Below are 72,089 nucleotides of genomic sequence, written 5' to 3' on the forward strand. Positions count from 1 at the left end.
CGCTGACATAAGGCCAGATTCTCTGTTACGGGACCGCTCTCCTCTGCCTTTTATGCCTTGGAGGTGCTGGCCTGCCCGGCGGCCAGCGTTTTGTCTGAACGTGTATTCAGCACGGCAGGGGGCGTCATTACAGACAAACGCAGCCGCCTGTCTACAGCCAATGTGGACAAGCTGACGTTCATAAAAATGAACCAGGCATGGATCCCACAGGACCTGTCCATCCCTTGTGCAGATTAGATATTAACTACCTCCCCTTAACAATATATTATTCTACTCCAGGGCACTTCCTCATTCAATACTATTTTTAATTTCATTTTACCATTATATTGCGGGGCAACCCAAAGTTGAATGAACCTCTCCTCTGTCTGGGTGCCGGGGCCTAAATGTGTGACAGTGGCCTGTTCCAGTGGTGGGTGACGTGAAGCCTGATTCTCTGCTATGAAATGAATACAGATTCTGCGCTGACATAAGGCCAGATTCTCTGTTACGGGACCGCTCTCCTCTGCCTGGGTGCCTGGGCCTAAATGTGTGACAGTGGCCTGTTCCAGTGGTGGCTGACGTGAAGCCTGATTCTCTGCTATGACATGAAGACAGATTCTGCGCTGACATAAGGCCAGATTCTCTGTTACGGGACCGCTCTCCTCTGTCTGGGTGCCGGGGCCTAAATGTGTGACAGTGGCCTGTTCCAGTGGTGGGTGACGTGAAGCCTGATTCTCTGCTATGACATGAAGACAGATTCTGTGCTGACATAAGGCCAGATTCTCTGTTACGGGACCTCTCTCCTCTGCCTGGGTGCCTGGGCCTAAATGTGTGACAGTGGCCTGTTCCAGTGGTGGGTGACGTGAAGCCTGATTCTCTGCTATGACATGAAGACAGATTCTGCGCTGACATAAGGCCAGATTCTCTGTTACGGGACCGCTCTCCTCTGTCTGGGTGCCGGGGCCTAAATGTGTGACAGTGGCCTGTTCCAGTGGTGGGTGACGTGAAGCCTGATTCTCTGCTATGACATGAAGACAGATTCTGCGCTGACATAAGGCCAGATTCTCTGTTACGGGATCTCTCTCCTCTGCCTGGGTGCCTGGGCCTAAATGTGTGACAGTGGCCTGTTCCAGTGGTGGGTGACGTGAAGCCTGATTCTCTGCTATGACATGAATACAGATTCTGCGCTGACATAAGGCCAGATTCTCTGTTACGGGACCTCTCTCCTCTGCCTGGGTGCCTGGGCCTAAATGTGTGACAGTGGCCTGTTCCAGTGGTGAGTGACGTGAAGCCTGATTCTCTGCTATGACATGAAGACTGATTCTGTGCTGACATGAAGCCAGATTCTCTGCTATGGCATGAAGAGACTGATTCTCTGCTGACATGAAGCCAGATTCTTTGCTATGGCATGAAGAGACTGATTCTCTGCTGACGTGAAGCCAGATTCTCTGCTATGGGACCTCTGTCCAATTGATATTGGTTAATTTTAATTTTTTTTATTTTTATTTTAATTAATTTTCCTATCCACATTTGTTTGCAGGGGATTTACCTACATGTTGGTGCCTTTTGCAGCCCTCTAGCTCTTTCCTAGGCTGTTTTACAGCCTTTTTAGTGCCGAAAAGTTCGGGTCCCCATTGACTTCAATGGGGTTCGGGACGAAGTTCGGGTCGGGTTCGGATCCCGAACCCGAACATTTCCGGGAAGTTCGGCCGAACTTCTCGAACCCGAACATCCAGGTGTTCGCTCAACTCTAGTCATGACAAAAGGGTGCGTGATGTTGTGTTCCAACAGGGACCTGTTGAATAGTGTGAACGCTCTGTCGTATGTTCTATGTATATTGTCTGACAGTGCTAAGCGGGACAAAGACTGGCTATGCCGCATGATGCCTTCTAATCCAGAATGAGCTGTTGAAATGATGGAGTGATGGAGGCCGTGGGTGACGCTGATGGGAGAGCTTGATGAAATGCCTGAAATTTGACGCGAGACAGATTGTCAGCTGTCGTATGCACACCCCCGGGACATAGAAACAATGTAAGAAGAAATTATTGCAAGCGGCCAACCAAGGAAGTCTCCGCAGAAACCTCACGATTGTGAGAGATTTGGAACGATCCTGTTGATGATCTGGCAGGTCGCCTGGTTGTCTAAATAGGACCGGACCGTCATGTTTGCCCATGAATGACCCTTTCCAGAGACATAGTAAAACAAAACAGTTGATTAGCTTGGGGAAACACAGGATCGTGCTGGCAAGCTAGCTAGGCCGGACGGCAAAAAATTATACTTGCATGGTGACAGATGAGGCCCTGCTAATTTGCCAAGTGGCTTGAGAGGCTCTACCTATGATTTGGCGCGAGGGGTTAATGAGGCCACTTGTGGTAGTGGCAGGAGCGTTGGCCGTTGACTGTAAGACAGGACTAGGGGAAGGGAGTGACAGGTGAGGCCCTCTCTATGCAACACGCGAGGCGGCTTACTAACGAGGTGGCGCGTTGGGCGGGTGCCTCTGTACGTTTGAGGCGGGGTGTCGGCCTCGCGGGACCACTAACTGCTGGCGAAGCCAGGAAGGGGGTAACCTAGTGGGATGATGGTGCCCCTAAAGCCAGCACACTGACCCTAACGGGATCATCCGAAATGTAAGGAAAACTTTGTTAATAAGCAGGTGAACGTACCTGGTAGTAAGAAAAATTCTCCGGATACACGGTAGTGCAAAATACAATATAGGTTGACCGCCTGAAAAAGGGGGGAGGGTAGACATAAAATAGCGTGATGAAAAGTGAAATGTATATGGTACATATGCATGACCCGGAGGATCATGACGGTTGTTTAATGAAATGACAGTGTGCGCCTGGTGTGGAAAGAGACCAGCGCGTGGCGCATGGCCATGCGCAAGTGGGAACATGCGGTTTGTAATCCAATGGTATGTATTGGTTTGTGTCTTTTTTTTTTTTTATCTTTATTGGCAACCAGTTGATATCTCTTCCCCCCCTTTGTTTTTTTTTGTTTTTTTTTATCTTTATTGGCAACCAGTTGATATCTCTTCCCCCCCTTTGTTTTTTTATTTTTTATTTTTTTATTTTTTTAACTTTATTAGCAACCAGTTGATATCTCTTCCCCCCCTTTGTTTTGTTTTTTTTGTTTTTTTTTTTAACTTTATTAGCAACCAGTTGATATCTCGCAGGGGGCTGCTGGGGTGATGTTCACTGCAGGGTACTTTAGTTGGGCGTGCTGGAAGCCCCCCCTGCAGCCTGCGCAGGAGGGGCCTGCTGTGTGACCGGCGCCCCCGGAGCTCCGCCGACCAGCCGAGCCAGACCGCCCGACGGCGGCCCCCCGCATCAGATGCGGCGCGAACGGCCGCCGGGACACCGCGCATGCGCCGACGAATCGCCGCGCATGAGCAGTACCCCGGCCGCGCATGCGCAAACCAGGCACCAAGACGCGGCCGGGCGCCATCGGCCGTGCGGCAGGAGGAGCGGCGGAACAGGCCGGAGGCGGTGGGGAGGGGATGCTTGTGGCAGCGGTATGCACAGTGGAGGCGGACATGAATGGAGGGTGTACCGGGTGCACCGCAGCTGGCACCTGTAGCCGTGCCCATGAACATGAGGAGGAGGGGGGGGGGCATGAATGTGGATGATGTGGGGTGATATGAACTAACCCAGAAATGGGGAATGAGCCCGGAACCACCAGGGTGCTGACCGGAGTGTTGGTACTGTGGGAAGACGCCAGAATAAAACATGAGAGAAATGAGATGCCGGTGATTGATGCGAGAAAGCCGTGACATTGGTGCAGCGTGTATGAGATGAAACAAACAGAAATGGGGGATTAGCCCAGGAACCATTGGCCGCCATTGACCGGAATGGTGGTACGGTTGTGAACAAATTGTGCATGAACAAGGCGTGACAGAAATGAATACTGGTGACTTGTATGAGAAAACCGTGACATTGGTGCAGCGTATGATGAAATGAAATGAACCGGTACAGGGGGCAACCGTGAGGCCCCGGCTGTACCGTATGGATGACTCAGAAAACCACTGCCTGCATGCCGCAGGGGTGTTGACCGGAATAGAGGTGCAGCGTACTCAAGTTGTGTGTAATAATGTTCCTGGATGTAGTAGTGCAATAAACACTAACCTGAGACGGCTGACTCTCTGCATAGGCAGGTGATGGTAGAAATTGTTCGTGACGCCAGTGCCAAGTAAACGGTGGCACGCCGTTTGCGGATAGCAGGAATAAATGAGGAACACCGTGAGGTTAAAACAGAACTCCAACTTTAGTAGGTTTCATGGAGACATTTACGGAAGCGCAGTTCCTTTGCATACAGTCGATTTTTCAATACGGTTGATGCAGGCAATACAGATTAAGTAAGGTGATTACAGAGTGTTAAACACAGGTCTTGCAGTACAGGAGCTTGCACTCTATCTCTGACTGATCCTGGAATATAGCAAATCTTCACCAAGGCCCAATAACCTAGTTCTGGCTTTATATCCTTGGTTGTAGCTTTAGAAAGTACCTCCTCTGTTATTTTGAGTACCTCTTACTTCTCTGCACTTTGCCTCTGTCTCTCTCTCTCAGCTTCCTCAGGCTCTAGAAACTTCTGAACTCTAGACTAGACTGACTTTTGCTTCCCTGTCTGGGCCTTATATAACCTAGGGCTCTCTAGCTCCCTCTAGTGACTAGAAGCTGGAATGACACCCCTAGCAGGCCTGTACATGCAGTTTCACAGTACCAGGGAAATACATGCATTACATTACATTTTATAAAACTGACATATACCAACTTCCCATAAATAAGGAGGGACGACAGCACACCAAGTGACACTTTTGTAGTGACGGGTATTACAGTCCCCGTACACTACATACCCCACTGCTTTAAGCTGAGTACGACCTCGTACTCCATCAGGGCTCTCCCACCTGGAATCTCTACCTGAAACAGAAAATGAGACATGCAGGCATACATATATGTCATTCATCTGCATTTATATTTATATCAGGTCCAATTGGCAAAAGTGAAGTATGGTGACAAGGGGCGTCGTTCTCTTCTTTTAGGATAGTGAATGGAACTGGGGCGCTGACCTGGCACAGCGTAACATTATAACCAGGATAGTCCATGACAATGAATAAGTCCATGATAGAACAGTAAAATAGATAAAACAGTATAATAACGGAACTACCCAGGAGTTTCCTGTGGGTGTATCACAGGCAAGGGCTCACGTGGAGGAGTCCATTCTTGCGCACAAATGTCAAGTAAAGTATTGCCAGTGGCAACTGTTTGGGAGGAGACACCACCAGAATAATCAAAGTCTCCTAAACGGACTGGCGGGCGTCCCCTGGTCATCCGGGTAGACCTTCTCAAAACAGGGGTCTCCTCTTCCCTTAGCAACGAGGTAGAAGGGAGAGGAACAACAGGAGGGTCTCCATCAGTGAGACCTTGGTCAGGAACAACAGAGACAACAATATCCACTACAGGGGGAACTGGATCCGGGGCATCTTGAACCAGCTCCTCCGGAGGTGAAGCTACAGTAGGTGCCGGAGCAGGCACCAGCAAGTTCAACCAAGGTGTCAGAAGCCAATGCATGGGATCAGCGTCATACCTCAGATTACGAACAGCCTGCATAGGATCCTCGGGCTGTATTGCTGACTCTGACACAGGATATTCAGATCCAGAACTCTCGGCACTAGGTTCTGGTGTCAGGCAGAGCTTCAACCGGTTTCGGTGTACAATTTGGGATCCCTTGTCTTCCCGGGTGATCTCATAAGTGTGAGTTCCAACATTTGGGATTGCAGTGACAACATAGGGACTTCGCTCCCACTTACTGTCCAATTTACTGGTACGGCGGTTATTCTTTAACCATACCACGGCCCCTATTGTCAAGGGTTCTGCATGGGCTGCTTGATCATAGTCTCTCTGCTGTCCGTCCCTTGCATAGTCCATACGTTCCTGAACAATGGCGTTGGCTGTATTCAATCACCTTTGATGTTCAGCAACCCAGTCGGTGTTAGGTAATGGGTTAATGCAATCAGGTACGTGTATGTCCAATGAATGATCAGCAGGCAATGTCCCTTGGCGCCCAAACATCAAGTAAAAAGGGGTATACCCAGTGGAACAATGTATGGTATGATTGTATGTGAACATGAGCTGTGGCAACAGACTGGGCCAATCTCCTCTGTTTTCAGGAGGCACGGCCCTCAGCATCTCTATCAAGGTCTGATTCATTTTTTCACATAATCCGTTACCTTGAGGATGGTAGGCCGTTGTCCGGATCTTCTTACAGTTGTGTAAGCGGCACAGTTCATGGAACAGATGGGACTCAAAAGCAGGTCCTTGATCGGTGAGGATCTTTTCCGGACATCCGTAGGGCAGGAGGAAGTGCTTCCAGAACATTTCGGCTGTAGTCTTGGCTGTCTGGTCTCTCACAGGCACTGCTACAACAAACTTTGTGAAATGGTCAATAATAGTCATGGCATAAGCATACCCTGAGCGACTAGGCTCCAGTTTTACATGGTCGATGGCGACAAGTTCAAGAGGACGGGTACTTACAATGGGTCTCAGTGGTGCCCTCTGATCATGGTGCTCACTTCGTTTTAAGGCACAGGCTACACACTCTCGACACCACTTCTCCATGTCTTCTCTCATGCCCACCCAGTAAAATCGCTGGCGGATAGTAGCCTCAGTCTTTTGGACCCCAAAGTGACCGGATTGATTGTGGTACATCTCCAACACCATACCTGCATCTCGTCGGGGTATGAGAATCTGGTGTAATCTTTCGTTGGACACTGGGTCTAGGCTTCTCCGTAGCAATAGGCCCTTTTGTATGAAGAGCTGATGGCGCTGTCTCCACAGTTTGATGAGCTCAGGATCTGCACTCTTACGCCGAATCCTCTCAGGGGCTCTGCCACTAGTAATGAAGTCCAACAACTCACCCAGCACTCTACTTTCAGACTGTAGTTTCACCCACCTTTCTTCTTTAGGATCAGGCCTACTGGAGGGTGAAGGAACTGCAGCTCTGCCATGGGTAGCTCGAGCCTGGTCCTGTTGAGCAAACTTGTTATAGAAAGCCGGCATCTCTACATCTTCCCAAGCATCTCGCACATCATCAGGAGCTGTCTCTGTGGGAAGCCTGGATAAAGCATCAGCATTATCATTAGTACGTCCAGCACGATACTTTACAGAGAAATTATAGTTGGCAAGGCGAGAGGCCCATCTCTGCTCCAAGGCCCCCAATTTAGCTGTATTTAGGTGTGCCAGAGGGTTATTGTCAGTGAATGCAATGAACGGGGTGGCGGCTAGATAATCCTTGAATTTTTCTGTCACCGCCCACACTAATGCCAGGAACTCTAATTTGAAGGAACTATAATTCTGGTCATTTTTCTCAGCTCCTTTCAGGGAGCGGCTTGCATATGCTATCACTCTCTCTTTTCCCTCTTGGATCTGGGCTAACACAGCTCCCAGGCCTCGCTTGCTAGCATCAGTATAGAGATGGAAGGGCTTGCTATAATCTGGATAACCTAACACTGGAGGCTCGGTCAGTTTCTTTTTTAGCAATTGGAACGCTATCTCTCTTTCCTCATTCCACTCAATGGGCACAGGAGTTCTAGGACTTTTCTTGGGTTGCCCCCTCAAGAGTTCCTGGATAGGATCAGCTATTTGAGCAAAATGGGGGATAAAACGTCTATCGTAGCCGGCAAAACCAAGGAAACTCCTCACCTCTTTGACGGTAGTAGGAACCGGCCAATTACGGACAGCTGCTAATTTATCAGGGTCAGGTTGCACTCCCTCTCCGCTTACTACATGCCCCAGGTATCTTACTGCAGGTTTGAGCAGGTGACACTTGGATGGCTTTACCTTCAAGCCATATTTGATAAGGATTTCAAATACTTCTGCCAAATGTTTCAGATGGTCTTCATATGTTTTTGAGTACACAATGACGTCATCTAGATACAGCAGCACTGTTTCGAAGTTTTTGTGACCCAAACACCGTTCCATTAGTCTCTGGAAAGTTCCTGGGGCTCTTCCCACCAGGGCACTTGTGGCTGGGTCACCGGCGAACATCCGCTGTCTGCAGCTGGCGGCTTTTCTGTCACTGGAAGACGAATGATGTCTTGGAAGGACACCTGGGACAGCTGGGCAACATGGCAATGCTTAGTAAGCGCAACAGGATGATCACTCAGGTTAATCAGACGGACAGGTACTTTACCTTGGGAGACGTTCACCAGGCACTTGGCAGCTCTCACATAAGGGTAATCCTCCATCTGGATTGGTTCCACCAGGGCTGGATAATCTCGGCCTTGGACTCCCAGGACAGCACGACACCATAAAAGAGTTTGAGAATTAGGAGGCAAAGTCACAGGCTTAATATCACTAATCCTGGCAGTACAAATTTCTCCTTTCCCATTAGCAAACCTCTGCTGGGCGCTTAACACAGTAATAGTCTTTTGAATCACCCTCCTGGATGCAGAGGAAGCAGTGGGCAAAGTCTGATGTAATACAGCAAGTATTTCTGAATAACAGTTTTTGAAGACATTGGTGCCTAGAATGACAGGATGTCCTCCTCTGTCACCGGCCTGTACTACGATCACTCCCTGTTGAGGCAGGGTTACTTCTCCCACCTGCAGGGTGGGTTCCCAGTATCCATGAATCTTTACTGGTTTGCCATTGCTGGCGATAATTTCCACCCAGGATTCAGGCGGTTGGGTCAACTGGTTGGTGTCCCAGAACTTTTCAAATGCAGGCAGCTGAATAGTAGTGACCTGAGACCCAGTATCTAATAGGGCTTCAAAGGGGACCCCGTTGATCTCTATATTGATTTTAGGATGGGATCCTACATAACGTGACATCCAATTTGGATCCTCTGGACCTAGTGTTCTACCTCCCGAGGGGTGGTCCTCAGCCTCAGGGGTTGCCCGTTTAACTGCCAGCACGTGGATTCTGTGTGTCCCAGCTTTTTGCAGTATGTACACACGGGCTTCTTGCGACCTCTATTACGCCTCCCAGGATCCCTGGGGTGAGTCTCTTGGTAAGGAGGTGGGAACGGCCTAGGAGGTGACAGGAATTCTTCTTCTGTCATTATCGGTTTTTCCCATTCCTCTATTTTTCTGCACACTTTCTCTAGACTTTTAGTGAGGTGATTTACTTGCTCTGTCAGCATGGCAATAGTATCGTAGTTGACACTTGAACAGCTTGGCCGGCCTCAGCTCGGTTAGTGATAAGCGGTTTTGGCCTGCAGGCTGATGACTCAGGTGGGGTGTTCAACTCAGGAGATACTGCGGACCCCAGAATTTTTATAGCCAGTTCTTTAAAGTCCAGAAAGGTACTGTTAGGGTGCTGGGCGGACAGCATCTTTAATTGGGTCCTTATTTGTTCACTAGACACCCCGTTGATAAATTGTTCCCTCAGGGTCTGGTCCTGGTTATCAGCCTCTTTGGGATCTATCTGAATTACAGCCCCTAAAGCCTCCTGAAGTGATAGGGCATAGTCACGGAGGGACTCACCGGACTTCTGTTTCTTGCCAAAGAAGTGCATCTTTATCTCTGAGGCAGTCCTAGTTTCAAAAGTGGCTCTGAGGCGGGTGAATATCTGTTCTAGAGTACTCCGCTCAGTAGCAGGCCAGGATAATACCTCCCTGCGGGCAGCTCCCTCCAGCTGCGCTAGCAGGATTTCCATTTGCTGGTCGGCATTTATGGGGTACAGTCGGAATAGTGCCAGCAACTTTTCTTTAAAGTCCCTTAGGGTATGGGTCTCTCCCCTGTAGTGGGGGAACCATGGGGCCCCGAAATAGTAAGGCATGGTAAAGGGCATCATGCTGGGGGCTGTAGGATGATTAGGAGCCGCAAGCTCTCCCGGGGCCGGCTGCTCAGGCACTCCCGGTTCTGACATGGTAGTCTACTGAGATATGGCCGCTGGCGACTAAAGGGGCCGGAACAATCCCCTTCCCTCCGGTTACAAGTTCTTACCGGTATCGCCGGGTTTGCGCAGTCCAAGTCTCGAGAGATTCCGGACGTCCTGGGTACGCGGTGACGTAGGAGAAGCAGGGCCGCGGCGGTGCGATGATGACGAGGGGCGGGATTCTCTGTGTCTTTGCAGGGATCCGCCCACGAAGGTCCTCAGCAGCGCGGGAAACTTTACTCCAGGCGGCCGGTGGCCATCTTTAGCAAAACGCTGTCCATTCACTGACAGCAAGCAGGATTGTAAAAAGTCCACAAAACCACACTCCAATGTGGCGATTTTCTTCCTCTTGGTAGCGCAACACTGCACAGCGCTTTTTAGAGGTTTTAGGAACACTTTTGGTAGGATTTTCAGTCCACAAAGTCCACTTTAAATAAACAGGCAATTTGTCACTTTGGTCACAGGGCAACTGTATAAGGCACAAAGTTCACGCTTCTTGCACTAGAAAGCGTGCGTATCCTGTTCGTGATGCCAAAAGAGAGCTGCAGCGTACTCAAGTTGTGTGTAATAATGTTCCTGGATGTAGTAGTGCAATAAACACTAACCTGAGACGGCTGACTCTCTGCATAGGCAGGTGATGGTAGAAATTGTTCGTGACGCCAGTGCCAAGTAAACGGTGGCACGCCGTTTGCGGATAGCAGGAATAAATGAGGAACACCGTGAGGTTAAAACAGAACTCCAACTTTAGTAGGTTTCATGGAGACATTTACGGAAGCGCAGTTCCTTTGCATACAGTCGATTTTTCAATACGGTTGATGCAGGCAATACAGATTAAGTAAGGTGATTACAGAGTGTTAAACACAGGTCTTGCAGTACAGGAGCTTGCACTCTATCTCTGACTGATCCTGGAATATAGCAAATCTTCACCAAGGCCCAATAACCTAGTTCTGGCTTTATATCCTTGGTTGTAGCTTTAGAAAGTACCTCCTCTGTTATTTTGAGTACCTCTTACTTCTCTGCACTTTGCCTCTGTCTCTCTCTCTCAGCTTCCTCAGGCTCTAGAAACTTCTGAACTCTAGACTAGACTGACTTTTGCTTCCCTGTCTGGGCCTTATAAAACCTAGGGCTCTCTAGCTCCCTCTAGTGACTAGAAGCTGGAATGACACCCCTAGCAGGCCTGTACATGCAGTTTCACAGTACCAGGGAAATACATGCATTACATTACATTTTATAAAACTGACATATACCAACTTCCCATAAATAAGGAGGGACGACAGCACACCAAGTGACACTTTTGTAGTGACGGGTATTACAGTCCCCGTACACTACAGTGGTACGGTGTAGACAAATTTGTGCATGAACAAGGCGTGACAGAAATGAAATACTGGTGACTTGTACGAGAAAACAGTGACATTGGTGCAGCGTTTGGTGAAATGAATTGAACCGGTACAGGGGGCAACCGTGAGGCCCCGGCTGTACCGTATGGATGACTCGCAGTTTAACGGGCAAACGTGACCCACAGTGAACCGAGTAAAGCCGGAAAAATAGAACCGAAATGCTCCAAATCCAGAACTGATGGCAACGAAAAACTCCCAGAAATTCAGCGACTCGCAGGCAACTCTCCAGACACTCCACAAGCGACCTCCTCTCTCAAAAGCTCAGACCTCAATGATGCAGGAGCCAGGTAAGGGGAGTGCCCTAAATAGGCTGGAGGCGGACCTCAGCCCCTCCCACAAATCCAGGCAATTTGCCTTAATACATATACATATACACAGTGGGATGCTAAAGTTTGGGCAACCTTGTTAATCGTCATGATTTACCTGTATAAATCGTTGGTTGTTACGATAAATAATGTCAGTTAAATATATCATATAGGAGATACACACAGTGATATTTGAGAAGTGAAATTAAGTTTATTGGATTTACAGAAAGTGTGCTATAATTGTTTAAACAAAATTAGGCAGGTGCATAAATTTGGGCACTGTTGTCATTTTATTGATTCTAAAACCTTTAGAGCTAATTATTGGAACTCAAATTGGCTTGGTAAGCTCAGTGACCCCTGACCTACATAGACAGGTGAATCCAATTATGAGAAAGAGTATTTAAGGGGGTCAATTGTAAGTTTCCCTCCTCTTTTAATTTTCTCTGAAGAGTAGCAACATGGGGGTCTCAAAACAACTCTCAAATGACCTGAAGACAAAGATTGTTCACCATCATGGTTTAGGGGAAGGATACAGAAAGCTGTCTCAGAGATTTCAGCTGTCTGTTTCCACAGTTAGGAACATATTGAGGAAATGGAAGACCACAGGCTCAGTTCAAGTTAAGGCTCGAAGTGGCAGACCAAGAAAAATCTCGGATAGACAGAAGCGACGAATGGTGAGAACAGTCAGAGTCAACCCACAGACCAGCACCAAAGACCTACAACATCATCTTGCTGCAGATGGAGTCACTGTGCATCGTTCAACCATTCGGCGCACTTTACACAAGGAGATGCTGTATGCGAGAGTGATGCAGAGGAAGCCTTTTCTCCGCCCACAGCACAAAAAGTGCCGCTTGAGGTGGGCTAAAGCACATTTGGACAAGCCAGCTTCATTTTGGAATAAGGTGCTGTGGACTGATGAAACTAAAATTGAGTTATTTGGCCATAACAAGGGGCGTTATGCATGGAGGAAAAAGAACACAGCATTCCAAGAAAAACACCTGCTACCTACAGTAAAATATGGTGGTGGTTCCATCATGCTGTGAGGCTGTGTGGCCAGTGCAGGGACTGGGAATCTTGTCAAAGTTGAGGGACGCATGGATTCCACTCAGTATCAGCAGATTCTGGAGACCAATGTCCAGGAATCAGTGACAAAGCTGAAGCTGCGCTGGGGCTGGATCTTTCAACAAGACATCGACCCTAAACACTGCTCAAAATCCACTAAGGCATTTATGCAGAGGAACAAGTACAACGTTCTGGAATGGCCATCTCAGTCCCCAGACCTGAATATAATTTAAAATCTGTGGTGTGACTTAAAGAGAGCTGTCCATGCTCGGAAGCCATCAAACCTGAATGAACTAAAGATGTTTTGTAAAGAGGAATGGTCCAAAATACCTTCAACCAGAATCCAGACTCTGATTGGAACCTACAGGAAGCGTTTAGAGGCTGTAATTTCTGCAAAAGGAGGATCTACTAAATATTGATTGATTTCATTTCTTTTTTGTGGTGCCCAAATTTATGCACCTGCCTAATTTTGTTTAAACAATTATAGCACACTTTCTGTAAATCCAATAAACTTCATTTCACTTCTCAAAATCACCAACGATTTATACAGGAAAATCATGACGATTAACAAGGTTGCCCAAACTTTAGCATCCCACTGTATATAGTTACTACAAGACACAAGGTATAACACCAATCTACCTGTGTGTATTAACGAGAAATTGAGCATTAAGCCTCATTCATCCGTTTACGTATATTCAGTTTCCACATAATTGCAATAACCATAGCAGCAATCTACCTGTGTGTGTTAAGTTGAAATTGAGTGTCAAGCCTCAATCGTCTATGTACATATATTCAGTTTCAACAACAATACACAGGCCAGCACCCAAAGGAATGTATGTGATTACTACACCAATACACAGGGTAGTGCACAACATTAACTGAGAGCCTTCAAAATGTCCAGGCTACGGAAAGGTTCCAAACGAAAAACCTAGAGCCAGAATGTGGGTGGTAGAAGCACCAACTATCTGTCCAGTAATAGTAGTAGTAGTAGTAGTATGTCACAGTTGTCCCTGCTGGCTGCGGAAAGGCACAGCATTATAGTAGAGAATAAAGAGGATGAGATTGTGAATTGGATGGCTCACTTCTCCTCTCAGTCGCAGCAGGATGATGTGGAAGTGACTTCAGAGTCCAACACTGTGCCGTGGAGTCAGGGGTCAGAGCATTTCCTCCTACTGCTCCTTCTTGCAGCCCCAAAGAAGACTTTAAGTGGAGCCCTCCCAGTCTTAATTTTCCCTTCCTAGAGGGGCACCTTCCTTTTTCCTAAGAAGTGGCACCCTACAGCAGATAATCAAGAGAGTCTCCCTGTTGATGACTTGTGTTAGAGCCCACACCATTTGGGCTGCTCTGAGGAGGAGTTTAGGGCGGAGTTTGGTTGTTGGTGGTGGTAATAGTGGCACCTATAGCCATGGCATTGGAGGTGGGAGCAGCGACAGTGGCAGTCGGGAAAAACGCAGAACAGGGAGGTGGCCCAAGAGCCCACCATGATATGTCACATTCTAATAAAAGTGGCAGGGAGGGTGAAGACTGTGATGATGATTGTGTGCTGTACCTGGGAACTGGATTGGGGTGCTGAGGAGCAGGCAACCTCAGTTGAGAAGGGGGGTGATGGCAGCTATAAAGTGCACAGGCCACATACCTTCCAAAGAACAGCCAGACATGTCTGCTTCAGTATCTGGTGATGCTGCGGACACAGGCCCAAAACAGGCCTGTTTTTCCCGTCATGAATAACCGTTATATGTGCCCATAGACATGTATTAAGCCGGAGCAAAACGCCTCTTAAAGGTTTCTGTTTTGCATTCCGTCAATTCTGTTATATTCTGTTATACACTGACGAGCAAAAGGGTATCAATGTTTTGACCTTCAGGCTTCATATCTTACCATCCACTACAGCTTCAAACGTGAGACTACCATCATTATATAGACAATCTTGTTCCTAAATTGGACTTGAAACTATTTAGCATATGATTAGTTAGGCAGATTTTTGTAATGTAACTGCATTGTTACTGTTTTGCCCCCAGTGAATGAACAACCTTTTTCTTCTTGTATATTACAAATTACAACCTGTTCTCACCTTCCCTAATAACTTTGTGTGTTATTAGGTTGATTCCCAAGCAAAAGGTCACTGGTTCTAATCCAGGAGCAGCCATGAGGAAGATTTCCCAAGAAAAGAGAAACAACATAATCCAGCTCATCCATAGTGGTATCTCTGCCAAGAAAATTGCCAAACTGCATCATGTGAATGCCATGACAGTTGAAAGAATATGAAATGAAGTTTGTCTCGAGTACTATGGGTATGAAAAGGATGACATAGCGTTCCAGCAGGACAATGATCTGAAGCATAAGTCGAGATTGGAAAATAAATGGTTCAATGACAATAAAGTAGAGGTGATTGATTGGCCCCCGCAGTCCCCAGACCTCAATCCAATCAAACGCAGGTAGAGTTGAAGAAAAATCTATATTCGTACCCAAGTGAGTCGACCAGTATGCAGCAACATTGGGAACATATAGAAAAGACCTGGCAACAGGTTTCGGTCGAGACATGCTTGAATCTGATTGAGAGCATGCCCAGAAGGATTCAGGCAGTGTTAAAAGCCAAAGCTGGATTTACAAAATGCCAACAAAATAATAAAAAATTAAATTTAGATCTTAGAAGCAAAACAGTAACAATGCAGTTACATGACAAGAATCTGCATAACTAATCATATTCTAAATAGTTGCAAGTCCAATTTGTGTATGAGATAGCCAAGGTGATTGTCTATAAAATAATGGACGTATCATGTTCGAAGCTGTAGTGGATGGTGAGATATGGAGCCTTAAAGTCAAAAGTTCAAAACATTGTTACCCTTCTGGTCGTCAGTGTAACTTTGTTATAACAAAACCCTATAACGGAATGTGAACGCCCCCATAAGTGAAGCGTAAACTAAGCCTAATAGTGATGCACAGTCATTCTACATCTAACAGAAGGGATTCAAATGCACATGCTTGCACCACTGCCATAACATGTATTAAAAAAACTTTTTGTCTCTACTACTTTATTGGCACTGCCTCCATATCTTTATTTTGTTCCTCTAAAGAGTCATTGGGACACCCGCAGGGGCATGCAGCATTTTTTCTTTTTTTTTTTGCTTTATTGAAGGATGCTGTATGCTTTTTTATTTGTTTAGTTAAGGGTAAGTTATGAATGTTGGTGGTCTGCACGATGATGTGCATGGCCATAAATATGACCTACCTGTCATTCTGATGCACAGTAACTTCGTTACCAGAAAGTAATGTACACAAGGATATACCGTGTTCTCCTTAAAATTTAACTGCATGTCGGGATAGACTTGATTTAATGCATTACGTTGCAAATTAATTCGGACCAAGCAAATTTTTTAGAAACATTTTGCAAAGCAGCCAAATCCAAGTTTTGAAAACTTCACTCATCTGTACTGAAAATATTCTGGTTCCTCCTCTGTCCAAAAAATACCAAAGTTCGGAATGAACTGGTTCGCTCATCCTTAGTATATAGTGTTCTCTATCATGGTAGCCCAGTGATCAGTGATACGTATTGCTTGAGTGTACAGTATGTCGTGCTCTACCTCATTAATGCTATAAGCTCTATAATGAATTTTCACGATGTACTCTAATAAGTCAGCCCAGGAAATCTGAGCAGAGCCGGAACGTGGAGATAAAGCACATCATGTTGTTCTTATGACCGTAGAGTCCTTCTGTGAGCCAAACAGCTCTTTCCTTTCAGAGATCAGTGCAGATTACAAATAAGTAATCTGTCTTTATATATAGGAATTTCACCAGCTATAGAACTAATTAACTGGCAAATCTTGCAAGAGGAAGAGCCAGCAGCTTAATTCAGGGCCCTGATAGGAAACAGTGCAATTAGTGACATGCATATTTACCAACGTCCCAGTTGGGTCTACGAGCAGTGCGCCCTGGCAAGAGAAAGGTTGGAGGGAAGGGGAACACTGTCCTCGCTACTGTGCACAGAACCTTATTTCTTTTATAGGCCAAAGTTCTCTGGGTTCAGGGTTGAACCTATATATAAGCTTTTCTTTATTCTTTTACTATATGAGTGGAGCATCAGCGCATTTTATTCCTCCGATTGTAACCCTTGTCACGCTACCTTGTGCAGTGCAATCCTGTATTTGTTTACAGCCGGTGCACTAGGCAGTTTTGGATGCAGGTACTGTGTAAAGTAGTATACTACCCGCCTCCGAAACAGCCTCCTGCAGTGCTATATAAGCATGCTCACTGCTAGGTGTAAGTCTCTGCTTAGCATAGTGATGTGAAGCCTGGTACGTCACTGGCAGGAAACAAACACAGGCTTGCACTGCACAATGCAGTGTGACAAAGCAAGTAAATTCTCCGATGCTCCACTCACATATAGTAAAAAAAAGAAGAGCTTACATATATAGGTTCTGCCCTAAACATGGAGAACCCTTTTAAATACTTCTGCAAATCCCAGACTGAAGGGTGCAGAACTTACAAAATGGGTGGCCAGTTCATCTCAAAGTATGAGGAATGATATAACCAAATTCCCTTTAGGAGTTTCTTCTGCCATAAATTGCACAATACCTTTCACTGCAGTAAAAACAACCGCCTTGTATGTTTTAGACCTTCTAATCTCTTTCTTTCTGAAGTACTCTGGTAGCAAAGTTGCTTCCTTGGTTTTTGAAGTCTCAGAAATGGAGGTTCTCTGAACTTGAGCCTCAATCTGAGGAGGCTTGGACATGTAGGTTTCCCTGTTCCTCAACCAATACTAGACTTAGTGTGCAAGAGAAATTCTATGGCACACCAATTTTGAATGATATTAAAGTGTAGCTTTATTCATTTTGAATGATATTAAAGTGTAGTCTTATTCATTTAGAATGAATAAAACTACACTTTAATATCATTCAAAATTGGTGTGCCATAGAATTTCTCTTGCACATTGACTTATCTCTCTGTGAGCACCCACCTCTAAGAAGGTGTGCAGATCTCAATAACAAAAAAAAAACAATACTAGACTTAGGCCGATTAATTAATTAGCAGGCGGACCCAAGTCGATCACCCTGGAAGCCTGACACAGTAAGCCATTTAACTGCATATGTTACCAGCCAAAATCATGAGGGATAAAGAAGAATGCTCAAATGACTCTGGGAGGAAGTTGGGGGAGTGCTTGCCTTCATTGGCTCACAGGCTACCAAAGGGTTTGGATCAGCCAATGAGTGGGGCAGCAGGCAGGGAGATACTATGCAGAATGAGCAGAACGTCATTCTGTGTTGAGGTGTTAATGAGGGTGGGTGGGTGTATGCAGTGTCTGACAGAGATTGATCTTAGACAGTTTTGGGAAAGAATAGAAATAAATAATTGAGGGACTGTGATCAGGTAAAGTTCTGAGGGGGTGAGTGGCTGAAGGGCTTAATAATACAGATGCGGCAGAACCTCATTCTTGCTCTTCTTCTCTACAAAATCAGCCACCTGCATTAAAAAAATTTAAAAAATTTCATTTGCACATAGACAGCTGTTTTTCCAGAAAACCTAGTTTCTACATATTATTGCCAGCTCATCACCCCAATAGCATTCTGCTGCTGAGCAGTAGTTTAGTGCTCTCATTAAGAGAAACAAAATAAGAGTATTGCAGGTTTGATATCTTTTACTGCTGCTGAGCTGTAAAACTTTTTTTTTCTGTGCATTATATCTGTCCAGTTATTAAATGTATTGCATTGTATCAAACACATTTTACGGCAATAACACCATTTTATACCAGTAAAATTAAATGCAAATTGCTCAGTACACAGAATTATTATCACCTTTCTTGCATCGTTATATTGGAGTTGTGGGTGATGGGGTTAGAATAATTGCATTACTAGCTTGCAACATGTGTTTTACAGTAGAGAAAGGTCTTCTCTGAAACTGTATTTTTAAACATAAAATACTCAGTAGTCAGAAATCTTAACTCCACCAATGCTACATTTTTCCAAAAGAAAATTGTCAATAGCAGTATTGACTGTGTTTGTAGAAGCGAAAGGACATTTAATTGTGGCTCTGTCTTCAAATTAGAAAAAACACTACATTGCCACTACATATCTCACGGAGACCAAATGACAATCTAATTGTCACTAGACATCGGCTTAGGGGAAAAAAAGAGAAGGCAATGGATGGGACAATGAGTGTCTGCATATAATATGGAGCTAGTTACCCTAAAAAACAGTACCCCTAGGGGACAGATAATTAAAGTACAAAAGAAGAGTAAAAGAAATATACCTTAAAGGGAGTCTGTCACCTCCATATGGCCATATACAGTGCTTACATGGCTCTGTAGCACACCTATACAGGATTGTAACAGTACCTTTGTTCTTTTCTTTAGACTTGCACCAGCAGGAAAAACAAAGTTTAATTCATATGCAAATGAGCACTCGCAAGTGCCCAGGGGCGGCGTTCAGTGTGTAGGTGCCCAGGCTGCTCTGCCTTCTTTTCACTTTACTCCTCCCCAGCCTCTGCCTTTGCCCGCCGTGCAAGTCCGGACCTATCAATGAGGCAAGAGACTTGGAGGGGGGGCAAAGGCAGAGGCTGGGGAGGAGTAAAGTGAAAAGAAGGCAGAGCAGCCTGGGCACTTACACACTGAACGCCGCCCCTGGGCACTTGCAAGTGCTCATTTGCATATGAATTAAACTTTGTTTTTCCTGCTTGTGCAAGTCTAAAGAAAAGAACAAAGGTACTGTTACAATCCTGTATAGGTGTGCTACAGAGCCATGTGAGCACTGTATATGGCCATATGGAGGTGACAGACTCCCTTTAAAGTACCATGTAAAAACATTATATGCCGAATCGGACAACAGTAAATGAAAATATTCTACCTATCTACACTGTTTACATTAAATTTAATTTTGAGTCCCTGGGGTTGTAGAGATTGTAATGTGAAAATCCATTTCAACTCTTTCTTCCTCAACATGCGCTCCCTATCCCCTCCTCTCTTAGGGACCTGAACAGAATCGATGACACGGAATCTCAGTTGGCTGACAGAGTGTCCACAATTAATAAAATGTTTAGCCACCGGATTGTCCATAATTTTTTTCTTTATAGTGCTTTTGTGTTTGTTAATGCGCTCCCTAATTTCCATGGTCGTTTCTCCCACGTAGATCAAACTGCAGGGGCAAACGATCATGTAGATGACAAACCTAGACCGGCACGTGTAATATTCTGCAATGTTGAATTTCTTGCCACTGTATGGGTGAACAAAAGTATTCCCTTTCAACATATTCCCACAATTACAGCAACCCAAACATGGGAAATTCCCTGTCTTTCTGGGCTTCAAATAAGTCTGGCACCCTCTGTTAACATCACACGTGTCAGTCTTAATAAGTTTGTCATGCAAATTAGTACCCCGTTTGTATGCCATCAATGGCGGATTGTCAAATTCAATTACTGTAGGGAGGCCCCTATGTAAAATATGCCACTCCCTTCTCAAAATCTGTGCTATATCAGCACTGGGATTGCCATAGGTGGATACAAACGGGATGCGTCCCGCATTCATTCTCCTAGGAGAGACTTGAATAGTGGACACTGTCAGCCGAAGAGATCATGGTCCTCATTCTATCGAACAACCTGCCTGGATATCTTCTATTGGAGAACTTATTGCACATCTCATCTATACCGTTCATGAACTTATCATCATCAGATACTACTCGTCTCACATGCAGCATCTGGCTCCAGGGTAAGAAGTCAAGCATGCGGCATGGATGATTACTGTCATATCTTAAAAGATTGTTCCTATCTGTAGGCTTTTTGTACAAGTCAGTTTTTAATACACCTCCTTCCAGGTTTACCCTGATGTCAAGAAACTGCAACTCCTCAGAAGAGGCCGTCACAGTGAATTGAAGCCCGGGTACCCAATTATTAAGATGTTGGTGGAACTCATTCAAGGAGTCCATCGAGCCACTCAAAATCATAAAAATGTCGTCGATGTAGCGCCACCAGCACAGGACCCACTGTTGAAATTGTGATGCGTATACCAATTTGTCCTCGACCTCCGCCATGAAGATATTGGCATAAGTTGGTGCCACGTTGGACCCCATGGCCACACCGCGTGACTGTTGGTAAAAGGTGTTGCCAAAGAGAAAATAATTCCTCTTGAGGACCAACTCTAAGAGGTCGAGGACAAAACGGCACGCATCAAGAGTGAGTCCCTTGCCGGCCAGGGCCACATGGGCGACATTTAATCCATAGTCATGCATAATAGATGTGTACAGAGACACCACATCAAAACTCACCAAGTAAAAGTGGACCGGTAGAGTGATCTCACTCAATTTAGTTAAAAAGTGTCCTGTGTCTCTGACATAGGAGGGAGCTGAGGTTGCGTGGACACAGAGCAGTCTGTCCAAAAATATGGTGATGTTGCTGAAGAAAAAAACCCTGCCCGAAACAATGGGTCTGCCCGGGGGGGTCTACCAACCGCTTGTGTATCTTAGGGAGAACGTAGATCAGCGGGGTGATGGGAAAAGGTACCTTAAGAAACTGGCATAAGTCTGAATCAATAATGCCTCGTGCATGTGCTGTATCAACAATGTCCGTCACCACCCTGGCAATCTCCCATTTGGGATCCTGTTTCAGTTTTTCATACACTTCACCATCACCCAACTGCCTATCTCCCCTATGTATCTGTCAGTGTCCATAACAACCACAGCTCCCCCCTTGTCGGCTGGTTGATAATGATTAGAGTTGAGCGGACACCTGGATGTTCGGGTACGACGAGTTCGGCCGAACTTCACAAAAAAGTTGACCCGGAACCCGAACCCCATTGAAGTCAATGGGGACCCGAACTTTTGCGCACTAAAATGGCTCTAAAATAGTCCAGGAAAGGGCTAGAGGGCTGCAAAAGGCATCAAAATGTGCTTAAGAGCATGGCAACTGTTCTGCAAACAAATGTGGATAGGGAAATGACTTAAAATAACATAAAATACAGAAAAATTAAAAATAACAATCTGGATCTAGGAGTAGGAGGTTGAGGAGGCGGTGGATGGATGTGGCGGTGTAGGTTGACGTGGCAGTGTAGGTGGTGTCATGCCCTGCTCTGACTATGTGCGGAGGTCGGCCAGAATAGCAGCACGTGTTTAGTTTTATTTTGGAGTCGTGCTGGACCCGCCTCCCATCAGGTGCACTGGGTGGGGTCATTGGTTTAAATATCACTCTAATCCAGTGTTCTGAGCGGGTTATAGAAATCAGTCTGGCCTTGGAAGCAAGCAAGGAAGGAAGGTTGTCTGTTCCAGCTCAGAAAAGATAAGTGTAGTTTCAGTTTTTGTTGTTTGCTGTCTAGGTTGTGTTTGTGTCATCTTTCCCATCCAGGTTCTGTGCGAGCAGGCTGCTCCTTTTCCCCTTTTCACCATCTCAGGGAATCTAGGGTGTTTTAGCCCAGGCACGAGGACACATCATTCCTACCTTCAAGGTCTAAATGTGGGCTGAGCAGTGCAGGGAAAGAGGTCAGGGTTTAGCTAAGAGGTGACCCTTTCCCTGCCTAGAGCCTGGTTGTTGGTTTATCTGTGTGTCTGAGTCCCCCGTCCGCCGTGACAGGTGGAAGCGGCGGTAAAGAAGGAATAGGTAGCCAACACTGATTTGTGTTATTTTTTATTTTTAAATTGGGGTATCCCCCAAAATATTGGAACATATAACAAAATAAAACAAAGAATAATTGCACTTGAGTACAAGAATGGATGGTTGAGGCTGGTATAAATGTCTATTCTGCACAATAAATGGACAAGTCCTGTGGGATCCATGCCTGGTTCATTTTAATAAACGTAAGCTTGTCCACATTGGCTGCGGCCTGTGATAATTCTCTCTGCCGTGTTAAACACACGTTCACACTATACACTGGCTGCAGGGCAGGTCAGCACCTCCAAGGCTGACAAAGCTTTTCCACATTTTGACCATGCTAACCCTGCCTTCTCAGGTGCTGGCGGTGCCCCAGCTGCGTTGGCGACCTCTTCCTCCTCCTCTGCCTTCGCCTTGTGCTTCCACTGTGCCCCCGCTGTCAGGTAGGAATGCCATCATCAGCGTGCGCTTGTAGCCGCGCATCTTCCGATCAGTAACAGATGTTTTCACTAAATTTAGTTCCCTGTCAGCAATGCAGAGCAGGGGTTCATTCACGGCAAAAGGGGGTTCATGTCACCCAGCAATAGAACAGAGGATTTTGAGAGATTTAGGCCCCTGTCACCCAGGCACAGCAGGGGTTCATTCACGGCAAAAGGGGATTCATGTCACCCAGCAATAGAACAGAGGATTTTGAGAGATTTAGGCCCCTATCACCCATGCACAGCAGGGGTTCATTCACGGCAAAAGGGGGTTCATGTCACCCAGCAATAGAACAGAGGATTTTGAGAGATTTAGGCCCCTGTCACCCAGGCACAGCAGGGGTTCATTCACGGCAAAAGGGGGTTCATGTCACCCAGCAATAGAACAGAGGATTTTGAGAGATTTAGGCCCCTGTCACCCAGGCACAGCAGGGGTTCATTCACGGCAAAAGGGGATTCATGTCACCCAGCAATAGAACAGAGGATTTTGAGAGATTTAGGCCCCTATCACCCATGCACAGCAGGGGTTCATTCACGGCAAAAGGGGGTTCATGTCACCCAGCAATAGAACAGAGGATTTTGAGAGATTTAGGCCCCTGTCACCCAGGCACAGCAGGGGTTTGTATACGCCAAAAATGGTAAAATGTCACCCGACAATTGAAAATAAGCATTTTTTCAATTTAGGGCACTAAAATTAGCACTTTTTTGCATTAAAATGGCTCTAAAATAGTCCTTGAAAAGGCTAGAGGGATGTAAAAGGCAGTAAAATGTGCTTAAGAGCATGGCGACTGCTCTGCAAACAAATGTGAATAGGGAAATAACTTAAAATAAAATAAAATAACTAAAAATTACAAATTATTAACTGCAATTTAGAGAAGGAGGTGGATATGGAGTCGGAGGTTGAGGAGGCGGTAAATGTGGTGTTGTACGTGGAGGCAGCAATGGAGGAGAAGGAGGGAGCCAACAATGTTTTTTTAAATTTTTTATTGGGGTAGGTAGCCCCCAAAATATTGGGATAAATAAAAAAAACAAAACAAAGAATCATTGCACTTGACTTGAGTACAAGAATGTATGTTTGATGGTGGTATAAATGTCTATTTTGCACAAGGTACAGAAAAGTCTTGTGGGATCCAAGCCTGGTTCATTTTAATGAACGTGAGCTTGTCCACGTTGGCTGTGGACAGGCGGCTGCGCTTGTCTGTGATGACGCCCCCTGCCGTGCTAAATACACGTTCAGATAATACACTGGCTGCAGGGAACGCCAGCACCTCCAAGGCGTAAAGGGCAAGCTCAGGCCATGTGCCCAATTTGGAGACCCAGAAGTTGAAGGGGGCAGACCCGTCATTCAGTACGTGTAGGCGTGTGCACACTTACTGCTCCACTATGTTGGTGAAATGCTGCCTCCTGCTAAGAAGTTCCATATCAGCTGGTGGTGCTGGTTGTTGTGGCGTGCTGACAAAGCTTTTCCACATTTCGGCCATGCTAACTCTGCCTTCTGAGGTGCTGGCGGTGCCCCAGCTGCGTTGGCGACCTCTTCCTCGTCCTCTGCCTTCGCCTTGTGCTTCCACTGTGCCCCCGCTGTCAGGTGGGAATGCCACCAGCAGCGCGTCTACCAGTGTGACCTTGTACTCGCGCATCTTACGATCACGCTCCAGTGAGGGAATTAAGGATGGTACGTTGTCCTTGTAACGGGGATCCAGAAGCGTGGCCACCCAGTAATCAGAATAAGTTAGAATGTGGGCAACTCATCGGTCATTGCGGAGACACTACAGCATGTAATCGCTCATGTGTGCCAGGCTCCCCAGAGGCAACGAAAATCTGTCCTCTGTGGGAGGTGTATCGTCTGTGTCCTCTGTATCCCCCCATCCACGCACCAGTGATGGCCATGAGCTGGTCTGGGTGACACCCTGCTGTGAACATGGTTCCTGCATCTCCTCCTCCTCATCCTCCACCTCCTCATCCTCCAGAACTGTGCCCTGGCTGGACAATTGTGCACCTTGGGTTTGTGGGTGCAGGAACCCACCCTCGGAGCCACTTAGGAATGACTGGCCGGAAACCCTACAAAATGATCCCTCTTCCTCCTCCTCCTCCTGTGCCACATCCTCTTCCATCATCGCCATGAGGTTTTTTTCAAGGAGGCATAGAAGTGGGATAGTAACACTGAGAACTGCATTATCGGCACTGGCCATGTTGGTGGAGTACTCGAAACAGCGCAACAAGGAACACAGGTCTCGCATGGAGACCCAGTCATTGGGGGTGAAGTGGTGCTGTTCCGCCGAGCGACTCACCCGTTTGTGCTGCAGCTGATACTCCACTATCGCCTGCTGCTGCTCGCACAGTCTGGCCAGCATGTGCAAGGTGGAGTTCCACCTTGTGGGCACGTCGCATATGAGGCGGTGAGCGGGAAGGGCGAAGTTACGCTGCAGCGCTGACAGGCGAGCAGCAGCAGGGTGAGAACGTCGAAAGCGCGCACAGACTGCCCGCACTTTAAGCAGCAGCTCTGACATGTCGGGGTAATTTTTAAGGAATCTCTGCACCACCAAATTCAGCACATGCGCCAGGCAAGGGATGTGCGTCAAACCGGCTAGTCCCAGAGCTGCTACGAGATTTCGCCCATTATCGCACACCACCAGGCCGGGCTTGAGGCTGACTGGCACAAACCACTCATCGGTCTGTTGTTCAAGGCCCGTCCACAGCTCCTGCGCGGTGTGGGGTTTGTCCCCCAAACAGATAAGTTTTAAAACTGCGTGCTGTCGTTTACCCCTGGCAGTGCTGAAGTTGGTGGTGAAGGTGTTACGCTGACCGGATGAGGAGCTGGTAGAGGATGAGAAAGCGGAGTAGGAGGAGGATGCAACAGGAGGAAAACTGAAGCGCCCTACAATCCTCGGTGGAGGAAGGACATGCGCCAAACTGCTATACGCCTCAGGCCCAGCCACCACTGCATTTACCCAATGAGCTGTTATGGAGATATAACAGCCCTGACTGTGCTTACTGGTCCACGTATCCGTAGTCAGGTATACCTTGCCACAGATGGCATTGCTCAGTGCACACCTGATTTTGTCCCCTACTTGGTTGTGAAGGGAAGGGAAGGCTCGCTTTGAAAAGTAGTGGTCGGCTGGGCACGACGTACTGTGGGACAGCCACCGCCATAAGGCCTTTAAAACTATCCATCTCCACCAGACGGAATGACAGCATTTCAAAGGCAAGTAATTTATGAATGCTGGCATTCAGGGCTTGGGATCGTGGGGGGGGGGGGGGGGGGGGGGGGATGTAGGGGGGTACTTCCTCTTCCTCTCCAGCGTTTGGGATATGGAGAGCTGAACGCTTCCGTGGGACATTGTGGAGGAGATGCTTGGTGACCCAGGTGTTGCTGTTGCTGGCAGATCCTCTGTTTGTGGGGTGCAAGGTGGCACTGTCACTACAGAGGTGGAAGAAGAGGCCACGACTGCAGCAGAAGAGGAAGCAGGAGGAGCCAGAGACCTTTCTTGGTTTTTGAGGTGTCTACTCCACTGCAGCTCGTGCTTTGCACTTAAATGCCTGGTCATGCAGGTTGTGCTCAGGTTGAGAACGTTTATGCCTCGCTTCAGGCTCTGATTGCACAGCGTGCAAACCACTCGAGTCTTGTCGTCAGCACATTGTCTGAAGAACTGCCACGCCAGGGAACTCCTTGGAGCTGGCTTTGGTGTGCTCGATCCCTTGCTGCCGTGGGCAGTAGGAGGCGTACTGTCTAGAGGATGGCCGCTCCGCTTTTGCACCCTGCTCCCTCTTCTGCTGTGCTGGTGGCTCTGTGCGACCACCGCCTCTTCCTCCGAACTACATCGGTCACTCGCATGACCTTGATTCCATGTGGGGTCGAGGACCTCATCGTCCTCCACATCATCTTCCACCCAGTATTCACCCCTGACTTCCTTGTCGGTCTGCACACTTTCGAAAGCCCCAGAAGTTGGCACCTGTGTTTCGTCATCATCCGAGACGTGCTGCGATGGTCCTCCCATGTACTCATCTTGAAAAATAAGTGGTTGGGCATCGGTGCACTCAATCTCTTCCACTTCTGGGGCAGGGCTAGGTGGATGGCCCTGGGAAAGCCTGCTAACAGACTCATCAAAAAGCAGAAGAGACTGCTGCATGACTTGGGGCTCAGACTGCTTGGCTGATTTGCAAGGGGATGAAGTGAAAGACTGATGGACATCGGCTGCAGGTGACAACTGTGGTCTTTCAGCAGGAGACTGGGTGGGAAACAATGTGAAGGAACTGGATCCACTGTCAGCAACCCAATCTACTATCGCCTGTACTTGTTCAGGCCTCACCATTCGTAGAGCAGCATTAGGCCCGACCGAATAACACTGCAGGTTTTGTCGCCTACTCGCACCTGAGGAAGGGGTTTCACTTGTGCATGTAGCTGGCACAGATCGACCACGTCCTCTCCCTGCAAGAGGAGCTCCACCAGGAGCACCACGACCAGGGCCACGTCCCTTATTTGACGCTGTCCTAAAATTTTTTGAATTTAGGATCTTGCCCTAAATGGGTGTTTAATTAATAGTAAAAAAGAACAACAGTATGTAAAGGGTGTATCTCACACGGCCTGAACCAGACTAGGCCTCAATTAAAGATTTCTTTGCACAAAATGGCTGTATTTCACATGGCTGTATTTCAAATGGCTGAATCAAACCCCTGTATGTATAGGGGGGGTCACTCACGCCCTGAATCAGTGTAGGCCTGAATTAAAGATTTATTTGCACCAAATGGCTGTATTTCAAATGCCTGATTCAAAACTCTGTATGTGCAGGGGGGATCACACATGCCCTGAATCAGTGAAGGCCTGAACTAAATATATCTTTGCACAAAAAGGCTGTATTTCAAATGGCTGTATTTCAAATGCCTAATTCAACCCCTGTATGTAGAGGTGGTATCTCACAGGGCCTGAACCTCTGTAGGCCTGAATTCAATATTGGTGCACCAAATGGCGGTATTTAAAATCTCTGAATGTAACCAAAATGTAATAAGGGTGTATCTCACAATGACATCTGCATCAAAGGCTGCCAACTAAATTTTTGGAGCCCAAACGACTGTTTGTTTAACAACTGAATTTGACAGCAGTATATAAGCCTGTAATTTCACACGTGCTGATGCTGCAAGGCCTGAAAATTGTGTTTTTTGTCAAATAAGTGTGTTTTTCAAACCCCAGGAAAATGATGGGTGTATTTCTAGCTTAAATTGCACAGTGACTAATACAGATGTTGTAGATTGCCCAAAAGGTGTTTTTTTGCTAACAGAATATGAATGCTGTATATATTAAACTTGAATTTAACACTTGCAGATCTGGCAAACACTGTTTTTTGGAAAAAAAAAGTTTTTCAAACCCCAGAAAATGATGGGTGTATTTCTACCTTAAATTGCACACTGACTAATCCAGATGTTGTAGTTTGCCCCCAAAAAATGGTGATTTGCAATGTCCAAAAAGCTCAGATGCAGTGCTGGTGCACTGAGCATGCATAAAATGGCCGCCGCCACCCACCTAACTAACCGGATTCTAAAAGTTTGAATTTTTGGTCAATGAGCTCAGGGCAGGGTAAAACGATAGTGCCCTGCACCCACACAACTATTTGTCTGTAGATCGCTGAGTTAGATTCTCTCCTATTCTCTCCCTGAAATCACAAGTCCAGCAGCATCCTCTCCCTACACTTGTAACAGCAGAGTGACGTGCAGCGCTATGTGACCCAAGCTTATATAGAGCCTGGTTCACATGCTGCTCTGGCCAATCACAGCCATGCCATTAGTAGGCATGGTTGTGATGGCCTCTTGGGGCAAGTAGTATGACGTTTGTTGATTGGCTGCTGTGCAGCCTTTCAAAAAGCGCCAAGAAAGAACCCAAACCCGATCTTTTACGAAAATGTTCGGGTTCGTGTCCGGGGTCCAAAAATCCTAAAGTTCAGTACGAACCCGAACTTTACAGTTCGGGTTCGCTCAACCCTAATAGTGATGTCTTTGTTTTCTGTCAATGCCTTGAGGGCTTCCCTCTCCTTATATGACATATTGAGATTATACTGTTGCTGTCTGCTACGTTCTTGCAAACTTCTGATCTGTTTAGTGACTATTTAGATTCCACAATATGATTATTATGTGGGGACATGAAGTTGCTCTTGTTACTTAGCTCAAATTTGGCCAAGGACAATTCAGCAACTTCCTTATTGGGGGTACCCCTGATGTTGACATTGTTACCAAAAAATGCTTTTAATCTAAGCCGCCTAAAAAAACATTGTAAATCAAGTTCCATCTCGAACCAATCAGTGTCCGTCATAAGACAAAAAGAAAGTCCATGTCGCAAGACATTGATCTGGTCGTCGTTCAACTCCGTAGATGATATGTTAACCACCAGATTATTTATTTCTTGTGCATGTGTCTCGTCACTCGTACTCCCTGATTGTATCCCGGATACATAGGATGAGGCTGGTCTTTTCTGGACTCTGTGGTGTTTTCTGCCGCCACCTCAGAGTTTCCTCCCGCTCCGTGCATTGCTCTTCCTAAAAAAGCAAACTTGGTGGACTCATCTGTTGACTCAGATTCACCTGTTGTAAAGCCAAAATGACCTTGATCAAATCTCCTCCCTCTTCCCCTTCTTCTGGGGAGTCTATTACGAGAAATCTCCTCCCTCTTCCCCTTCTTCTGGGGGGTCTATTACGAGATTGTTGGTTTTGCCAATTATATATCCGTCCATACTGATAGTCCTCTAGGTCACGGTGCCATTTATCTCTTTTGGTTTTTTCAACCTCAATTCTGTGCCGTTGGACATGTTGAGTGATCTTTTCTTTATGAGACACAAAATCATCAGCAGACAGCAGACCTTGAATCTGCACCTTCAGAGTGGCAAGAATTTTCTTAATGCTCTCAGCCTCTTTCTGCAAATATTCAATATTTAGTAGCATCAACTCAAACTTTTTACAAAAATCCTCATTGTTGGGAAAGAGGTTAGGGCGGAGGTGACACACAATTGACACACAATTGAAGTCAATAAGGTTGCATCCATCTGTAATGGCTCCGTCTGAGATGGATCCGTTTCAATTTATTTTGCTCAACTGAGCATGCTCTATAAATGTCCCCTCCCCCAGCAGCCATATCGGTCATCTTGGATGAAGTTCACAACATACCGGTATGTATAGAAAGTTCTGTCTTTCTTTCTTTCTATCTATCATCTATCTATTTTTACTAGCTGGCATGGGGGCAGATTATGGCACTGGGGGGGCTTGGGCAGATGGCACAGAAGTGGGGCTGATGGCAGAGAGGTGTGGCTGATGGCAGGGGGGGTGGAAGAGGCGCTGTTGGGGGCTCAAGGCATGTGGGCAGATTATGGTATGGGGGGCTGAGTTGATGGTACTGGTGGGGGCATATGGCACTGAGGGGGGGAAGATGGCACTGAGGGGGGAATATGGCACTGGGGGGCTGTTGGCATGTGGGCAGATTATGGCATGGGGGAGTTGATGGCACTGGGAGGGGGGCAGATGGTACTGGTGGGGGCAGATGGCAAAGCGGGGCGGCAGATGGCACTGAGGGGGCATATGGAACTGAGGGGGGCATATGGCACTGTATGTATAGTGCAGCCTTGGGGTTCCTACGACGGACGCTGGCGCTAAGAAGTTTTTTTTTTTTTCTGAAAATAAATATAAAAAGCTTTTGCTTTCCTCTCCCTCTGAGTGCAAGGGGCTGTCTAAGACAGAGGAGCGTTTGGCCCCACTGTTTCTGACAACCCCCTACAGTAAGACGTAGGCATAGCATAGAACCTGGATGCAGTAATTCAAGGCCTTTTTTTTCTCCACAGAACTGCCAGCAGCACTCGGGCGCCTGACCCATCTCTCAAAACAGACCCGGAACCGGCCACCACCCCCAGCCCCCCTGTCCATCATGCCCCTGTTCAGGACAATCCTGGTCCCCTACCGGGTCCCTCTTTTAAACATACGCTCTCTAATTGGAGACAAAATGTAAGAGCGATGTTGAATAGTAGGAGATCCTGTTCCATTAGAAGCTGCCATGTCTCTTGCGGTACGAATTGATAGACGTCTGAGGGAAAGGTGCAAGACTCCGTTCTCTCAGGACGTATTACCTGAAGGGATATCAGTCCCTTATGACACTCGGGGTGCTGAGACACCTGAGCCCATGTTTGGAGATGAGCCTACGCAATTGGGAGGGGTCTCTCCAGACCCTTGTGAGAAGAACTTCAGGGCTAGTAAGAGACCCTGTTTTTTTGTGGCAAAGGGCAAGAATGTAAAATATCAAGGCAAGAATAAAAAAGAAAAAGGAGTTACCAATAAGTTTTGTTCTTTAACTCTTGGCAGAGTAGTTGGGGAATCTGAGAACATACTCTTGTCTTTCAGCAGTCTCAGGTTCCGGGGCATGTGCATTTCTACCTTTGAGATTTACACATGTTAGCAGCTTAGGGAGAGATATTCAGGGATTGCTAGGAGGTGACCTCTTTCCCTAGGTTTGGGGCCTAGTCTGTTGTTGTTTTGTTGTGGTTTCTTTTGGTTGTCCTTCATTCCCTGTACTACCTGTGACATCTAGCTCGTGTCAGTCTGTAGTCAAACACACGCTTTTTAGTGTTCAAGTCACGGCTAGAGTATTGTTTGATTAGGTTCTCGCACATTTGGAACGCCTCGTCCTCTACTACCACAAATGGAATTAGAGGTCCATCAATACCTGACAAAGGTCTCTGAGGTGGCAATCCAAAGTCCTTTGAATACAGAAGCTCCAATGTTAACGGCGACAAACTGATAATCAGCATCCGCAATGGCCATCAAGATAATTGAGAAATATTTTTTGTAGTTGAAAAATTCGGGGGCACTAACTGAAGGTTTTACAATCCGTATGTTTGCCATCCACAGCTCTGACACAATAAGGAAATTGGCAAGTTTCCAGGTACTTGTCTGCTTTTTGAAGCTACTGTTCTGTAGTTTGTATGAGCTGAACTCAAAGATCTGAAACATTTTCTACATACACAAGAGACCCATTACTCTCAAATATTGTTCACAAATCTGTCTAAATCTGTGTTAGTGAGCACTTCTCCTTTGCCGAGATAATCCATCCCAACTCACAGGTATGGCATATCAAGGTGCTGATTAGACAGCATGAATATTGCACAGGTGTGCCTTAGACTGCTCACAATGAAAGGCCACTCTGAAATGTGCAGTTTGATCACACAGCATAATGCCACAGATTTTGCGACGTTTGAGGGCACTTGCAACTGACATGCTGACTGCAGAAATGTCTACCAGAGCTGTTGCCCGTGCAATGAATGTTCATTTCTCTACCATACGCCGTCTCCAAAGGCATTTCAGAGAATTTGGCAGTACATCCAACCGGCCTCACAACCGCAGACCACATGTAACCACACCAGCCCAGGACCTCCACATCCAGCATCTTTACCTCCATGATCGTCGAGATCAGCCACCCGGACAGCTGCAGCAAGAATCGGTTTGCATAACCAAAGAATTTCTGCACAAACTGTCAGAAACCTTCTCAGGGAAGTTCATCTGCATGTGCAGCGTACTCAAGTTGTGTGCAGTAGGTGTTTCTGGGTGATGTAGTGCAATAGACACTAACCTGGTACGGCTGACTCTCTGCAAGGGCAGGTGATGGTATAGATAGTTCGTGACGCCAGTGCCAAGTAAACGGTGGCACGCCGTTTGCGGATAGCAGGAATAAATTGAGGAACACCTGGTATTAAACAGAACTCCAACTTTAGTAGTTTTCATGCAGAGACAATATTGGAATCGCAGTTCCTTGGCATACAGTCGATTTTGCAATACGGTTGATGCAGGCAATTACAGATTTAGCAAGGTGATTACAGAGTGTTGAGCACAGGACTTGCAGTACAGGAGCTTGCACTCTATTTCTGTCTGATCCTGGAATATAGCAATTCTTCTCCAAGGCCCAATAACCTAGGTCTGGCTTTATATCCTTGGTTGTAGCTTTTGAAAGTACCTCCTCTGTTATTTTTAATACCTCTTGCTTCTCTGCACTTTGCTCTGTCCCTCTCAGCTTCCTTAGGCTCTAGAAACTTCTGAGCTCTCCACTAGACTGACTTTTGCTTCCTTTACTGGGCCTTATATAAACTAGGGCTCCCTAGCTCCCTCTAATGACTAGAAGCTGGAATGACACCCCTAGCAGGCCTGTACATGCAAGTGTCATAGTAACAGGGAAACACATGCATTGCATTACATGACATTTTATAAAACTGACATATACCAACTTCCCATAATTAGGAGGGACGACAGCACACCAAGTGACACTTTGGTAGTGACGGGTATTACAGTCCCCGTACACTACATACCCCACTGCTTTAAGCTGAGTACGACCTCGTACTCCATCATGGGTCGCCCAACTGGAATCTCTACCTGAAATAGAAAAAGAGACATGCAGGCATACATACATGTAATTCATCTGCATTTACATTTACATCAGGTCCAATTGGCAAAGGTGAAGGGTAGTGACAAGGGGCGTCGTTCTCTTCTCTCAGGATAGTGAATGGAACGGGGGCGCTGACCTGGCACAGCGTAACATTATAACCAGGATAGTCCATGACAATGAATAAGTCCATAATAGAACAGCAAAATAACGGAACTACCCAGGAGTTTCCCGTGGGTGTATCACAGGCAAGGGCTCACGTGGAGGAGTCCATTCTTGCGCACAAATGTCAAGTAAGGTATTGCCCGTGGCAACTGTTTGGGAGGAGACACCACCAGAATAATCAAAGTCTCCTAAACGGACTGGCGGACGTCCCCTGGTCATCCGGGTAGACCTTCTCAACACAGGGGTCTCCTCTTCCCTTAGCAACGAGGTAGAAGGGAGAGGAGCAACAGGAGGGTCTCCATCCGTAAGACCTCGGTCAGGAACAACTGGAACAACAGGAACAACTGGAACAACAGAAACAACTGGAACAACAATATCCACGAGAGGGGGAACTGGATCCGGAGCATCTTGAACCGGCTCTTCTGGAGGTGAAGCTACAGTAGGTGCCGGAGCAGGCACCAGCAAGTTCAACCAAGGTGTCAGAAGCCAATGCATGGGATCCGCGTCATACCTCAGATTACTAACAGCCTGCATAGGATCCTCGGGCTGTATTGCTGACTCTGACACAGGATATTCAGATCCAGAACTCTCGTCACTAGGTTCTGGTGTCAGGCAGAGCTTTAACCAGTTTCGGTGTACAATTTGGGATCCCTTGCCTTCCCAACATTTGGGACTGCAGTGACAACATAAGGACTTCGCTCCCACTTACTGTCCAATTTGCTGGTACGGCGGTTATTCTTTAACCATACCACGGCCCCTATGGTCAAGGGTTCTGCATGGGCTGCCTGATCATAGTCTCTCTGCTGTCGGTCTCTAGCAAAGTCCATACGTTCTTGAACAATGACTTTGGCTGCATCCAATCGCCTTTGGTGCTCAGCAACCCAGTCGGTGTTAGGTAATGGGTTAATGCAATCAGGTACATGTATGTCCAATGAATGATCAGCAGGCAATGTCCCTTGGCGCCCAAACATCAAGTAAAAAGGGGTATACCCGGTGGAACAATGTATGGTATGATTGTATGTGAACATGAGCTGTGGCAACAGACTGGGCCAATCTCCTCTGCTCTCAGGAGGCACGGCCCTCAGCATCTCTATCAAGGTCTGATTCATTTTTTCACATAATCCGTTACCTTGAGGATGGTAGGCCGTTGTCCGGATCTTCTTACAGTTGTGTAAGCGGCACAGTTCATGGAACAGATGGGACTCAAAAGCAGGTCCTTGATCGGTGAGGATCTTTTCTGGACATCCATAGGGCAGGAGGAAGTGCTTCCAGAACATTTCGGCTGTAGTCTTGGCTGTCTGGTCTCTCACAGGCACTGCTACAACAAACTTTGTGAAATGGTCAATAATAGTCATGGCATAAGCATACCCTGAGCGACTAGGCTCCAGTTTTACATGGTCGATGGCGACAAGTTCAAGAGGACGGGTACTTACAATGGGTCTTAGTGGTGCCCTCTGATCATGGTGCTCACTTCGTTTCAGGGCACAGGCTACACACTCTCGACACCACTTCTCCATGTCTTCTCTCATGCCTACCCAGTAAAACCGCTGGCGGATAGTAGCCTCAGTCTTTTGGACCCCAAAGTGGCCGGATTGATTGTGGTACATCTCCAACACCATACCTGCATCTCGTCGGGGTATGAGAATCTGGTGTACTCTCTCGTTGGACACTGGGTCTAGGCTTCTCCGTAGCAATAGGCCCTTTTGTATGAAGAGCTGATGGCGCTGTCTCCACAGTTTGATGAGCTCAGGATCTGCACTTTTACGCCGAATCCTCTCAGGGGCTCTGCCACTAGTAATGAAGTCCAACAACTCACCCAGCACTCTACTTTCAGACTGTAGTTTCACCCACCTTTCTTCTTTAGGTTCAGGCCTACTGGAGGGTGAAGGAACTGCAGCTCTGTTATTGGTAGCTCGAGCCTGATCCTGTTGAGCAAATTTGTTATAGAAAGCCGGCATCTCTACATCTTCCCAGGCATCTCGCACATCATCAGGGGCTGTCTCTGTGGGAAGCCTGGATAAAGCATCAGCATTATCATTAGTACGTCCAGCACGATACTTTACAGAGAAATTATAGTTGGCAAGGCGAGAGGCCCATCTCTGCTCCAAGGCCCCCAATCTAGCTGTATTTAGATGTGCCAGAGTGTTATTGTCAGTGAATGCAATGAACGGGGTGGCGGCTAGATAATCTTTGAATTTTTCTGTCACCGCCCACACTAATGCCAGGAACTCTAGTTTGAAGGAGCTATAATTCTGGTCATTTTTCTCAGCTCCTTTCAGGGAGCGGCTTGCATATGCTATCACTCTCTCTTTTCCCTCTTGGATCTGGGCTAACACAGCTCTCAGGCCTCGCTTGCTAGCATCAGTATAGAGATGGAAGGGCTTGCTATAATCTGGATAACCTAACACTGGAGGCTCGGTCAGTTTCTTTTTTAGCAATTGGAACGCTATCTCTCTTTCCTCATTCCATTCAATGGGCACAGGAGTTCTAGGACTTTTCTTGGGTTGTCCCCTCAGAAGTTCCTGGATAGGATCAGCTATTTGAGCAAAATGGGGGATAAAACGTCTATAGTAGCCGGCAAAACCAAGGAAACTCCTCACTTCTTTGACGGTAGTAGGAACCGGCCAATTACGGACAGCTGCTAATTTATCAGGGTCAGGTTGCACTCCCTCTCCGCTTACTACATGCCCCAGGTATCTTACTGCAGGTTTGAGCAGGTGACACTTGGATGGCTTTACCTTCAAGCCATATTTGATAAGGATTTTAAATACTTCTGCCAAATGTTTCAGATGGTCCTCATATGTTTTTGAGTACACAATGACGTCATCAAGATACAACAGCACTGTTTCGAAGTTTTTGTGACCCAAACACCGCTCCATTAGTCTCTGGAAAGTTCCTGGGGCATTACATAGCCCGAACGGCATACAATTGAATTCGAACAGGCCCATGGGAGTAGTGAAGGCAGTCTTTTCCCTATCTGCAGGGGCCATGGGTACTTGCCAGTAGCCACTGGTCAAGTCCAATGTGGAGAAATAGGCAGAGGAGCCCAGAGCAGTTAGTGACTCCTCAATGCGGGGCAGTGGGTATGCATCTTTGTGGGTTATTTGATTAATTTTCCTATAATCCACACAGAAACGGATACCACCGTCCTTCTTCTTTACAAGGACCAGGGGTGCAGCCCACGGACTACGGCTGTCCCGGATTACATTAGAGTCCTTCATTTCTCGGATCATTTCCTTTACAGTCTGATATGAAGTAGGCGGTAAAGGTCTGTATCTCTCCTTGATAGGAGGATGAGAGCCAGTAGGTATGGTGTGTTGTATGGCACTCACCTCTCCATAATCAGTGGCATGCTTACTGAAGGCCTGGTGGTGCTCCTTGACAAGCTGTATAATCCCTTCTTGTTGTTGTTGGGGGGTAGTCTCGTCCCCGACATGGAGCTCCTCCCACCAGGGCACTTGTGGCTGGGTCACCGGCGAGCATCCGCTGACTGCGGCTGGCGGCTTTTCTGTCACTGGAAGACGAATGATGTCTTGGAAGGATACCTGAGAAAGCTGGGCAACACGGCAATGCTTATTAAACGCCACAGGATGATCACTCAGGTTAATCAGTCGGACAGGTACTTTACCTTGGGAGACATTCACCAGGGACTTGGCAGCTCTCACAAAAGGGTAATCCTCCATCTGGATTGGTTCCACCAGGGCTGGATAGTCTCGGCCTTGGACTCCCAGGACAGCACGACACCATAAGAGAGTTTGAGAATTAGGAGGCAAAGTCACAGGCTTAATATCACTAATCCTGGCAGTACAAATTTCTCCTTTCCCATTAGCAAACCTCTGCTGGGCTCTTAACACAGTAATAGTCTTTTGAATCACCCTCCTGGATGCAGAGGAAGCTGTGGGCAAAGTCTGATGTAATACAGCAAGTATTTCTGAATAACAGTTTTTGAAGACATTGGTGCCTAGAATGACAGTATGTCCCCCTCTGTCACCGGCCTGTACTACGATCACTCCCTGTTGAGGCAGGGTTACTTCTCCCACCTGCAGGGTGGGTTCCCAGTATCCATGAACCTTTACTGGTTTGCCATTGCTGGCGATAATTTCCACCCAGGATTCAGGCGGTTGGGTCAACTGGTTGGTGTCCCAGAACTTTTCAAATGCAGGCAGCTGAATAGTAGTGACCTGAGACCCAGTATCTAATAGGGCTTCAAAGGGGACCCCGTTGATCTCTATATTGATTTTAGGATGGGATCCTACATACCGTGGCATCCAATTTGGATCCTCTGGACCTAGTGTTCTACCTCCCGAGGGGTGGTCCTCAGCCTCAGGGGTTGCCCGTTTAACTGCCAGCACGTGGATTCTGTGTGTCCCAGCTTTTTGCAGTATGTACACACGGGCCGCTTGCGATCTCTATTACGCCTCCCAGGATCCCTGGGGTGAGTCTCTTGGTAAGGAGGTGGGAACGGCCTAGGAGGTGACAGGAATTCTTCTTCTGTCATTATGGGTTTTTCCCATTTCTCTATTTTTCTGCACACCTTCTCTAGACTTTTAGTGAGGTGATTTACTTGCTCTGTCAGCATGGCAATAGTATCTGTAGCTGACACTTGAACAGCTTGGCCGGCCTCAGCTCGGTTAGTGATAAGCGGTTTTGGCCTGCAGGCTGATGACTCAGGTGGGGTGCTCAACTCCGGAGATACTGCGGACCCCAGAATTTTTATAGCCAGTTCTTTAAAGTCCAGAAAGGCACTGTTAGGGTGCTGGGCGGACAGCATCTTTAATTGGGTCCTTATTTGTTCACTAGACACCCCGTTGATAAATTGTTCCCTCAGGGTCTGGTCCCGGTTATCAGCCTCTTTGGGATCTATCTGGATTACAGCCCCTAAAGCCTCCTGAAGTGATAGGGCATAGTCACGGAGGGACTCACCGGACTTCTGTTTCTTGTCAAAGAAGTGCATCTTTATCTCTGAGGCGGTCCTAGTTTCAAAAGTGGCTCTGAGGCGGGTGAAGATCTGTTCTAAAGTACTCCGCTCAGTAGCAGGCCAGGATAACACTTCTCTACGGGCAGCTCCCTCCAGTTGTGCCAGCAGGATTTCCATTTGCTGGTCGGCATTTATAGGGTACAATCGGAATAGTGCCAGCAACTTTTCTTTAAAGTCCCTTAGGGTATGGGTCTCTCCCCTGTAGCGAGGGAACCATGGGGCCCCGAAATAGTAAGGCATGGTAAAGGGCATCATGCTGGGGGCTGTAGGATGATTAGGAGCCGCAAGCTCTCCCGGGGCCGGCTGCTCAGGCACTCCTGGCTCTGACATGGTAGTCTATTGAGAGGTGGCCGCTGGCGACTAAAGGGGCCGGTACACTCCCCTTCCCTCCGGTTACAAGTGCTTACCGGTATCGCCGGTCTTGCGCAGGCCAAGTCTCGCGAGGTTCCGGACGTCCTGAGCACCCGATGACGTAGAAGAAACAGGGCCGCGGCGGTGCGATGATGAAGAGGGCGGGACTCTCTGTGTCTTTGCAGGGATCCGCCCACGAAGGTCCTCAGCGGCGCGGGAAACTTTACTCCAGGCAGCCGGTGGCCATCTTTAGCAAAACGCTGTCCATTCACTGACAGCAAGCAGGATTGTAAAAAGTCCACAAAACCACACTCCAATGTGGCGATTTTCTTCCTCTTGGTAGCGCAACACTGCACAGCGCTTTTTAGAAGTTTTTGGTACACTTTGGGTATGATTTTCAGTCCACAAAGTCCACTTGCAATAAACAGGCAATTTGTCACTTTGGTCACAGGGCAACTGTATAAGGCACAAAGTTCACGCTTCTTGCACTATAAAGCGTGCGTATCCTGTTCGTGACGCCAAAAGAGAGGTGCAGCGTACTCAAGTTGTGTGCAGTAGGTGTTTCTGGGTGATGTAGTGCAATAGACACTAACCTGGTACGGCTGACTCTCTGCAAGGGCAGGTGATGGTATAGATAGTTCGTGACGCCAGTGCCAAGTAAACGGTGGCACGCCGTTTGCGGATAGCAGGAATAAATTGAGGAACACCTGGTATTAAACAGAACTCCAACTTTAGTAGTTTTCATGCAGAGACAATATTGGAATCGCAGTTCCTTGGCATACAGTCGATTTTGCAATACGGTTGATGCAGGCAATTACAGATTTAGCAAGGTGATTACAGAGTGTTGAGCACAGGACTTGCAGTACAGGAGCTTGCACTCTATTTCTGTCTGATCCTGGAATATAGCAATTCTTCTCCAAGGCCCAATAACCTAGGTCTGGCTTTATATCCTTGGTTGTAGCTTTTGAAAGTACCTCCTCTGTTATTTTTAATACCTCTTGCTTCTCTGCACTTTGCCTCTGTCCCTCTCAGCTTCCTTAGGCTCTAGAAACTTCTGAGCTCTCCACTAGACTGACTTTTGCTTCCTTGACTGGGCCTTATATAAACTAGGGCTCCCTAGCTCCCTCTAATGACTAGAAGCTGGAATGACACCCCTAGCAGGCCTGTACATGCAAGTGTCATAGTAACAGGGAAACACATGCATTGCATTACATGACATTTTATAAAACTGACATATACCAACTTCCCATAATTAGGAGGGACGACAGCACACCAAGTGACACTTTGGTAGTGACGGGTATTACAATCCCCGTACACTACACATGCTCGTTGTCCTCATCGGGGTCTGGACCTGACTGCAGTTCGTCATCGTTACCGTCTTGAGTGGGCAAATGCTCACATTCGATGGCATCTGTCACGTTGGAGAGGCGTTCTGTTTATGGATGAGTCCCGATTTTGACTGTTCAGGGCAGATGGCAGACAGCATGTGTGGCGTCATATGGGTGAGTGATTTGCTGACGTCAACGTTGTGGATCGAGTGGCCCATGGTGGTGGTGGGGTTATGGTATGGGCAGGCGTATGTTATGGACAACGAACACAGGTGCATTTTATTGATGGCATTTTGAATGCACAGAGATACCGTGACGAGATCCTGAGGCCCATTGTTGTGCCATTCATCCGCGACCATCAGCTCATGTTGCAGCATGATAATGCACGGCCCCATATTGCAAAGATCTGAACACAATTCCTGGAAGCTGAAAACATCCCAGTTCTTGCATGGCCAGCATACTCACCGGACATGTCACCCATTGAGCATGTTTGTAAAACAAAACATGCAATGCAACAGCTTCCTGCAAACCAAACAAAGTACAAAAAATAGTTGTGGACTCTCATTGCATTCTTTGGTGGCCATTTGGCACCAGGAGTGGTGTGGAGTGGGCCCGGCATGCATGGTGGTACCTGCATTCCTTGGATTTAAATGAAGGCCATTTTGGCACCAAAAATGACAGAAATTAAGGCAGGCCCAGCATGCATGTGGAATCTACACTCCCTGAATTGTATGGTACATAACAGGTAGAATTTAGTGTTAGGACCCGTCTTACAGAGATCGCCTTGACTTGCGGCAGACGGGCTCAAATAATATTGTACAAAATGATTTGCCAAGCATCTCTAATTTATAAGTATAGCACTAGCAATTATTGTGCATTTCTGTACTTTGTTTGGTTTGCAGGGAGCTGTTGCATTGCATGTTTTGTTTTACAGTGTTGTTCTCGGCCATAGCAACGGGCCCATGCGCATTGGGATGTGCTGACTGACCCCCTTTTTCATTGAGCATGTTTGGGATGCTTTGATTCGGAGTATACGACAGCGTGTTCCAGTTCCTGCCAATATTCTGCAATTTCGCACAGCTATTGAAGAGGAGTGGACCAACATTCCACAGGCCAACAACCTGATCAACTGTATGCGACGGAGATGTGTTGCACTGTGTGAGGCAAATGGTGGCCACACTAGATACTGACTGGTTTTCTGATCCCCCCAGTAAGGCAAAACTGTGCACATTTCAGAGTGGCTTTTTATTGTGGGCAGTATAAGGCACACCTGTGCAATATTCATGCTGTCTAATCAGCACCTTGATATGCCACACCTGTGAGGTGGAATGGATTATCTCGGCAAAGGAGAAGTGCTCGCTAACACAGATTTAGACAGATTTGTGAACAATATTTGAGAGCAATGGGTCTTTTGTGTATGTAGAAAATGTTTAAGATCTTTGAGTTCAGCTCATGCAAAATGAGAGCAAAACCGAAAGTGTTGCATTAATATTTTTGGTCAGTGTAGTATCCCCTATCGCTGATAGTACAGAGGTATATAGTATCCCCTATCACCACTAGTCCAGTGGTATATAGTATCCCTTATCACTAATTTCCAGTGATATACGATATCTCCTGTCATCAGTAGTCCAATGGTATATAGTAGCCCCTATCACTGATAGTGCAGAGGTATATAGCATCACCTATCACTGATAGTACAGAGGTATATAGTGTCACCTATCACTGGTAGACCAGTGGTATACAGTATCCTCTGTCATCAGTAGTTCGTGTTGGACTGGGGTGCCTAGGACCCACCGGTAACATTAATTCTGGGGGCCCATTTTACAGCTACTCTACATGCAAATACTACATACATGCTCACTTAGTGGTAGAAGGCAATAAGAGGCTCAGGATGATGGATTATGGGGGTGCCTGCAAAATTGAAAAATTGGGCTGGCCGGCCTCTATACCTACAACAATCTCAGCTATCTGATGCATCTATGGCCTTATGCACACGACAGTTCCGTTTTTTTTGCTGTCCGCAAACCGCGGATCTGCAAAAAACAGAAGCCGCCCCTCAAAACGGACAAGAATAGGACATGTTCTATTTTCGTCAGGAGGCAATAAATGTTTTTACACTATTCGTGTCAGAGACATTATTTACTGTGAGCAGTTATTTTTTAGGGCATTGTGTGCCAATAATTATTGAAGGGGAACTATCTGCATTGATTAGTATTTTCAAAGGGACTGTTTCTGCAGTATAGTATTGGGGACCCAGTGGGCACAGTATTGGGGGTGTCAGGGTGGAGTGTTTAGAAGGTGGGAAGATGATGGAAAAGTAGGAAACTAAGATGTCTGTTTGACAAACTTTGCAGAGACAGGAGATGGCTGAAAGAAGTCACCATGGCGGTCTGGTCTGAATGGAGAAGTTGAGGACAGAGAACATCTACATCAAAGGAGACATCACTGGATGTAAAAGGTATCTGTATGCTTTGTAGCACTCTAAGTATGCTTTCCAAGAATTTCTTTAACAAAAAGACTGGAGGGAAGGGGTTAGGTTGACTTTTAGGAATGGGGGAGTGATGTTTCAGTTTTTGCCTCAGGCAGCAGAAAGGCTAGCTGCTCCCCTACCCCTTGCCATAAAGCACTGACGGACGAGTGGCCCAAGCTGAACTCTTGCACCATTGCCCATGAGCCTTTAGCTACTCCCCTGGATTAAAACATATACATTTTGTTAACCCTCTGTAGTTTGCAAGTATAATGTGAGTCTTGGAGCAGGACGCTGCAAGTGTACGAGTGCACTATTAGAAAGCACACTGGGTTTTGTTTGTAGAGGCTGTATACACAAAACGGTTGGAACATTATTAAAGGGGTTCTCCGGGAAAGATAAAAATGAAAATACTGAAAAAACATGTTCTTATAAATAAACTCTTAAATGTCTTTAATTATTTATAATGGCTCCTTTAGTCTAGGGAACAATCAGTGAAGGAGCTAAAATGGCGGCTCTTGGATTTATAATCATAAAATCCGTCCTCCTCGTGACACTGCATGTGTCCTATGTAAAGTCTGCCGGTCTCAGCACTGTGAAGCTGTATGTTATGTGCAGATGACAGCTGAGATAACTTCTCTGCTGTGTCCCTGTGCTTCAGAAAGGAGATTACCTCATCCCGTACTCGGAGAGTAAAGGGTAGGAATGAGGACCAGACGCTCTGCTGTGGGAGAGGAGCATCATTAGAAAACACCTCAGCTTGTGAGTACGGGATGAGGTAAACTCCTTTCTGAAGCACAGGGAAAGAGCGGAGCATTTATCTCAGCTGTCATCTGCACATAATATACAGCTTCACGGTGCTGAGCCCGGCACTTTTTACATAGGGCTCTGTGCTCTGCTTTCTCACACCGGCTGTTCTGCAGTGTCACGAGGAGGACGGATTTTATGATTATAAATCCAAGAGCTGCCATTTTAGCTCCTCAACTGATTGTTCCCTAGTAGTGTTAATCGAGCAGCAAAGTGCACGTGTGCTCGGGTGATCTGGCCGAACACATCAGGATGCTCAGGAGCACCCAAGTATAATGGAAGTCAATGGGAGAAACCGGCACCACCTGCTCTGAAGGGGGGGGGGGTGTCTGGTTCATAGGAAAAGATAAGAAATTGATGGAAACACCACTGAAATTGTTCGGGAACAGCATGGGGAGGATGTCTGGATGCATCTTGGACTCCCAGTTCGCTGCTAGGAACAATTGTCCGAGTAGTACGCCACTTTTACAGACTGACAATAATGCGCACAAAACCGAAGATCGATTTTAGAGGAAAAACTGTTAGGAAACATTCTTTCCTGTATATTTACCTGCTTCTGAGCTGACCCTGTAAAACATTGTAGGTGAGGGCCTGCTGATGAGCTGACCCTCTAAAAAATTATATACGAGGGCCTACTGGTGAACTGACTCTGTAAAACATTGTAGGTGAGGGCCTGCTGGTGAGCTCACCTACACAGGAAGCGGGGCACAGGGAGATGAACGCTTCCATTGTGGAAGCGTTCATCTCCATAGTCATCTGTATCGCCGTCCTCAGGACAGCGATACAGATGACTGTGCTGAGGCAGGGGAGGGAGAGGCGTGTCCCTTTCCCTTCCTCTAATAGGCTGCAGGCACTAGGCAGCCTATCAGAGGCCGGCGCAGGCGGCGCAATGATGTCATCGCGCCGCCTGAGCCGTACAGCGCGGGACACAGCCTGGAAGAGGCCTGCATCGCTGCCAAGGAGGTAAGTATAAGTGTTTAATTTTTTTTGTGTAGAATACTGGTGGCTACTGGCACATAATGGGGGTCTCTGGCTACTGGCACATAATGGGGGGCTGTCATTCCTGGCACATAATGGGGGGGCTGTCATTCCTGGCACATAATTGGAGGGCTGTCATTACTGGCACTTAATGGGGGGCTGTCATTACTGGCACATAATGGGGACTGTCATTACTGGCACAAGGGGGGGCTGTCATTACTGGCACATGATGGGGGGGCTGTTATTACTGGCACATGATGGGGGGGCTGTTATTACTGGCACATTATTGGGGGCACTATAGGGGCATCTACTGAGGCCACAAAGAAGGGGTGTTTTATATGGGGGGGCTCTGTACAGTAGAATTTTATACTGGGACACATTATGGTGGGTACTATGAGGAAGGGGGGAGAGGAGTACTATGGTGTCATCTACGTGGGGGCACTAAGAAGGGGTATTTTATACTTGCAAATTATGGGGGACACTGAGGGCATCTACTGGGGCATTTTATACTGGTACATTATAGGGGCACTAGGAGGAAGGGGAGAGAGGAGCACTATTGAGGCATTTACTGGGGGCACTATATAGGGGTATTTTATACTGGCACATTATGAGGGCACTATGGGGACATTAGCTCAACTGGGGGCATTACAAGGGGGTATTTTTTTTCACTGTCACATTATAAGGAGAATTATTTCTACTGGGTGGCATTATGGTGGGCTTTATTACTCCCACATGGTATGACCCCCTAGTAGCAGCGCCAGCCTCTCCCAGCCTCTCATTAGGATAAAACCCAACATCAGCTCCACCGAGCCCCCGGCCAAATGTTGAAGTGGTGTCTGAGATCCCCAAGGGCCAAGCCAAGTAATTGTAAGTTTTCATGTGAAATATGTTTATGTTATACACATGTAGCCTACACCGTGCCCCACAATATACAGTATACCTCTACACTGTGCCCCACAATGTACAGTATACCGCTACACTGTGTAGTCTTTTCTATAAGCACCATTGTTTTGTGGCGGCGGACAGAAAATAATCTGGATCCGCCACTGCACAGAGTATACGTTATTATACTTTGTGATAATGAATATGCCCCTCCCCTTCAATACATTCTCAGAAACAAGCAGAGCATGGATGTCAATAAAATTATGCCCCCCCCCCTGGAAAAATTTCTGCGGACGCCCATGGTCGAGAAGTCATGGTCAATCCAGGCCTTGTTCATTTTTATAAGAGTTAACCTGTCAGCATTTTTAGTTGACAGGCAGATACGCTTATCTGCTATAATGCCACCAGCAGCCCTAAATATCCGCTCAGACAAAACGCTGGCGGCAGAGCAGGCCAGCACTTCTAAGGCGTAGAGTCAAGCTCCAAAGCCGCCACCAAGTTACGGCCATTATCAGACACAACCATGCCTTGTTCTAGGTTGAGTGGCAAGAGCCACAGCTCAGTCTGGTCTCTTATCCCCTGCCACAGTTCTGTGGCGGTGTGCTGTTTGTCCCCTAAGCATATCAGCTTCAGCACGGCCTGTTGCCGCTTCCCCACTGCAGTGCTACACTGCTTCCAGCTACCTACTGATGACTGACTGGTGCTGCACGCGGATAATTCGGAGGTGGAAGTGGAGAAGTGGGGTTTGGAGCCACTAACGTAGGTGCTGGCGGAAACTCTGATCGACGTAGGGCCCGCAATCCTTGCCGTTCCTCACCGTCATCTTCTTGTGATTGTGGATGCTCAAGAGTTTTGGAATCAGGGCACAAGATCTGTCCCTCTTCAAGCCTACTTGACGAGAGGGCCAAATCAAGGAATGGCGCAGAAAAGAGCTCCTCAGGATATCCGAGCGTGGGATCACTTGTTTGCCCAGACTCTCCATGGTGGGAGGAAGGAGGATCAGGGTGAGGATTGTGTTCACCAGACATTTGGCTACTGAGACTGGACTTGGTGGAAAACAGGGTGGTGCTTAACCGACTGGAAGCCTTATCTGCTGCAATCCAACCGACCACCTAGTCGCACTAGTCTGACTTCAAGAGTGGTGTCCTGCGCCGCCCTGCAAACTGGGACATGAAGCTAGGTATCGTGGATGAGTGTGTTTCTTGTGCTCTGGCAGCAGGCACAGTTTCACCGCTGCCAGGACCACGGCCTCTGCGTGCACCATCAGCATCACGGCCACTGCCCCATCCCTTACTGCTCGCCTTCTTCATATTAAATGTTATATATGCTTGAAAGTCTGTCACACGTACAGTAGCGTAGGATTTGGAAGTGTATGCGCAAACAAATTTAAAAAGGTATTTGGGATGTGGAAACGTCACACAGGAGATATCCCGCAGGTAATGTCAATGCTGTCAGCAGCGGCTAATGAAAAAATTACAGGCAATGTCACAGGTGTTTGGGATGAGGAAACGTTATACAGGAGAGGTACCACCGGTAATGTCACTGTCCGCAGTGTCTACGCAAAAAAGTACACTGTATGTCACAGATAAATCTTTGAAGCGCACTCGTTACAATGAAGATGTGGCGCTGGTAATTTCACTATCCGCAGCACTGCCTACGAAAAAATGTCACAGGAAAATTTTTGAAGCGCACACTTTACACTGCGAGTGTGGCGCTGATAATGTCACTGTCCACAGCAGACACCGTCTACAGAAAAAGTACAGTCGTGGCCAAAAGTTTTGAGAATTACATAAATATTGGAAATTGGAAAAGTTGCTGCTTAAGTTTTTATAATAGCAATTTGCATATACTCCAGAATGTTATGAAGAGTGATCAGATGAATTGCATAGTCCTTCTTTGCCATGAAAATTAACTTAATCCCCAAAAAAACTTTCCAGTGCATTTCATTGCTGTCATTAAAGGACCTGCTGACATCATTTCAGTAATCATCTTGTTAACTCAGGTGTGAATGTTGACGAGCAAAAGGCTGGAGATCATTATGTCAGGCTGATTAGGTTAAAATGGCAGACTTGACATGTTAAAAGGAGGGTGATGCTTGAAATCATTATTCTTCCATTGTTAACCATGGTGACCTGCAAAGAAACGCGTGCAGCCATCATTGCGTGGCATAAAAATGGCTTCACAGGCAAGGATATTGTGGCTACTAAGATTGCACCTCAATCAACAATTTATAAGATCATCAAGAACTTCAAGGAAAGAGGTTCAATTCTTGTTAAGAAGGCTTCAGGGCGTCCAAGAAAGTCCAGCAAGCGCCAGGATCGTCTCCTAAAGAGGATTCAGCTGCGGGATCGGAGTGCCACCAGTGCAGAGCTTGCTCAGGAATGGCAGCAGGCAGGTGTGAGCGCATCTGCACGCACAGTGAGGCCAAGACTTTTGGAAGATGGCCTGGTGTCAAGAAGGGCATCAAAGAAGCCACTTCTCTCCAAAAAAAACATCAGGGACAGATTGATCTTCTGCAGAAAGTTTGGTGAATGGACTGCTGAGGACTGGGGCAAAGTCATATTCTCGGATGAAGCCTCTTTCCGATTGTTTAGGGCATCTGGAAAAAGGCTTGTCCGGAGAAGAAAAGGTGAACGTTACCATCAGTCCTGTGTCATGCCAACAGTAAAGCATCCTGAGACCATTCATGTGTGGGGTTGCTTCTCATCCAAGGGAGTGGGCTCACTCACAATTTTGCCCAAAAACACAGCCATGAATAAAGAATGGTACCAAAACACCCTCCAACAGCAACTTCTTCCAACAATCCAACAACAGTTTGATGAAGAACAATGCATTTTCCAGCACGATGGAGCACCGTGCCATAAGGCAAAAGTGATAACTAAGTGGCTTGGGGACCAAAACGTTGACATTTTGGGTCCATGGCCTGGAAACTCCCCAGATCTTAATCCCATTGAGAACTTGTGGTCAATCCTCAAGAGGCGGGTGGACAAGCAAAAACCCACTAATTCTGACAAACTCCAAGAAGTGATTATGAAAGAATGGGTTGCTATCAGTCAGGAATTGGCCCAGAAGTTGATTGAGAGCATGCCCAGTCGAATTGCAGAGGTCCTGAAAAAGAAGGGCCAACACTGCAAATACTGACTCTTTGCATAAATGTCATGTAAATGTCGTTAAAAGCCTTTGAAACGTATGAAGTGCGTGTAATTATATTTCACTACATCACAGAAACAACTGAAACAAAGATCTAAAAGCAGTTTAGTAGCAGACTTTGTGAAAACGAATATTTGTGTCATTCTCAAAACTTTTGGCCACGACTGTACACTGTATGTCACAGATAAATTTTAGAAGCGCACAGGTTAAACTGCAGATGTGGCGCTGGTCATGTCACTGTCCACAGCAGACACAGTCTACGGAAAAAGTACACTGCATGTCACAGATACATTTTTGAAGCGCACACGTTACACTGCAGATGTGGCGCTGGTAATGTCACTGTTCGCAGCGGACACCGTCTATTTAAAAAAATACACTGTATGTCACAGATATTTTTTGGATGCGCACACTTTACACTGGAGATGTGGCACAGCTAATGTCGCTGTCTGCAGCGGCCTAACTATTGTATGCTATTTAGCGCTAAAAAAAAATATTGTTGCCACACAATAGTCCCTAGAAGGACTTTTGTGTCTGTAAAGTTTTAGCTATTTAGCGCAGGCTGCGCTAAAAATATATATTGCTGCTGCCACACATAATAGTCCTTAAAATGATTTTTGGGTCTCTGAAAAGTTTTGGTGGTAATTATATTCTTAAATCACTTCCTACACTGTCTGTCCCTTCCTCAGCACAGCTCTCCCTGACTAAGAATAAGCCGAACATGTGTCATCGGGTGATATATAGCACCCGATGACGCGTTCCGGCCAGCCAATCACTGTAATGCCATCAGCCAACATGGCTACAACATTACAGTGAGGGCAGTACTTACCTGCACGTTTATTAGCTGTGTAGCAGCCAATACCGCCATGTGCCGAGCATCGAGATGCTCGAGCTGAACAGGTGTTCGGCCAAGCATGCTCGATTATCACACATCTCTAGACTAAACGAGCCATTATAAATAATTAAAAACATTTAAGAGTTTATTTATAAGAACATGTTTTTTCAGTGTTTTCATTTTTATCTTTCCCGGAGAACCCCTTTAAGTCAATACCTGTAAACATACAGTAGATTTGCCTAAATTCTATATGCAACCTCTAATAGGCTGTAGAGAGACAACTAAAGTTAAAATTTCCAGATAGAAAGATAAAAGAAGTGCGGCACTCACTGCTTGCATTTTGTAGGAATCGAGAGAATACACTCCTCGGGTACTGGATTTTAAAATGTGATGCTTTGGGGCCGCTTGGTCTGAACGACAGCACTGGTTTAAGTGCTTTTCTTAATTGAATGCTGCAATGCCATTTGTATCACCAGCATGTTGTACGTGTTTTGCACGAAGGTGTGGAAATAACAATAAAAAATGGTGTTAAGGAAGTGCGCGATACGCAAAACAATTGTCACCGTTGTACTCCGCTGAAAGAGTGAGATCTGTTGCTGACTGGTAGTGCTGATGCCTTTCTCCCAGTAAAGTTATAAATTCAATATTTTTTGGGGGGGGGCAAAATTCCATTAATTTGCATAGGTGACGTGACAAGGCCTGAGAAAATAAGTGACGGTAACTTGCATAATAACAGAGGTGTTAAGTAAATGTAATTTTTTTTCTGACTATTACTCCTTTATATGTAGAAGAGGGCATCTGAACATTTGTTATTTGTTTTTTCCCCTCATCGTTAAAAAACAAAACAAAATGCTGACAGTTTTTCACTGGCAGTAAAACCCTCAATTTCTATAAACTCCTTTTTACATTTCGAGTTCAAAGAGTTCAATGGATTGTACATTTCCTCTGGGAAATTAAACTTTACTTCTACAGATTTTTTTTTTTAACTTTTAATGTCACTGGGGATTTATAGCAATAATAAAAGAAGTATATGTAAAAAAAAGGAGCTACCTGATGGCAGTGATATTTAGTTGGATATTTTGCTTTAAGGTTGCAGAAGCACAATCAAAACGACTTTGATGTGCATATTCAGAGGAAAGGAAGGATGGATAGAAGCAAGAAAGAAAGGAATGAAATAAATTGCTGACTGTAACAGGCAGGGGGTGTGGACCCTCTGTGCCAACAAACTGGTTTTGCATTAGGATATTCCTAGGGCCGCTGTCCTGGCAATCCCCTGGTTTTTACCCTTTAATATAAGTATAGTTGGAGGCTGATCCATGGGGATCAGAGACAGCAGCGCAAAGCATCAAGGGATCAGGCAATACTAGTTAGAAACGGGCGAAGGTCAGGGTCTGCAAAGTTCATGCATATATGTGAAACATGTCCGATAGTTGAGGCAGGTAGATGAGGGTCAACACTGTAAACAAGTTAAGGTCAGTGCAGGCAGCAGAGTGTCAGAATTGGTTAACAGGCAGAAGCTCGGTACATGGGGCAGACAGTCAAAATAAGACACTTTCACAGATTAAACTAGCAATCTAGGAACTTAAAGCTCAGGCATCCACCTCTCTGGGAAGGTTCTTTAAATACCCAGAGACAGCAAGTCATAGCCTGGGGAACAATTAGGATTTGCACACCTGCTCATTAAGAAACCGAGAGTAGGGTGTGGCCGCAACATTAAGGGCCATGAGTCCACAGCACAGATCCCCACATGGGCAAGAAGCTGCCCAAGAAGCCCCCACAGGGAACCATACCTCCTCCGGACCCCCTCCACCGAGGCACCCTTCGGGACTTCATCCTGCGCTTAAAACAGAGTGCGCCTCCATCTTCCCCGCCCGACCTGGCTGCCCCTGCAGAAGCGCTCCCTCAGCGCTGCAGGGAGGTGCGGGATCGCGAGACACCAGGCACTCCGGCAGTGCAGGAGCACCCAGCACTGACTATCATGGCTGTAGAGGCCAGCCAACCTCCAGTCTCTCCACCGCCGCCCTGGACTTGGGCCCAGCAGGAAAACCTCGCTCCTAAGATGGTGCCTGCACGTGCCAGACTGCTGATAGCGGGGGCCCCCTCTCAGGTCAGTGCCCAGTGGAGTTACTCTGACGCCCCTCAGCCATCCACTCCCCCGGCTCTCTCTCCCTGCAGAAAGGGACCCCCAGATGTGACCAACGCAGTGGCAGTGTCCTCTGCCCACCTCTTCTCTGGAACCTGAGGATGACTTGGGGTTACCCCCTCCATGCAGCGGGACGCTGCCCCTACGCCTGCACACTCCCTATACTCTGACTCCAAGCTGCCCAATAAAGTGGACTTCCAGGCTCTGGTAACAGAGGTCACCACATGCCGCTCTGAAATCTCTGCGGTTTGTCGCGACCTACACTATTGCCACTGGGGTGAGGACCCTAGAGAAAGAACACTAAGTCATGCGCTCCTGTGTCTCTCAACTTCATACCTCGGTGTCCTCACAAGTCACGGGGCTCCGCGAGTTTCAGCATCATATAGAGGACTTAGATAATTGTGGGAGGAGGAGCAATATCTGAATTTGTGGCCTCCCGGAGCCCCCAGGGGAGGAGGACATACAGGGAATCCTTGAAGCGCTCTTCAACAAAATTATGGGGGGCCCCCATCTCATACCACTATGCTGGACCGGGCTCCCAGAGCTCTCCGACCCAAAGGATCCACCCCCCCCGACTTCGCTCGGAAAGAGGCGATCATGACGAAAGCCAGGGACTCCCAATTTGCGGATTTCTGGGGGCCAAGGTCCAGCTTTTCCAGGACTTGTCGTGGATCACGCTGCAGAAACATTGCCACCTTTGCCCCCTGCTGGACACCCTGATGGACAGTGTTTCATGAACAACACCATCTATTGGTTTCATAGTCTTATGACAAGACTATTAGTCTTGTCATAAGACTATGAAACCAATAGATGACGCTGTTCATGAGTAGTGTAGATCGCAAATTTTCAGTAAATATTTCGACATCTCTCCCAGGAGGCGGTCGCCTCTCTGATTAGCCCCATAACAGCCGAGGAACTAATGGACGTGATTAAAGCTCTAACCCTAGGCAAATCCCCGGGACCTAAAGGTTTCACAGACCTGTTTTACAAAATGTTTCAATCAGAACTCTCCCCCCACCTCCTGGCCTTACTCAACTTATCTCTACTGGGCTCCCCAATACCGCCATCTATGCTGTCATCCCATATTTTAGTCATTCGCAAGTTGCCCTTCAGCTCCTCCACTCCGTTCAATATCTCTAATGGTACACGTCAGGGCTGCCCGCTCTCACGGCTTATTTTTGCATCATGTATAGAACCCCTTGCAGAAAACATACGACTGAACCCCGACATTCAGGGACTTAAAGTACGGGATAAGGAATTTAAGAACTTCCTTTACGTGGACGATGTCCTCCTCACCCTGACCAATCCCCACATTACTGTCACGCCGGTGACAGGTTTGAGAAGGTCTGAAAGAATATCTGCACATTAGTTATCTGACAGCCTCTTTTGGTTTCACTTTGTCTGTGTGTTGCTGGTATGTCCACACCCCCTGTTCAGGTATGGGTCATGTGACCTTCACCTCCCCCTATTTAGTCTGACTTTACCCATCACTCCTTGCTCTGGATAGCTTCATTTGGTTTTTGGAAGAGCTGGAGTGTGGTTCATGGTGAAGTCCTGTTCGTCCATCATCCATCAGCCTCAGAAGTTAAGTGTTCCGCTTGTTGTGTTTTGTATTCCCCCCCACCTTTGTAGTTTACTAGGCCTCAGCGAGACGCTGGTTCCTTCACCAGGGAAGGAGCGGGTTGTCTCTGCCCGGTCATTACTATTAGGGCATCTGAGGGCCACCAGGGTTTTCTAGGTTCCTGTGTATGGGCATCTCTACCATTGAGAGGTGCCCATACGGATAGATGTTAGGGCCAGGAGCAGGGTTTTATAGCTGGTGACCCTTTTCCTTCCCTAGCGGTGAGGCCTAGTGTCTTTTCCCTTTCTTCTTGTTGTCCTTTGGTGTTCTCCCCTACAACATCCGTGACAATTATACTGCCAAACCTACAAAAGGCCTTATCTCACTACGGCGCCCTTTTGGCATACAAGGTCAATTCTTCTAAGACAGAGGCCCTACTTGTCCTTTTACCCGCCCGTGAGCTTCCCTTATCGATGGTCGGATACCACGCTGAAGTACTTAGGGGTTTATATTACCCCTACGTATGCCTCACTGTACTCCAGTAACTTCCCTCCCCTCTTTTGTGAGCTTAAGTCCCTCCTCGGAAAATGAAAACCCCTATATATATCATTGTTAGGCCGCGTAGCAGCGGTAAAGATGTCCCTCCTTACAAAATTGCTTTATTACTTTGAGACCCTCCCAGTACAAATCCCTATGTCAGAACTACGCCTCATCCAACAGGCCATTCTCAACTTCATATGGAAAGATAAACGTCACCGCATCCCTCGCAAGGTTATGCTCGTGGCCATAGATAGAGGTGGCCTATTGGTCCCTAATATCATGCACTATTACTGAGCTTCTCATTTGCATGTCGTTCCTTTTTGGGCGCCCTAACAGGTATACACCAAATGGGTAGAAATCGAAAAACTCTAAATTGCCCTGGTTCATCTGAACACCCTGCTATGGCAGCGGACCCCCGTAGAACCCCCCACACTCCCCTCCTGGGGCCTATGGCCTTTACCAAACACATATAGGACACCTGCCATAGCCAATTTGCCTTAGCCTCTCAGGACTCCTCAATGATCTCCTTTCTTTACAACCCATCTATTCCCTCTAGCTTAACCGCCCCTATGGTCCGGGTATGGTCGTCGTTGGGTCTCTTCCACCTGGCGGACATTGTGGATGCTTCTACTCTGACGCTGAGATCCTTTGCACAGCTTCTGGACCAATTGTAAGTACCAGCGACGGAGGGATTCCACTACCTCCAGGTTCGTCACTATGTGAGCACTACTTGCTTAAGGTGTCACTTCCTACCCCATTTGAGCATTTATGCCGACTGGGCACAGAGAAGAGAGGTCTGATCTCTCTCATCTAACGCCTTTTGGCCACATCCGCTGAGGGCAAGATCCCACTTCATGCATACATGGATAAATGGGCTACCACTCTCGGATCACCTCTTTCTCGCAACGCTTGGCAGACTGTATTGAATAGGGCAGCTATTTGCACCACGTATAAGGAGACACAGTAAAAGCTGCTTATGCACTGGTACCATACCCCTGCACCTTCTACATTCCATAAACCCCACTGTTCCGTCTGTCTGCTGGCGGTGCTTGAACGACGTGCGTTCTTTGTACCATATTTTTTGGACGTCCCCCAGTATCATCCCATTTTGACGTTGGGTGAGGGGTGTGGCTCATTCCCTTTTTGAATCCCCCGTACCGCTAAACCCAAAGGTCTACTTGCTTAACCTAACCACCTCCATGGTTGAACAAGTACTACTCCAGGCTGTTCCTCTCACTATGTACTGCAGCCAAATCCTTGATTGCTAAATCCTGGAAGCAGACTACCCCTCCCACCAAGTCCATGCTTATAGCCAGGGTCCGTTACTTCAGGTCCATGGAATGTCTCACAGCATCCCTTAACAAAACCGTGGAACAATTCCAAGCGATATGGCTACCCTGGGACACATACCTGGCATCTCCCTAATGGTCTCCCCTCCTTCCCTACCATCCCTGCTCTTACTCCCCCTTACCTGTTCCTTTCATTTTGTGTCTTGTCATGTTGTCTTATCTCTAGTCCTGAGTTTTATGTGCTATATCTTTAGGTATAATTATGGGACCTGTACTGCTGTACGCAATGTTTTTTGTGCATCTTCCCATTGTGATGGTCTGCCAAATAACTCTGTATGAGCTATGTCGTATCATTTCATGTTTTTCCTTTTTTCTTTTCTGTACTATTGAAAATCTGCGTGTTATGTGGTAATAAATATCTATATAAAAAAAAAAAAGAAACCAAGAGTATAGAACAGCCAAAGACCAACACAGTGAAGTGAACGTCGAAGCCTGAGAAAGATACAGTAGGAACGCCAGAAGCCAGACCACCGCAGGCAGCGGAAGACAAGCATAGGCCAGCAGGTTGGGCAGCACAGTGTCTGTGCCTGTAGGGCATTAAACATAACTTCTATAGATTTTTTTAAAACTTTTACTGTCACTAGGGATATATAGCAATAATAAAGGATGTATATGTAAAAAAAAAAAAATCTCTGATGGTGATGGTACGGATTCGAATTCTCGGATGGCAGATGAACCTGAACCTTTTCAGGTTTGTTTTGGTCGAATTTACTAAAATGGCACATTTTATTGCACATGCCAGAAAGATAAAAGCACTAGGGAGGAAAAAGAAGGGTTCTGAGATGACCTGAGAGGAAGTGGGGTTGGTTTGTCTTGATTGGCTACCAGACCTACAGACGGCCTGGATGAACCAATCAGTGCTGCAGCAGGCAGGGAGGTGGCCTAGCAGTACGAGCAGAATGCTATTCTGTGCTAGGCTGTGAATGAGGGTGGATGGGTCTCACAGTGTCTGCCAGAAAAATTATCTTAGGGAGTCAGGGGGAGTGAACAATCAACCAGGGACAGTCAGAAATCAATCAAGCCTGTGTTATACTGCCAGGGAGAGTGAAGTGAAAGGCTAGAATTTCAAAGAAGAATGATGTGTGTAGAATAGGGACAAGAAGTGAAGCTGTCAGCCTCCTAGCACAAGTGCAGTAAACCTCAAAAGCAGATACATACAATACAGTGAGAGGTTTTGTCTGGGAAAACAGGTATTTTCCTCCCAGCTTGTGCTGCTGGGCTGATTTACAGCCAGGTGAGGTCAAATACCGGACCGGATTTTAAGTGCCGGTCAGGGTTTGGCAGCACCTGGCTGTCCTTAAATAGGCAGCTGGGCTCAGAAGCCAAGTCTCTGTGTTGGGATCTGCAAGCCTTGTATCTGGATGAAGGCTTGCTGCCTGTTTGGCGTGAAAATAGGTTGGTGCTGCTATGATCAAGGACTCTTTGAGGCAGAATTGCCGCATGGTGTGAATTACTATCAACACCGCAAGGTGACTTTTTGCTTGAATGTGACTGCTTGTTTTGGCACTTGCCTAAAGTGTGAATAAAACACTGAACTGTTTGATCCAAAGAACTTGTTGTTGCCTCTATACTGCGTCCGCTAATCCTGTCTACCAGAGCGAGTCCCCACAATATATATATACAGTACAGACCAAAAGTTTGGACACACCTTCTCATTCAAAGAGTTTTCTTTATTTTCATGACTATGAAGGCATCAAAACTATGAATTAACACATGTGGAATTATATACATAACAAACAAGTGTGAAACAACTGAAAATATGTCATATTCTAGGTTCTTCAAAGTAGCCACCTTTTGCTTTGATTACTGCTTTGCACTCTCTTGGCATTCTCTTGATGAGCTTCAAGAGGTAGTCTCACTGGCCAAGGTACATGGAAAGGGGGAAACATAAACAGACATATGGCAATGACAGGTAAGTGAGACTAGTTCCACACTTACCTGCCACAGACACACAACCTGGAACCCACGTGCAAGTGCTGCTATCCACAACCAACATAAAGGACACAGCACACAACAGACATCACACGGGAACCCAGTAAACCATATGCTGCAATAACAGATAAACCATAAACTAATACCAGACATAACGTTTATGACAACCAGGGTGGCCCTCACTGGCAGATGGTAAATAAGCAGGAGGATGTCTCCAGCAAGCATGGCTGAAGCACCCTCTCTGACTACTGCCTTCCACTGAGGCTTTATAGGGCCAAGTAGCCACACCTACAGTCAGACACACCCAGTGCACACACACACTAGGAAGGAAGTTAACCCTTCCAACACCAGGGAAGGGAAAACAACAACTTAAAGGGGAAGTGCACACAACACATATACCACCCCGTGCACACCGATAAAAGGCACACCTATAAAGAGAGGTTGCCAGGTGCAACCGCATGCCTACTGCAGCAAGCTGCCTAGCACCGCTCAGGCTGCTCTGCTGCCACATACACAATGTTGCCAGCGGCAACCACAGGTGAGGCAACATACTATAGCCCTCACCTGTGATTGACAACAACACCAAGACCGCAGGCAACTGCATGCGGTTAAGAGTCACGACCATGACCATGGCCGTGACAGTTGGCCCTTTTGCCTTCACTCTGCGGTCCAGCTCACCCCAAACCATCTCGATTGGGTTCAGGTCCGGTGACTGTGGAGGCCAGGTCATCTGGCGCAGCACCCCATCACTCTCCTTCATGGTCAAATAGCCCTTACTTTCAAAGTTTTCCCAATTTTTCGGCTGACTGACTGACCTTGATTTCTTAAAGTAATGATGGCCACTCGTTTTTCTTTACTTAGCTGCTTTTTTCTTGCCATAATACAAATTCTAACAGTCTATTCAGTAGGACTATCAGCTGTGTATCCACCTGACTTCTCCTCAACGCAACTGATGGTCCCAACCCCATTTATAAGGCAAGAAATCCCGCTTATTAAACCTGACAGGGCCCACCTGTGAAGTGAAGACCATTTCAGGTGACTACCTCTTGAAGCTCATCAAGAGAATGCCAAGAGTGTGCAAAGCAGTAATCAAAGCAAAAGGTGGCTACTTTAAAGAACCTAGAATATGACATATTTTCAGTTGTTTCACACTTGTTTGTTATGTATATAATTCCACATGTGTTAATTCATAGTTTTGATGCCTTCAGTGTGAATCTACAATTTTCATAGTCATAAAAATAAAGAAAACTCTTTGAATGAGAAGGTGTGTCCAAACTTTTGGTCTGTACTGTATATATACAGTATATGTACAATCAATCTAGCATAGCATATAGACTACCACTGAGAACTCTCTGTCAGGTCATCTCATCTCACATATTTATTGATTTATTTTTGTTTAAGTTTGAAAAACTTTATAAATCAGTGATTGAGAACATAGTATTAGGGCTAAATACATGTATTATCTCGACACCAGCTATACTGTCAGAAGTAGTATTAGTAGTAGTAGGCTGTAGTTGTCCCTATTGGCTTTAGGAAGGCGCAACAGTATTGAGGAGAAAGAGTATGAGATTGTGGATTGAATGGCTCAGTCCTACTCTCAGTCGCAGCAGGATGAAGTGGCGGTGACTTTGGAGTCCTCCTCCTTGCAGCCCCAGAGAAAGCTTTCAGTGGTGTCCTTTCCGTCTTCACAGTCCCTTCCTAGTGGGACCCCTTTCTTTTTTCTAAGAAATGGCAAGAAATCCCCACCATGTCCTATGGCAGATAGTCAAGAGAGTCTCCCTGTTGACGACTTTTGTGAAAGCGTCACTGTTTGGGCTTCCCTGAGGAGGAGGTATGGTAGGAGGCTGGGGACCCCATGCATAGCTGTGTTAATGGTAGTTGTAATAGTGGCACCTGTAGCCACGGCATTGACGGTGGGGGCAGTAGCAGTGGCAGTCAGGGAAACCACACAGCAGGGAAAGGGGGGCCTAGGAACCCACCATGATATCTCACAGTCTAATAAAAGAGGCAGGGAAGGTGAGGACTCTGATGGTGTGCTGAACAGGACCTGAGAGCCAAATTGGGGTGCAAAAGAGAAGGCAACATTAGTGGAGAAGGGTGGTGGTGGCACCTCTCAAAAAACAGCCAGTGCCATGTCTTCTTTGGGATCTGGTGATGCCACTGACACTGTGGGTGGGTTAGGTCCAAACATGCCAAACATGTCAGCTTGGCTGACTCTAGCTATGTGCAAGAAACTCCTGTATGGTGTTTTTTCTCCACAAGGCAGGCACACAAAACCACAGCCGTGTGCAAGATCTGCAGGATTAAAATAAGCCGTGGCTGTTCAAACACAATCATAGGTACCAGAGCACTACTGCAGCACATGAGGCAGAATTACCGGATCCTTTGGGAAAATACAACTGGCCAGCATGCCCAGTCAAAGCAAGTCTGTCCTCCTTCTCCTGATCCTCTTTTTGGCAGCCAACCAAGCAATACAAAATCTTTGTCATCATAATCATCATTACCTTCTTCTTCTCCTGCTAACTCCTTCGGTTCCATCATGAGACATTCATAATGGAATGTCTGGCCATGAAAAAACTTTACTCTACCAGCAATTAGCTTGTCTACAAGCTGAACCCCCACATGGCTACGTTGCTGGCGGTGCAGTCACAGTCATGCCATTGTATTTGTGATTGTAATCTCAAGGTAGACATCTGAAGCAGCTGTTATGGACAAGGACAATACATGTCATTCATGGCCCACTGGTTCAATGTTTTTACTGGCAGTTGAGAGGCAGCACCCCAGCAACATGGACAAGTCTTTTTGACCCCCTTCCCACCATATCATCAGGCTGGCTCCCACAGCAGGCACTTATTCACCTCCTTCATGGACACAGTCTTATCCCCAACAGAATGAAGAGAACAGCTTCAGTCCCACTCCCCCCTTCTTATTACATGTGTCAAGTCAAGCTTTGCCACGTTGTGTTGGAGCTGGTCAGCCTGGGTGAGAGTAGTCACACCAGCGAGCAGTAGCTATAGTACATGAAGCAGCAAAAATCCCGCTGGCTGTCAGCCCACCAACTCCAACTGGGCTAGGTCATCATTGACAATGGGCACAACATCCTGGCTGCCCTGAACTTGGGCAAAATAACACATGCTCCCTGCATGGCCTTTTTAAATACTTCCCTGACTTTTGCAAGGTGCTAACAATGTCCAGGAGACTGTTACTCTTGTCTGCCACTCTTACCTGATGAGGAACGCTCTCCTGGACTTGCAGAGTCAGAATGGTCTGCAGCTACACAGCTTAATCCGTGATGTTCCAGCCTGTTGGAATTCAACATTGCACATGCTTTAGCATCTGTACGAGCAGCGGAAAGCCGTGAACAATTTTGTCATGCATCAGGCAGCCTCAGCAGGGACCATGTGTTGTTCCCAGTTCAGGCAGTGGCAACTCATGTCATTCATACTGCAGTTGTCCCTCATCCCCATCATATTTATTTTTGAAGAAACGCTGACGCTCATGCAACAGGTAGCAATGAAAGTGGAGGATGAAGGACAACTAACGCATCTTGCTGTCCACTCTGTCGCTGTTGGGGCCCCACAATGAGAAACTCCCATGGGGAGGAGGTGCTGTCACTTGAGGAGGAGCAAGAGTAGTCGTAGTTGAAAGAGCAAGAGGATGATAATGGTGACAACGGCCAGGACAACCAATCATCTCAGTGCGGGTGGAGTTGGAAAGAACTGGCTCCTTGAACATGCTGGCCAGAATGACATCCTGTAGACTTAATTGCTTACACAGTGAAAGGCAGATCAGTGACATCAAGCAGTCTGATGAATACTGGAGAGCCATGCTTTTAGACCCTCGCTATCAAAGCAAAATGTGGGAATGTTTTTCTCCCTCCGACAAGGAGGCCAAAATACGTTATTACTAAGAAACACTGTGTATGCAGCTGGCTGCAGATTACGGCGAGCAGACGCCTGCCGCCAGCGTGTCTGGAAGAGAGGCCCTTTTCCAACCCCTTCTCCGCAGTGTTGCCCAACTCCCACCATTATAGGCAGCAGAAGCCACCACAGCAGTAGCAGCATCAGCCACTTCAGTCTCCTCAACAGAATGAAGCAGTTTTTCCATATGCCAAACCAGGCTGAGGCCAGTCAGAAAGCTGAGAGCTCCCTCCTCTATGACCAGGTTCAGGCCTACTTACACACTGGCCAGTCTCTGACTCATATCCTGTTGCCTAACCCCATATAAATGCAGGTAGGGCAGATAGACTGGAACAGTGGCCCGAACTGGCACAGCACGCCCGCTTTCTTTTATCGTGTGCAGCCTCCAGTCCCATTCTGGAGAGGTTTTTCAGGACCACGGGGTGCCTGGTGACACCCAAACGGACAAAGCTGTCCTCCACCAGTGTCCAAAACATCACTTTTGTCAAAATGAGCCAAGCCTGGATTTTGGGAGGATTTTCACAATTCTCCGGCTGAGGACGATGAATAGATCTGGCCTTGCTGGAAGCACCACATCTTGCCACTGTTGCTGCTTGCCTGCCCCCATCATTCCACTGCCATCATCATGCCACTGCTGCGACCTGGTCTAGCCACTGCTACGGCCTGTCAAGGCATTAGTTTTGGAAGCAACTTCAGTTCCTCCGAACCAACCTTTTTAAAAAATTTGGCAAACCCGAACATAATCTCGAGTGGTTCACTCATCCCTAGTGATGATATTTAATTTTATATTTTGCTTTTAGGCTGCAGAAGCACAAATCAAAATGGCTTTGATATGCATATTCAGAAGAAGAAAGTAAGGAACGAAGGAAGGAATCAAGAATGGAAGGAAGGCAAAATGAGAAAAAGAAGGGTGGGAAGAAAGAATGGAAAGGGGAAAGAAATGAAGGAGGGCATTATATTAAGGAAGGGAAGAAGGAAGGAAGCGAGGGAGGGATGATAGCAAAGAAGGAAGAAAAAGTAAAATGTCTATAGGCAAAAAAAGTTTATAATTTGATTGAAAACTGGCAGAAGGACCATGTTAGGAGAGTTGTGGTCAGTCATTCCTATTGTGAATGGACTCCAGTTCTAAGTGGGTTTCCCCATCTGTAATAATGCCCCCCATAGTGGAGCCCATCTGTAATAATGCCCCCCATAGTGGCACCCAGATGTAATGTTTTGTTTTAGCAAACATACAAAAAATACTCACCTGCCAAAGGACTTATGCTCAGCTTGATGACGTCACAGCATGCTCCCAGCATGAGTGCGTGGTGACATCATCACTCCAGGTGAAGGAAGGAATAATGAAAGGGAAGGAATGATACAAAGAAGGAGAAGCAACAGGGGAGGCATACAGGAATAGCGGATGGGAAGGCAACAGGGAAGGGAGGAAAGGTTGTTAGGAAGAGAAAGAGAGAAGGGAAGGTTGAAAACAATAAGAGACGGGTAGTGGGCAGGGAAAAGGGGAAGAGGGAGGAGGAAGAATGCAGAAGGAATCTTGATTTTGCAAGGAGATGTAATGGGATAATTGTGAACATTAGGGTTGAGCGAACCCGAACTGTAAAGTTCGGGTTCGTACCGAACTTTAGGATTTTTGGACCACAGACCCGAACCCGAACATTTCAGTAAAAGTTCGGGTTCGGTGTTCAGTGATTTCTTGGCGCTTTTTTAAAAGAGCAGCCAATCAACAAGTGTTTAACCCTGTGCCCTTAGAAGCCATCACAGCCATGTCTACTAATGGCATGGCTGTGATTGGCCAGTGCAGCATGTGACCCAGCCTATATAAGCTGGAGTCACGTAGCACTGCACGTCACTCTGCTGTTACTAGTGTAGGGAGAGGATGCTGCTGCTGTGAGGGAGAGAATAGGAAAGAAACTTTTAATCAGAAGTGCTTGTGAACTCAGCGATCTACATAGATTTAGTTTTGTGGGTGCAGTGCACAATCTTTTTACCCTGCCCTGAACCCAGTGACACAGAAAAATAACTTTTATCCGTCTGTTTGTTAGGTGGGCAGCGGCGGCCATTTTATGCAAGCTCAGTGCACCAGCACTGCATCTGTGCTTTGTGACATTGAAATCAAAGCTTGAAATACTGCACTAATAATCTGGGTTTAAAAAAACACACATTTTTGGCAATATCCAACATCTGGTGCCTTTGCAGCATTAGTCAGTGTGCAATTAAAGCTAGAAATACAGCTATATTTTTCTGGGTTTTAAAAAACACCCTTTTTGGGCAAAATACTCAATTTTACAGCCCTTGCTGCATCTATACGTGTGAAATTCAAGCGTTATATACTGCTGTCATAGTCTATTAGTAAAAAAAAACACCCATTTTGGGCAACATACTTAATATTGCAGCCTTTGCTTCATCTGTGATTGTTAAAAACAAGCTTGAAATAGTTCAATATTTTTTGGGCTTTTAAAAAACACCAATTTTTGTCTAACTTCCATCTTGGACCTCTACCGCATTAGTCAGTGTGCAATTTGAGCTAGAAATACAGTTTTATTTTCCTGGGTTTTAAAAAACACCCTTTTTGGGCAAAATACTAAATTTTACCGCCCTTGCTGCATCTGTACATGTGAAATTCAAGCGTTATATACTGCTGTCATATTCTGTTAGTAAAAAAACACCCATTTTGGGCAAAATACTTAATTTGCAGCCTTGTCTGCATCTGTCAGTGTGAGATACACGCTTTAGATACTGCTGTGCTATTCAGGTATTAAATAAACACCCATTCTGGGCAAAAATCTTAATTTGTGGTCTTGTCTGCATCTGTATGTGTGAGATACACCCTTTAGATACTGTTGTGCTATTCTGGTATTAAATAAACACCCATTTTGGGCAAGATCCTAAATTTGCAAAATATGAGGAGAGTGTCAAAAAAGGGACGTGGACCCGGTCATGGTGCTGCTGGTGGAGCTCCTGTTGCACGGAGATGGGGTGGTCGATCTGTGCCAACTACATGCACAAGGGAAACACCTACCTCATGTGCAAGTAGGCGACAGAATCTTCAGCAGTATTTGGTCGGGCCTAATGTGGCTTTACGAATGGTGAGGCCTGAACAAGTACAGGCGATAATAGATTGGGCTGCTGACAGTGCCTCCAGTTCCTTCACATTGTCTCCCACCCAGTCTCATGCTGAAAGATCAGAGTTGGCACCTGCAGCCGATGTCCATCTGTCTTTCACCTCACCCCCTTGCAAATCAGCCAAGCAGTCTGAGCCCCCAAGTCATGCAGCAGTCTCTTCTGCTTTTTGATGACTCTGTTGAGCCCTAGCAGGCCATCCAACTGCCCCAGAAGTGGAAGAGATTGAGTGCACCGATGCCCAAACACTTATCTTTCAAGATGAGTACATGGGAGGACCATTGCAGCATGTCTCTGATGATGACGAAACACAGGTGCCAACTGCTAGGGCTTTTGAAAGTGTGCAGACTGACAAGAAGGGCAGGGGTGGAGACTGGGTGGAAGATGATGTGGAGGACGATGAGGTCCTCGTCCCCACATGGAATCAAGGTCATGCGAGTGACCTATGTACTTCGGAGAAAAAGATGGTGGTTGCACAGAGCCACCAGCACAGAAGAAAATGGAGCAGGATGCAAAAGCGGAGCAGCCGTCCCCTAGACAGTACGCCTTCTACTGCCTACCGCAGCAAGGGACCAAGCACACCAAAGCCAGCTCCAAGGAGTTCCCTGGCGTGGCAGTTCTACAGACAATGTGCTGACGACAAGACACGAGTGGTTTGCACGCTGTGCAATCAGAGCCTGAAGCAAGGCATAAATGTTTTCATCCTGAGCACATCCTGCATGACCAGGCATCTAAGTGCAAAGCACGAGCTGCGGTGGAGTAGAAATCTCAAAAACCAAGAAAGGTCTCTGGCTCCTTTTGCTTCCTGTTCTGCTGCAGTCTCTGCCTTTTCATCCACCTCTGGAGTGACAGTGCCACCTGCCACCCCGCAAACAGACGATCTGCCAGCAACACCACCACCTGATTCACCAAGCATCTCCACAATGTCCCACAGAAGCGTTCAGCTCTCCATCTCTCAAAAACTGGAGCGGAAGAGGAAGTACCCCCTTCCCCACCTACGATCCCTGGCCCTGAATGCCAGCATTTCAAAATTACTGGCCTTTAAATTCTGTCATTCCGTCTGGTGTTGACGGAGAGCTTTTAAAGCCTTATGGCGTTGGCTGTCCCACAGTACCCAGCCGCCACTTTTTTTTCAGGCGTGCCATCCCTTCCCTGCAAACCAAGTGGGGGACAAAATCAGGTGTGCACTGCGCAAGGCCATCTGTGGCAAGGTGCACCTCACTACGGATACGTGGAGCAGTAAGCATGGTCAGGGACATTACATCTCACTAACAGCCCACTGGGTAAATGCAGTGGAGGCTGGGCCTGAGGCAGATCGCAGTTTGGCGCATGTCCTTCCACCAACGAGGATTGCAGGGCGCTTCAGTTTGCCTCCTGTTGCTTCCTCCTCCTACTCCGCTTCCTCATCCTCTACACGCTTCTCATCCGGTCAGCGTAACACCTTCACCAACAACTTCAGCACAGCCAGGGGTAAACGACAGCAGGAAGTTTTAAAACTTGTCTGTTTGGGGGGAAAACCCCACACCGCGCAGGAGCTATGGATGGGCCTTGAACAACAGACCGATGAGAGGTTGGTGCCTGTGAGCCTAAAGCCCGGCCTGGTGGTGTGCGATAATGGGCGAAATCTCATAGCAGCTCTGGGACTAGCCGGTTTGACGCACATCCCTTGCCTGGCGCATGTGCTGAATTTTGTGGTGTAGAGATTCCTTAAAAATTACCCCGATATGTCAGAGCTGCTGCATAAAGTGCAGGCCATCTGTGTGCGCTCTCTGCGTTCTCACCCTGCTGCTGCTCGCTGTCAGCGCTGCAGCGTAACTTCGGCCTTTCCGCTCACCGCCTCATATGCAACTTGCCCACAAGGTGGAACTCCACCTTGCACATGCTGGCCAGACTGTGCGAGCAGCAGGTGATAGGGGAGTTTCAGCTGCAGCACGCACAGGTGAGTCGCTCTGCAGAACAGCACCACTTCACCACCAATGACTGGGCCTCCATGCGAGACTTGTGTTCCTTGTTGCGCTGTTTCGAGTACTCCACCAACATGGCCAGTGCCGATAACGCCGTTCTCAGCGTTACTATCCCACTTCTATACCTCCTTGAAAATGCTGCTGGCGATGATGGAAGAGGATGTGGCACAGGAGGAGGAGGAGGAAGAGGGATCATTTCGTAGGGTTTCCGGGCAGTCATTCATAAGTGGCTCCGAGGGTGGGTTCCTGCACCCACAAACGGCAGGTACACAATTGTCCAGCTAGGGCACAGTTCTGGAGGATGACGAGGTGGAGGAGGAGATGGAGGAGGAACCATGTTCACAGCAGGGTGGTACCCAGACCAGCTCATGGCCATCACTGGTGCGTGGCTGGGGGGATACAGAGGATACACATCCCACAGAGGACAGCTTTTCGTTGCCTCTGGGCAGCCTGGCACACATGAGCGATTACATTCTGCAGTGTCTCTGCAATGACCGCCGAGTTGCCCACATTCTAACTTGTGCTAATTATTGGGTGACCACGCTGCTGGATCCCCGTTACAAGGACAACATACCGTCCTTAATTCCCTCCCTGGAGCGTGATCGTAAGATGCGCGAGTACAAGCGCACGCTGGTAGACGCACTGCTGGTGGCATTCCCGTCTGACAGCGGGGGCACAGTGGAAGCACAAGGCGAAGGCAGAGGAGGAGGAAGAGGTCGCCAACGCAGCTGGGGCACCGCCAGCACCTCAGAAGGCAGGGTTAGCATGGCCGCAATGTGGAAAAGCTTTGTCAGTACGCCACAACAACCAACACCACCAGCTGATATGGAATGTCTTAGCAGGAGGCAGCATTTCACCAACATGGTGGAGCAGTATGTGTGCACACGCCTACACGTACTGGTCTGCCCCCTTCAACTTCTGGGTCTCCAAATTGGGCACATGGCCTGAGCTTGCCCTTTACGCCTTGGAGGTGCTGGCGTGCCCTACAGCCAGTGTATTATCTGAACGTGTGTTTAGCATGGCAGGGGGCATTATCATAGACAAGCGCAGCGCCTGTCCACAGCCAATGTGGACAAGCTCACATTCATTAAAATGAACCAGGCATGTATTCCACAGGACTTGTCCGTACCTTGTGCAGAATAGACACGTATACCGGCCTTAACCAGCCATTGTTATACTACAGCGCAATTGCTCATTCTTGTATTTTGGATATTTCACACTCTTTTGGAGTGTACCTAAATAAAAAAAAAATTAAAAAATTTAAACCAAAAACTAGTGTTGGCTACCTCGTCCTCCTCCACCGCTGCTTCCACCTATACTCACACACACCTTCTCCCCCTGAAGAAGCTCTACGTGAAACGTACGTTGGGGTATCCGGTTCACCACTCAGGTACTTATGCCATGGCTCCATTGTGGGTAGTTCAGTATTTGTGATCCATGTACCATGTATGGTTGCACTTTGCACTTTATATCCTTAGTACTGATTGGATTTCCATCCTGTCTTTTTAGCCTTGGTTTTTGGCGCTATTTTTCAGATATCCGGTTTACATAATTTATATACTATGTCATCTATATGATTCTCTCAAGCCTGGATATTTATATTTATATGTACATGCCTATATACCAGTGGTGCCGTATTTCTTCCTGTGTGTCTCATACCCACCACAGCATTGTCTTTTACGTGTATTTTATCATATTTTGTCTCGTGTTGAGACTTTAATGAAGTTCGTGATATACCACTGCTCTACCTAGTAGACAGGCTAAAAAATTCACTAATTTGTCTGTTACATTTTTGGGTGAAATTCACCAATTTTTGGTTGTGATATACCACTGCTATACCTAGTAGACAGTTAAAAAAAATCCCTAATTTGTCTGTTACATTTTCGGGTGACATTCAACAATTTTTGGCTGTGATATACCACTGCTATACCTAGTAGACAGGTTAATAAATTTCACAAATTTTTCTTTACATTCTTGGGTTGACATTTTACAATTTTTGCCGTGAATAAACCTCTGCTTTGCATAGGTGACAGGGATTGAAATTTTTAAAAATAATCTGTTCCATTGGTGGGTGACATTAACCCATTTCGGGCGATGAAAAACGACTGCTCTGCATAGGTGACAGGGACTTAAATTTCAAAAATTCGTCTTTAATTGGCTCTTTCATTCGATCCTTCTGCTTTAATAACTTGTCCCACATTTCCGCTTCATCCCATTACAGCCATTGACCTCCACTGGATGAGGTCTCCCTTTCTCACGCTCCCTCTCCAGCGTGGTACCCTGATACGCCGATAACCGTGATCTAATGGTAGGCTCAGAAAAGAACATCGAAAGTTGATAGAGAAGATATCCAAATGGATGGTGGACGTCACAGGGACATGCGATCAGGCAGAAGTTATCTAGAGTCAACAAAGCGGCAGCAGGGCCTCTCCTGGCTAACGTTTCCAAATCCAAAATACCCCAGTGACATTCGCAATTATTTTTTATTAATCATTCCAATAACAGTGCATCTTAAGAGTCCTGTATTGTTATTTATCGTCACTACCTCCCCGAGTCGGGAGTGGGTAATTGCCGCGCGCCCCCTCTTTAAATTTGTCCCACATTTCCACTCGATTACATTTAATTTCATCCATTGACCTCCCTTGGATGTGGTATCCCTTTCTCACGCTCCCTCTCCGGCCTGGAACCCTGATTCCCTGCTACCCGTGATCACCATGGTAGGCACATAAAAGAACATCGAAAGTTGATAGAGAAGATATCCAATTGGATCGTGGACATCACGGGGACGTGCGACATGGTGGAGCAGTATGTGTGCACACGCCTACACGTACTAAATTATGGGTCTGCCCACTTCAACTTCTGGGTCTCCAAATTGGGCACATGGCCTGAGCTTGCCTTTTACCCCTTGGAGGTGCTGGCCTGCCCTGCAGCCAGTGTATTGTCTGAACGTGTGTTTAGTAGTGTTGATCACGAATATTCAAATTTAGAATTTTTATCGCGAATATAGGTACTTCGAAAATTCGCAAATATTTTGAATATAGTGATATAAATTCGTAATTTTGAATATTAATTTTTTTTTTTAATCAGTACACATGATCCCTCCCTGCTTCTAGCTTGTGGGCCAATGGGAAGGCTGCAGTATATTTGCCTTTAGGAGTAGTGTTGTTTACGAATTTTCGTAATGCAAATTTTTTGTAATGCAAATTTTTATTGCAAATTTTTAAACTTAAAACTATTAGACGAAGAAGATTATAGCACTATATTAGCTAAATTGCTCTATATTCGTTTTTTTTCGAATATTCGCTACATTGCTATATATTCTTGTTTTAGAATATAACGAATATTCAAAAAAACTCATTTATAGCAATATAGCGAATATTCAAAAAAAATACAAATATAGACAAATTTAGCTAATATAGTGCTATAATTTTTTTCCAATCTGAACTTCAGATGAGAAAAAAATTACAACTATTAGACAAAGAAGATTATAGTACTATATTAGCTAAATTGCTCTATATTCGTTTTTTTCAAATATTCGCTATATTGCTATATATTCTTGTTTTAGAATATAACGAATATTCGAAAAAAAAAAAGAGAATATAGAGCAATTTAGCTAATGTAGTGCTATAATCTTCTTTGTCTAATAGTTGTAAGTTGAAAAATTTGCAATAAAATTGCATTACGGAAATTCGCATATTACATGATCATTACCTTGCCAGTTTTTCGAGTAAAAAAAACGTAGAATATTAGGAATATTCGAATTTGCGAATATTCGACAAATATTCTAAAAAATATTAGCGAAATATCGTGAATTCGAATATGACCCCTGCCGCTCATCACTAGTGTTTAGCACGACTGGAGGGGGTTATCACAATTTATATTTCCCAATGTTTTGGGGTGTACCCTAATTTAAAAAAATATAAACACATTTAAAACCAAAAACCAGTGTTGGCTACCTCCTCCTCCTCCTCCACCGCCGCTTCCACCTACACCCCCACATCCACCGCCTCCTCAACCTCCTACTCCATATGGACCTTGTCCTCCTAGATCAAGATAATTATTTTTTATTTTTATGTATTTTATGTTATTTAATTTCATTTCTCTATCCACATTTGTTTGCAGAGCACTTGTCATGCTCTTAACCACATTTTGATGCCATTTGCAGCCCTCTAGCCCTTTCCATGACATTTCTACAGCCATTTTAGTGCTCAAAAGTTTGCGTCTCCATTGACTTCAATGGGGTTCGGGTTCGGGGTCAAGTTCAGGTCAAGTTCAGGTCCCGAACTCGAACTTTTTTGTGAAGTTCGGCCGAACCCGTCGAACCCGAACATCCAGGTGTCCGCTCAACTCTAGTGAACATGTTTGCTGTCAGCTCTATTTATGATAAACCGTGCACTTCATGTTTTTCATTGAGTGACCTTTTTGTTGACTTTTGTAATGAATACAGTAGTTACATAATATTTTACCTTTTAATTTCCCATATAAAGGGCCATATTGGAGTCAGGCCCTTGCTTCTTGCAAGAGCGTGTGAGCTTTTTGACAGCTGGAATAAATGTCAAGTGACAGACTAATGTCATAGACTAATCTGGTCTCCACAAAGTTCTGGACAGGGGGGCGGTCTGCATACAGGAACTTATCTGTGTGCATAACGTTCCTAGTCTGCCACCTCATGTAAGTGTCTGGTAGTACTATACCTGTCCTCTCGTGATTATGAGATGACTCTACTGATCCTGTGTCAGTCTAGTCAGCTGAAGAAAACAGCAAATGTCAATCTATTGTGGGTGTCCCAGTGGCCAGTCTAAAAGTTAGAATATTTCATGATTGTTTTAATTACATAAAAAAAATAACTGCTATCCTCCACTGTTATGTTGTATAATACTTAGTCCCAGCTGCATAGTGAGAAGTATGAAGAAGATCTAGGCAAGCTGGCACACTCTAATCCTTTTTCTGACATACAAAGTGTTACTGCTTATTCCAAACTTTTTTTTTGCTAATTTTAGGAGCAGCTGCCAATCTGGACCACTTCCTGTCTGTTCCAGTATATTGCTCCGAGCTACGGCAGCTATTTCAAATGAATGGAAAGAAACTCAAGCTGGCTTTAAACACTGCCCGGTAGATGAATGCATTTTCATGAGCAGAGACTTTTATGTTGCCACCCGGCATGCAATAAGTCCTTCTCATTTGCTTCCATGTCACTACTTCTTCTTTGTAGGAGGTACGGTAGAAGTGTTGTTTTCTGATTACGCCGCTGCCTTCACAACTGTACTGTAAAACTGTTTTTGAATTCAGTGTTAAACTACGCTGAAAACTTAATTGCGAAAAAATTTCTACTGATGCTCCACTTAATAATGCAGATAATCTGATAATCCAGCTCAGCGCTGCAGTACAATGTGGAACTTTAAAGGGGTTCTCCGGGATTTTGATAGTGATGGACTATCCTCAGGATAGGTCATTAATATCAGATTGGTGGGGGTCTGACTGCTGGCAGCCCCGCTGATCAGCTGTATGACGAGTGCTTAGCCCTTTTCCTAGGCCAAGCACAACCCCTATCCAAGCACAACCCCTATCAAATGGAGATCTCCAGTGAGCTCCACAGATTCCACAAACATCTGGTCTGATTCCTGACACCCCCGCTGATCTCATATTGATGACCTGTCCTGAGGAGAGGCCATCAGTATGAAAAGCCCTGAGAACCACTTTAAGCTTATGGATAACAGAAGGTATTTTCTTCTGCAATGAGCAGGACACTGGGTCATTGGGGCTGCTATGCAGTGGGTCAGAATTAGGTGTAACTAAGTTCGTGACGCCAGTTGCAGCTTGCGCAGGTACTGTAAAAGGGCCCTTTAAGATGGTATAGCTCATGTACTAGGTTAGGAATGCCAGAGGGGGATATTGTCTCTGTATTGTGTCAACGGTGTCTCCTACCTGTAGTACGACTGGACTCCTGTATCCCGGCTCACATGCAACAAAATTTGAGTGCTGTAAATAGGAGTAATGGAGGAATGATGGAATTCCACACAGATAATAGGGTCCAACTTGTCTTTACTTGATGTTATAAGAGGCAGCTTTAGATCCATACAATGTTACAGCAATAGTCTTTAGGTCCCAGCAGGTGTTGGCAATATGTGGCAGGAATTATATCTATATTCTGCATCTGAACATACGCCTTTAAGAATCTGGCAGGTATCTATCTTCTGCTCTGTCTATGTTCTGCTTGGTTTGGGCCTGACTAGCTATGGAGGTACTTATCTTCTCCTTGTATTTTGGAATCTGTTACTTACAGGACTGCTCGCAAGGAATGGTGGTTTCTTCCTGAAGATCTAGTAGTTCTGAAGATGGCTGCTTTCTTAGTCATCCAGCTGAGGTAAGGAACTCAGGCTGGTAAGGTTGCTTTGGGCCTCAGGTTAGGCCTGAATCCTTGGTTGGGATCCCTGTTTCTGGGAGCTCCTATTCACACAGCCTACCCCAACAGGGGGTGGCTGGTACACTGCCTAGAACTTTCCTTCCTCCCTCTGAAGTAGGAAGTGGGAAAATTCCACTCCTCCTCAGAAAGGGGGGGAAACTAGCCT

General features: G+C 46.5%; 1 protein-coding gene across 1 annotated transcript; it reads right to left on the reverse strand.

The window, feature by feature from the left end:
* Positions 1 to 7,193: 7,193 nt before the first annotated feature.
* LOC120991075 lies at positions 7,194 to 36,502 on the reverse strand (the record flags this gene model as incomplete). Its single annotated transcript, XM_040419965.1, has 4 exons — positions 7,194 to 7,763; positions 29,426 to 29,554; positions 34,181 to 34,801; positions 35,237 to 36,502. Coding segments are annotated over 4 exons (2,586 nt in total), but the record flags the coding sequence as incomplete, so codon positions are not given.
* Between the last annotated feature and the right edge of the window lie 35,587 nt (positions 36,503 to 72,089).

This window comes from Bufo bufo, chromosome 2 (genome assembly GCF_905171765.1).
Source record: "Bufo bufo chromosome 2, aBufBuf1.1, whole genome shotgun sequence".
Classification (NCBI taxonomy): domain Eukaryota; kingdom Metazoa; phylum Chordata; class Amphibia; order Anura; family Bufonidae; genus Bufo; species Bufo bufo.